General features: G+C 38.8%; 1 pseudogene, besides 3 other annotated features; it reads right to left on the bottom strand.

Annotated features, from left to right (window-relative positions):
• Positions 22578 to 24352: an enhancer, noted in NCBI's record as "VISTA enhancer hs1172". NCBI's record gives its function as "enhancer in: forebrain[9/11] | eye[9/11]" and the evidence as "EXISTENCE:transgenic organism evidence [ECO:0001131][PMID:17130149]".
• Positions 23054 to 23761: an enhancer, noted in NCBI's record as "OCT4-NANOG hESC enhancer chr5:92635293-92636000 (GRCh37/hg19 assembly coordinates)". NCBI's record gives its function as "activates a minimal SCP1, AML or CMV promoter by ChIP-STARR-seq in naive H9 embryonic stem cells {active_cell/tissue: H9 hESC(naive)}" and the evidence as "EXISTENCE:reporter gene assay evidence [ECO:0000049][PMID:30033119]".
• Positions 42210 to 45192: an enhancer, noted in NCBI's record as "VISTA enhancer hs1060". NCBI's record gives its function as "enhancer in: hindbrain (rhombencephalon)[6/14] | forebrain[10/14]" and the evidence as "EXISTENCE:transgenic organism evidence [ECO:0001131][PMID:17130149]".
• POLD2P1 (DNA polymerase delta 2, accessory subunit pseudogene 1) lies at positions 54664 to 56010 on the bottom strand (annotated as a pseudogene).

The raw sequence follows: 72089 nt of genomic DNA, 5'->3' as shown, positions 1-72089 counted from the left end.
TGGAAAATTCTTTTCATGGTGTTATTTTTGTAGGAGTAACAGGAGGTGGTTAATTCTGAACATTTATCTGAAACTTTATACCAGCTTTGCCCTGGGCGAGTTTGCAAATCTTCTTTCCTGCCATTAGGTCTGACTGAGGAACTTCCATTTGCAGAACCGTATGTGCTAAAACTAGTCCTTGGGGTCACCCTGGCAACCACACAGTCCCCTCATTCCAAGCCACACTGTGCTTTGCCAATGAGAGGGACAAAATGGAGGATCCTAATGTGATGCTGAGAAGAAGAAAAGAAAATAGGAGAAAATTTTGAAATCAGATGAGGTGATTTCACTCCGCTCCAGAAAGACTTTTGTTAAAACACAGGTGATCTAGGCAGAAGTGGATCGTTGTTCACTATTCCATAAATAGAATAATAGACTGTATTCTGCGGTGGTTGTGATGAGAGGTATAATTTAGAAATACAAATATAAAAGACTGAAAGTAAACCGTATATCCAGCATAGAAATCCAAACTATCCTTGTTTTAAAGGAATTACTATCCAGGAGTGGCAAGAGCAATTTAACGCAAGAAAGCAATGTGGCCGGGTGTACTGGCTCACGTCTGTAATCCCAGCTACTCGGGAGGCAGAGGTAGGAGAATTGCTTGAGGCCAGGAGTTTGAGAGCAGCTTGGGCAACATAGTGAGACCTCATCTAAAAAAAAAAAAAAGCAATGTGTAAAACTAGCCTTAAGAAATAGTTTTCAATTTTGCATGTCTCTCCCATGACACTCCCCTTCTATCTTGGTGTGTCTCTCTATTCGTCCCCTTGCCCTCCCTCTCTCACACACGTACACATATTTTCTCTCTCTTTCTCTTTTTTACTTGTTAGATGAAACAATAAATACATGAAAGAGAGCACCTAGAAGGTGAAGGAAAAAAAATCTTAAAGCATACAAAAGTAAAAAGAATTTTCTTTTCCTTGATTATGATAGGGATATGAGGGGTAATATATTTGGGTTCTGAGAAAATACAGTTTTACCTCTCACTTTGACATTTTGCCTTGTTAATAGAAAATAGCACCCCTTGGAGAATCTAGTTTCTAATTCAGAGTTCCGTTAATTACTGAGCAGGAGCCATTCTTTCAGTCTAAGGATGAGATCGTTGGTATTCCTGATTTTATACAGAGAAAGACATCTTTGTAGACCCTAAAAGATCTCTTGAATCCAAAGGAAAAAAAAAAACTGTGGGAATCTGTGACTCTAGTCAAACAGCAGCCTAAAAATTTATGTCAGCATTAAAGGAGAGTTTAACGCATACATGCAATCTAATTTGAGCTGTCAGTCAAATGTTTATTTTAAAAGCGAATAACTTAAAATATTTGTACCTATCCAGATGTAGGCTCTGCTCCTTGCATTACTAAAAGGCCGGCAGTATTCTGTCAACAGGATATTTGAAGACACATGGGATTGGTTATAATGTTTAATCATGTTTAAAGCAGGACTGATATTGCTGGTAATGTTAACGATAACAAATTGAGTTTGAAAAAGGTTGTATATTTCAGTGACTTTTATTCTGGCTGAAATACTAGAAAGAGATAATTTTACTTTTTTCTGCAGGAAATTATGATTTAAGCTTTACATGTAAAGGTGTATGTGTCTATGTGTGGAGGAACTGAAATCGTTTCCCCAAGTCTAATCACATCTTTTCACTCTGGCCTTGTTCCCTGCTCTCCAGTATTTGGGGATGGGTGAAAGATGGTTAAAAACAAAACAAAACAAAAAAAACCAAACGAACAAAAAACTAGGACAAAAGGATTTGGAAAGGTGAGGGGAAAAGGAGGGAAGGAAAAGAAACAAAATTTAGGGAGAGGGGAGAAGTAAAGGAGTGAAATCAAGACTGCCTACACCTTTCCAATCTCCTTCTTACCATCCATCACCAGCCACATCAAACACTACCAGTCAGGTTGGAAAAGGCAGAAAAAAAAATTTAGATACCAAATAAACAAAACCCAGAAAGGTCACAGAATGCTGTGTAGCTTATCTGTATTAGGAATGACCTGAATTTTGGTTCCTGTCCAAGTCAGAAAATCTCCTATAACCCACAATTCTTTACATAAAATTCCTTGGCAGTTGCCACTGCTAATCTTCTGGTCTTTTCCTCTCTCTGAGAAATAATGCTATAAACGCAACTGCTGTCAATCACGGAAGGCTGCCTCAAGGTTATGCCAGGTCAGATCTGGAAACCCAAGGATCTGTGAGTGAGGTGTTGATGGCAGGGTGGGTGGCAAATGTGAATGGAGAAAGCTTGAAATTTACAAGCTGCTGTCACAGGGAGATTAGGGATGAAAGAAGGCACAGGTTTGAAAGGGAAAGTCAAGAGTGAAGGAAGATCAGGAAGTAGAGCACAAAAATATGTTTCGGCTTTGTTACAGAAAGGTTCATGAATTTAAGGATATAACAGTCAACTAAAAATCTAAATTTATAGCAAACGTAATTGTTCCTTATAACATGACCAAATAATATTCCATCTTCCTTAGAATTTCTCCTTTATTTCATGTGAACTGTCTGTCTCACAAGACATCCCTATGTTTCTTTGAGTTGCATAGTTTCTGTATATCTTGTTTCCCACTTTTCTGTTTGGAATTAAGTTTCTTGTTTGTCTCAACAGATTGTACATGATTAAAAAGGATGGCAGTTAAGTCAGCCAACACACATGCCTTTGACAGGAAAAATGAACTCAGGAGTAAATAAAAGTAGAAAAAGAAGAAGATAAGTTAGTCATATTTCCCAGCTTTTCCTCAGTTTCCCCTCATCCGTTTCTGGCTCCTGCAGGACTGTTCTAAATACTTAATGAACTGTCACAAACTATTGAAAATGCTTTTCTAACAGCTCATTCACAAGTTTTCAACATATTTTGACAAATTGATAAGTTTATACTGAAATCTGTCTGTATACTTTACCTGAATAAAGTGATTTTTATGCTAAGTACATTTAAAATGTAAGTTTTAATAAGTTTTTCAAATTATGAAAAAGTTTCTAGTAATTAAAAAGTATTTGTCATCTCTCTTTCCTTCACTATGAAACAGTCATCAGGGTTATTCAATGGCAGTTGAGAATGGGTGTGTGTAATTGATGCAGTTTGATATTTCTATTTTTAGTGTAGAACACACCTCAACAGAATGTCTTAATGTTCAGTAACTTAATGGCAGAATTGTCAACCAGATCCTTCCACATTCAGCTACTACAGTACCTCCATTTCAAAAAAGATTTGAAAGAATCAAAGATTTGATTTACATAACCAAACCTAATCAGCCATTCTTTGGGACTGAAACAGATAACATTGATAATATAATGAAAAAATCTAAAATCCATGTAAAATATTATTAATATTTTTATTCAGTCTCACATATATCATTATAATCAGTCTATTCAAAATATGCAACAGTTCTTTTCTCTCACGTATTTGAAATTAAGTGGGACCATGAAAATAGAAAGTCTAGAAGTGCTTTATGATTGTTTTAAAATGTCAGAGGCAATGGAGGTGAGTTTAAGCTATTATTAACAAAGGCTGTAGGTATCACACACAAAGGAAACAGCAGCATCTTCCTAGAGGCAAATACTCTCTTGAATTACTCCACAAATATAATTCATATAAAATCTGTCAAAAGAATAACTGGGAAGAATGGATTTGCTTTAATAAAATATTTTAAGCCTGTGGATCCTGAGTTCTGAGCATGAGGAAGTTTCCTTACTGGAATGGAAGGAAATTACTAGCTCACCATGATGGTTCCCACAAAAAAGGTCTCACGGACCTTTTCCCTGGGCTCTTTCTTGGGCTTCTGTGACCACATGTTCTGTGACTTTTCCTGTTGCCTTTCAGTTGGTGGTTTCTCAGCTTCATTTATGAGCTCCCCTGTCTCTCTATGGCCCTTACATGGTGATACTATTGGAGTGTTGGCTTAGGTCCTCTTCTCTCCTCACAACACTCACTCTCCTTGGGTCCATTCACCCAGGACTTTGGCTATCTTATGCAGAACAAGAGCTCTCCAATGAACATCTCTAGTCTACCTGTCACTCGTGACCTTCAGATCTGAAGATCTATTGAACCATTCTGCTTGACTCTCCTATGTCCGCTCAGATTCAGCATGCCACCAGAAAACTCATGGGCCTCAGTCCCTTCATTCTGCCCTATCTTCTGCGTTTACTCTTCATGTGTAGTGGCATTATCCATCTTGGGGCCAAGAAATGGAGCAGAGTCATCACAACTCTGCCTTCTCTCTTAGTGCCTACAGCCAATTAACCACCAACAGTTCTCCCTCTTACACGTCTCTCCATTCTGGGCTCCCTTTGCAATCACCTATTGTTTAGGCTACTGTCATCTGTCTCGTGGATTAGTGCAAAAAAGTCCTAATGGATCTTCCTGCTTCCAATTTTGCTTCCCTTCAACCCATTTTTCAAACCACCCCCAGAGTGATTTTCTAGAACGTGAACCTGGCCTTATCATTTCTCTGTTGTAGCTCTTTAATGTCCCAGTGCCCTCGGGTTAAGTCTAGTCTCCTTAATGAGTTTTCCATGGTCCTTCGTGATTTAACCCCTGACTGATTTCCCAGTCTTCTCTCTCCTTCTCCCTATTACATTTGTGCTCTTTCCTGAGCCTAGTGGAATTTCTAATTTCAAATCCTCAGATGGAACATGCTTTCTTTCCTTTCTTTGGGCCTTTGCTCATGTGATTCCCTTTTCTCCCCTAGAGAGGCTATTTTGTGTTATAGTGAAGAGCAGAGGCTCTTAAATGGGACTGCTTGAATGGAATCCTGGTTCCCCATTTCCCACTCCTTTCCCTTTCTAGGCCTTGATGGGGAAAGTGAGGATGATGTGATGTTGTTGTTGATGATAATGATATTAGCAATAGCATGTACCTTTAGGGGCTATTATAAAGATTGAGTGGGACTTAGAGTGGGATCTAGTAAGCACTCAATCAATATTAGCAGCCATGACTATTATTTCTCAGCTAATTAGAGATCATTTTTCTGCAAATCCTTCTCTGAGGCCCTGCATCTGATTACGTGCTCTTTTAATCTTTTTCCATCACATGCTGCATGCACCCTTATGAGTGCAGGTATCGCACTATATGGTAACTGACTCTACTTATCTTTCTTCCTTGATTGATTATAAATTTCTTGGGGTCAGGATTTTCTTTTGCTCACCATTGCCTCATCACTGTATCTAAGACAGTGTCTGGCTCATAATAAGTTCTCAATAAATATTTCCTTAAAGAATTTAGGTCATTTGTAATTAATCACCATAGGCAGCTCAATTTCCACATAGAAAAATCTTTTGCTTTTCAAGAACTAGGATTTCAGGAAAAAAGATGAGATTCAATGTCTCTGTATTTACATGTTCTATCCTGGCAATGTATTTTAAGGATGTATTTATATTTAACTGGGGTGTTATGTTGAACTGAGGAGATGTACAGCTAGTTGGGCTTCTCTCCTGTAAACAACAAAAACCAATAAGGAGACAATTATAAATAGCTTTCCTAGTATAGTCAAAATCTGCCTGAGGTTACTGCTGTGTGATCAGAACTATCAAGTGTTTCCAACCCTTTATAGAACTTAATAGAGAAGAGGCATAGAAGGAGAAAAGAGAATGCACTTTTTACAGTGAGAGAGAAGTACAAAGACCCTGGGATTAAAAACAGGCAAGGAGTTGGTTATGAGGAACCAGGAAAAGCCTCACCAATAGCAAGTAGATTCCGCCAGCTTCTTTCTTGCTCTTTTCAAGAGCCGTCTCTGAGCTCTGTCATTCTGTCAGTCCTTATTTCTGTCTCCATTTGTCTTCTGTGCTTGCCACTGATACTCCTTCTACTGATGTCCATCCTCTCACTGAATTTTAAACACTGTAGGTTGGAAGGTGGTTGTTGCAAGATCATTTCTACTACGGATCTACTTTAAACATGTAAGATAAAAATGCTCCTGTAAATGACATATTTTAATTCCTCATTCTTTTTTTTTTCTGTTTCAATCCAAATCAGAATGAGGAGAACATGTCTAGAAAAAAATAACACTAGTTTTATATAGAATTGAGCGAAATTTTTTTCCAACTAAAAGACATAAATTTTTACCCATTGGTGGAAGGGCAAAAAGAGGAGGCATTTTGCAGGTATACTTCATACTCCCTTTGTTAGTCATCAAGTGGGGCCTCATAATCAAAAGAAGCATGTGTTTTATACAGGAAGGAAGAATATCAAAATTGGTTAGTAGAAATAATAGAAGTGGCCAGTAAATTGAGGAAAAATGAAGAGGTAGATGAGATATGGTGGGGAAACACACAAAACAAAGACCTCAAAATGTCTGTAATGTTGTGACCTCAGGACAGAAGCAAGTCAAGTGATCAAGTGGAGAGTCGAGGTCTTAGTGAAGCATTAACCATACCTGTAACTCTTCTAGTTACTTTGGAATGAGTCCTCATCTCATATATATGCTTGCTGTCTCTCTCTCTTTTTACTTTTTCATTCTGTAAAGTTTCAAACATAAAGAAAAGCTGACAGGATTGAGTATAACAAACTTCCTGTACCTATCAGTCAGCTTCCCCAATGATAATTATAATGAGATATATACATATATGCCAGTCAGGGTCCTGGCAAGAGATGACATACTTAAACAGGAGAAGTGGAGAAGTGTTTAATAAAACCGCCACTTCACAAATGTGAAGGTGTGGCCAGGCTTTGGGGACTCAACAAGGGGCTTGAAGGACCCTGGAGCCAATAACAACGGAGACTGTTACCATCCCTAGGCCTGAAGACACAAGAGGAAGTGGCTGTTATTGAAACCCAGAGAGGCTGTCTGGCTGGAGTGGTGACTTTCAGTGAGGGACCTTTTCAACACTGGCATCCTGGCAGGGAGAGATTCTGACATGGGCTACAACATGGATGAAACTTGAGGACATTATGCTAAGTGAAATAAGCCAGTTACCAAAAGTCAAACGCTGTATGATTCTAGTTATATGAGGTACATAGAGTAGACAAATTCACAAAGACAAAATGTAGAAGGGTGGTTGCCAGTGGCTGCAGGGAGAGGAGAATAGGGTTTTTAAACACACATAGAGTTTCACATTTTCAAGATAAAAAGAGTTCTGGTGACTGGTTGTGCAACAACATGAATGTACTTAATACTACTGAACTGTGCATTTAAAAACGGTGTTATTGGCAGAACTGTGTCCCTCCAAATTTCATATACTGAAGCCCTAACCCTTAGTACCTTAGAATGTGGCTGCATTTGGAGATAGGGCCTTTAAAGAAGTAGTTAAATTAAAATGAGACTGTAGGGTGGACCCTATTCCAATCGGACTGTCCTATAAGAAAAGGAAATTTGGACACACGGAGAAACACCAGAGATGTACATACACAGAGAAAAGACCATGTGAGGACACAGTGAGAAAGTGGCCATCTGCAAGCCAGAGGGAGAGGCCATGGAGAAACTAGACCTACACATTGATCTTGGGCTTCCAGCATCTAGAAAATGAAAAAATAATTTTCTGTTGTTTAAGCTACCCAATCTGTGGTATTTGTTACAGCAGCCCTAGCAAACTAATACAGATGATGAATTTTACTTATGCATATTTTACCACAATTGTAAAATACATGTAGAAAGCAATGGTCTATCTGGCTTTAATCTTGGGAGAAAGTCTGGGGAGAAGTTTGTGAAGCAATAAATGATGAGACTAAGAAAGACATATTCTGCATAAAATATTTTGACTGGGATTGTGTGTTCACACACATCTTGAGTACTCCAGAGCGAATGAATAGATTTCTGAATTTGACTGAGGTCAAAGTAGATAAAATAAAGGTTTATGGGCCTTATTTGCTTTGTTTATTGTGATCATTGATTGAAAGGAAGCTCTTAAGAGGGCAATGTGGGTTCTTGAGACTTTCCCAATAGTACAGGTATCACACAATCGTGACAGTTCTTACAGTTATGAACAAACTTCTCCATGCTTAATATAGTGTTGGAAAGATAGATATTGATGACATAAACTAAATATTACTATTCTCATGTTACAGATCAAATTAAAGCTCAAGGATGTTAAGTTGCTTAAGTACCTATACCTCATAACACATGTATTATATATGTAACTGGACTTGAAGCAGGGAAAAACACATATAATTTTTAGCTCCAGCGGCTGCAGTAACTGAGACATGTCCAGTAGGAAATAATCATGTGGTAAGGGCCTTTTAGGTAATAGGAAGAAATTATTTTCTATACCACACATATTGAAAGTCTTTCTATTCCTGTTTAAAGTGGGGCCTGGGGAGATCCATAGAACCTTTCCAAACTTACTTGTGCTAGTGTTTGGAATTTGATGAGCTTTGACAAATACACACGTATCCCTATAAACTATTACCAAAACCAACATAAAGTAATTTTTCTTCTTTTTTTTTATTTTAACTTTTATTTTAGAATCAGGGATACATGTGCAGGCTTATTACAAAGGTATATTGTGTGATGCTGAAGTTTGGATTATGAATGAGTCCATCACTGAAGTAGTGAGTATAGTCCCCAGTAAGTAGTTTTTTCCAAACTGTCCCCCACTCCCTCCCTTCCCTAGTCTTGTATTCCCTAGTGTCTATTATTCCCATTTTAACATCCACGTGTACCCAATAGTTAGCACCCATTTGTAAGGGAGAACATGTGGTATTTGGTTTTCAAGATACAGAACTGTTTCACCACCCTTGTCTAAGGCACGGTTCTCCAGAAAATAGAATATATCTATTGGTTCTGTTTTTATATTATTAATAACAACTAATTAATAAATAATATTATTTGTGTTATTAACAATGTATATGTCATACAGAATTGGCTCATTTGGTTATGCAGGCTGAAGAGTCTCAAGACTTGCAGTTGGCAAGCAGGACACCCAGAAGAGCTGGTGCTCTAAGTTCCAATTTGAGAGCAGGAGAAGACCCATGGCCCACCTCAAATACTCAGGCAGGAGGACTTCCCTCTTAATGTACCTTTTTGTTCTTCTCAGGTCTTTGATGGATTGGATGAAGCCCTTCCACATTGAGAGGACAGCCTGCTTTACTCAGCCTACTGATTCAAATGTTAACCTCACCCAGAAACACTCTCACAGACACATCCAGAATAGTGTTTGGCCGGATGTTGGAGTACCTTGTGGCTCAGTCGAGCTAACATGTAAAATTAACCATCATAACCCCCCAAATTTCCATATATCCTTTATCAGTCAGCCTTCCCACTTCCACTTTGTTATCTTCTCAATACTTCCACACCAGGAAAGTACTGATTTTCTTTCTACTACTGCAGATAAGATTTTTCCCCCCTGAAATTTCATATAAATGAAATTATACACTGTGTGGTTTTGTTTTGGTCTGAATTCTTTCAGTGAGCAAATGTTTTTGAAATTTATTCATTTTGTCTATGTATCAGCAGTTTAGTCCTTTTAGTGGTTTTTATTGCTGAGTAGTGTTCCACTGAATGGATATACCACAACTGGTTTATCCATTCTCCTGTTGAAAGACATTGGCTATTATAAAAAAAGCAGCTACACACATTCAAGTACACTTGCTGTATGAGCACATGCTTTCATTTCTTTTGGGAAAGTACCTATGAGTTGGAATGCTGAGTTGTATACACATGTTTAACAAAAAACTGTCAAACTGTTTTCCAAAGAGGTGCCATTTGCACTCCCATCAGCAATATACAGATTGAGCATCCCTACCCTGAAAATCTGAAATTCACAGTGTTCTAAGGTCCAAAACCTTTTGAGTGCTGACATGATGCTCAAAGAAAATGCTCTTTGGACCATTTTAGATTTTAGATTTTTGGATTAGGAGTGCTCAACCAGTACATATAATCAAAATATTCCAAATGCCCCCAAAATTCAAAATCTGAAACACTTCTGTCCCCAGGTATTTTAGATAAGGGATACTCAACCTGTGTAAGAGTTCCAGTTGCTCCACATTCTTACTAGCACTTTGTACTGTTGACTTCTTTAATTTAGCCATTCTAGTGAGGATGTAGTAGTTTTTCACTGTGGTTTGAATTTGAATTTCTCTGATGACTAATGATGTTGAACACTTTTTCACATGCTTATTGCCATTTGTACATCTTCTTTTGTGAAGTGTCTGTCCAAATTTTTGGTTCATTTATCATTATGTTTTTTGTCTTATTATTGAATTATTTAGACACTAATACAAGTACTTTGTCAGACATGTGTTTTGTGAATATGTTTTCCCAGTTAGTGGCTTGCCTTTCTGTATCTTAATGGTGACTTTTGGAAAGTTTTAATTTTAGTGAAGTTTAACTAATTTTTTCTTTTTATGGTTATTAATTTTTTGGTGTTCATTAGAGAAATCATTGCCCATCCCAAAGACACAAAAGGATTTTTTTTAGCTTAGGAATTTTGAAGGAGGTATTTTATAACAGGCATTTATGCTGGAGCAGGGTCATGTAAACTTGAAAATTAGTAAATAGAAAAGGCAATAGCCAGAGCTAGAATTATAGCTTAACGATTATATGTTTAAGACAGTGATTTAAACAAGTTCCGTATTGGAAACAGAAATTTCCAAAATTAGCATATCACCTCTACAGAATGAAATTCCTAACTCGTCTTGGAGCAGTGTGTGCCATCGAGAGCTGACCTCATGAGGGTTGCACATGTGCATGGCCAAAACCAAAATGAGAACAGAGGCAAACCAAAACTGTAATCAAGGCAAATGTGGCACAAATCTGACCAAGGGTGCTGCTGATATGGGAGTGACAAGGGAGAGCTAAAAGCAAGTGTGTATTATTTATAAGTTGCATATATATTTATGCTTGAGTTAACTTTAGTAAGTTGTATATATTCCATTTTAAAACAGTCATTTTTGTTTTCCTGATTAAAATTCTTCTGTGATTTATTTACTTAAGGCTTCAAGTAGAGATATCTGAATTGAGTGATACCAACCAACATTCTAGCACTTCTGAGCAATATCCTGGTGTAGCCTGTTACAGAGGCACAAAAAGGGCTTTATTGGCTTCTAACATGGAACCTAGAGTAGATAATTTTTTAAGTGGAAGATAAATCATGGTATTTCTTTGTTATCTAGGGTTTTGATGAGGTGAATAAAAGAAGAACCCCTTGTCCATTTGAGAGCTAAACTTGAACTGAACATTTCTTTACCTTGTGAAATGTTCAGTTAAGTGCTTTTGCACTTTAATTTTCCAGCCTGGACCAAGACCAGAAATGCCAAAATGATATGAGAAAGGCTGTTCTTACTGTTTTTCTGGCTGGGATTGGAAGAGAAAGTGCCAGCAATCTTGTGAGAAAGCCTGTTCTCTAAAGATCTGCAACCCAGTTTGCAGAATCATGGGGTTTGGATAGTTCAGATGAGTTTGGCTGAGTATCTTGGTGTGCTCATCCGAATCACACCCTGCAGAAAGCATTTTGTCTTATCGAAGTCAACCACAGAATACTTTGTGTACTTCTTCAGACATCTTAACCATTATGTGTGCCCATCCAGATAAACCGCTAAAGGCTAGCTGAACACTGCCAAATTGAAATCCCTACAACTAGATTTCAGATTTCAACCTGAAATAATGAAACTAGTAATCACAGTGGTGATTTTATAAAATGTTTACACTACAGAAGTCTTTAGGGGTGATTTAGCTTAACCCCTCATTTTATACTTTGGAAATTTAAGGTTCAGAGAGGTGAGGTTATTTGTTCAGTATCATGTAGCAAGTTACAAGCAGAGTCCAGCCTGGAAAATAGGATCCCCTCTTCCCTACAATGCATTGTAACATAGGCTGAGTGATCTGCTCTTTACAACATATGTGTGCCTAAAAGGGAAAAAAAAGTAGCTATAAAGTAGCTATATGGTCATGGTATGGCAAGTAAAAAAGAAATTCTTTGATGCACTGAAATGGAAGACTATCATTTCAATATTCAGGTCTGGAGGGCCAAACAATATATTCGAGATTATTAAAATCCCTCGTTGATATGGTTTTAATATATGTTACATTTTTTGTCATATTATATGTTAGAAGTTTTTCTTTCAGTAGGATTTTGAGACATTTTTAAGGAAAGAAGTGACATGGTTTGGCTCTGTGTCCCCACCCAAATCTCATGCTTAATTGTAATTCCCAGTGTTGGAGGTGGGGCCTGGTGGGAGGTGATTGGATCATGGGGGTGGTTTCTAATGGTTTAGCACCATCTCCCCTGGTGCTGTCTCCTGACAGAGTTCTATGAAATCTGGTTGTTTGAAAGTGTGTAACACCTCCCCCTTTGCACACCTCTTTCTCTTGCCAGTCATGTAAAGATGTGCTTGCTTCCCCTTTGCTTTCCGTCATGATGTAAGTTTCTTGAGGCCTCCCCAGAAGCAGAAGCCTGGACAACCCACAGAACCACAAGCCAATTAAACCTCTTTTCTTTATAAATTACCCAGTGTCAGGTATGTCTTTATAGCAGTGTAAGAACAGGCTAGTACCAGAAGTTATTGCTCTCAGGATCTAAATTGGGAATACTCATTCACACACATCTATTCAGAATCAGCAGTGGAAGCAACCATTCATCATGACCATCCTATCTAGGATATGGTAAGGACAAGGCATCTTGGCTGAACACTGATAAGCGTGGAACAAACCTCACTGGTGGGCCTACAGAAAGGATCAGTGTCAATGTCCCTGAATGAAAATCCTTGCTCATGGGGGACCAAGTGACCTCAGTGGCAGGCAGCGTTGCCAGTTCATGGCCTTCTTTTATGAAGCAACACAATGGCTGCGCCATAGTGGTTTCTGTACCTGGAAACAGTTGAAGCCTACTCACTTCCAAATATACAAAATGGTGGATACTTCTCTGTTGCCAAATCCTTTTTTTCCCCCTCCCCTTGAGGGATACCCATTTCTCATTTTTTGTTCTTTTTCCTTCATATAGATGCCATATATATATGGCAGTAGAATGGGGGAAAAAGAACTATATATATAGTGAAAATAGTAATCACAGTGATATACGTATATGTATATATTTCTTTTTCCCCATTTCTACAGCCATATATATATATATATATATATATATATGGCACATATATATTTATATATGGCATGCCATATGTATATATACCCACACACACACCATATATATATGGCTGTAGAAATATATATATTTATATATATGGCATGTCATATATATATACACACATACATATATACATATGACACCTCCTGTTTCTCAGCCAGGAAGCCAATCAGCCAGCCTCTGAATGGGGTACCATATATATTTCTTTAACAACAATACTATGGGAACCTGGAAGGAATGAATGTAAATAGATTTCCAACATGACCACATCATGTCATCTTAACATGCAGGAAAAGTATTTCTATATGCATAGCATATGCACTGTAAAGTTTCTATAGTATTAAACACTTAAAAGTTATGAAAAAATCTGTACTGAAGCAGACATGAAGAATTTTGGTGACCATCACAAGTGAAACCTCAACTCTGCAGCATATATGTATTTTACTACCTGGGCTAAATACCCACTTGCTGGAGTAATATAAAGGAACATGTGCTATTCTTCACAGCTGACAGTTTATTCTTAAAGCACTTAAATACAGTCACATGTCACTTAACAGGGATACATTTTGAGAAATGCATTTTTAGGTGATTTCATAATTGCGCGAACATCAGAGTGTTATTTAGACAAACATAGATGGTATAGCCTACTATACATCTAGACTATATATAATGCAGCCTATTGATCCTAGACTACACACCTGTATATGGCATCTGACTTTTCTGAATACTGTAAGCAATCGTAATACACTGGTAAGTATTTGTGTCTCTAAACACACCCACATGTAGAAAAAGTACAGTAGATATACAGTATTTTTATCTTATGGGACTGTCATCATATATGCAGTCTGTCGACCAAAACATGGCTATACAGCCCATGACTATAATGGTTTAATTCCTAATGACTATTGGTTGGGATAATGTAGGCACAATGGCTTTTTCAGAATACTATGGACAGGCATAATATTCATATGATGATAGTAGTACCATTGATTTTCCTTATTTTATTTACTCTCATTGGTTTTATTTAGCAGATGCCACAACGTAGGCAATTAATATTAATGGGAGTTTTGAAAATTTGAAACCGGGCTTTCAAGTCAACCAGCTGGTTCAGAAATGGTATTTATGTACACATGCATTCTATGTGATAACAAACCTAATGCAAAATACATTTTTTAACAATGTAAAATCTCACCTAAACCTCTACTCTTTAAATAGCTATCTATTGTACTGTGGAGATTTAAAAAAACATAAAACAATTCTTAAGCACTAGGTCTTACTATGAAATACAGTATGTGTTCATTAGAAACTCATGAGGCTTAATAAGAGTTACTCCCTGTTGGATCAACAAAACAAAGATTCTTTAGTAATCTTGGACATTTGCAAACCAGGATAGGTGTATTCACGACAGCAGGAGCAAAGAGTGTGGAACCAAGGTGGTTGCCACCAGCAAGGTTCTAGGCAAAACATGCAGCAGGCCTTTGATTAGTCATCCTCTCACCTTCCTTTCTTTACTCCTTCCTCTCTCCAAGTCCACCCTCCTCACACCACCCCTGCTCTGGCTGTTGGTCTACCTGCTTACTGCTACTTTCTTGTTTTTCCCCTCCTACAAGCTGGGATACTTTCCCTCTCTCTTCTCTATCCTCCAGTAGAAAATACCCATTCCTCAGCAAATATACATTATTTTGAGGAGACTGTTAAATTAGATAGTGAATGCTGAGTTCCCAGATATTCATTGTATGAAACGTACCCTGTAATTGCATTTTGAAAAAGCAGGTTATTAAATGAAATAAATATAAATTAATATGGGAATGTTTCTAAGTAGGAAGAGATTTTTGGTATTTTCCCCCTAGTTTGGCCTACTGTCAATGTGTTTTCAATAAATTTAAAAAATAGTGCTCGATAAGCAATAATCACTTTACTTGGAAACTTCGCAGACTCTCTCCCTGGCCAAAAAAATCCCAGTGAGGGTAAAAAGCTGTGCCTTCAGAGGAATTAAGCAATTCAAATAAATAAGACTTAAATACCCACCTTTTTCTTAATAGTAGTTGTATTTCCATGTTATTAGTTTCTTGTGCAGATTTCCAGAGATTTAAAAAATGTTTATGTAAGCAAATGCTACACACATTCCTTTCCCCACTTTTTAAACAAATGTAGCATACAATACATCTTTCCCCCGCCATTTAACAATGTATATTACACATGTTTACTTATCAGTAGCATAGAACTTCCTCATTCTTTGAGTTTCTTTTTTTATTGTGGTTGAATAGTATCCCATTATTTGGGTGTGCCATAATTTATTTAAAGTTTTTTATTGATGAACTTTTAGATTGTTCCCATCTTTTGCTATTGTAAGAACTGCAGCAGTAAATAACCTTGCACATTCATGATTTTGCCCATGTGTGAATATATCTGTAGAAGAAACTCCTAGAATTGGAACTGCTGAGTCAAAGAGTATATGCATTTGTAATTTCAATAAATATTGCCAAATTGCCTTCCAGGATGATTATACCTATTTACACTCCCACCAGCAATGAATCACTGTTCCCATTTCTCTCTATCTTGCCAACCCTAAGGGCTGTCAAATTTTTGGATTTTTACCAATCTGATAGTGAAATATGGTATCTGGATGTAATTTTAATTTGCATTTTTTTCTATGTAGGAGTGATTTGAACATCTTTTCATATATTTATGAGTCATTTGTATTTCTTTTTCTGTGAACTATTACTCACTTTCTAATAGGGTTTTTTTCCCTCTTTGAATTCTATTTTCTCCTTATATATTAGACTGTATTGTAAATTGCAAATAGTTTTTCCTAGTTTGTTGCTGTCTCTTAACTTAAAAGAGTTGTTTTAGAGACCAATATGGGTAATTGCATTAGTGTTCCATGTTATTTTTGCCTGCATACACAGCTATGGATGAGGATAGAAAGATAGATAGGTACACACAGTTAGATAGTGTATGCATGTGTATGTATATGTGTGTGTGTGTGTGTGTGTGTATATATATATATATATATATATATATATATATATATATATATATACACACACAGGCCCTCTTTTTTTCTTGAAGCATAAATAACACCATGCGGACAATGCATGCATCCACATACAGGGCCAACCTTCCCCATAGAAAAAGGAGGAAGGCAAACATATTATCCAAAAGTGGTTCAAAGTGTTTACTGAGTTGCCTTCTAAGCACTATACATTGACACTGGCACTAGGGATGGGAAAATGACTGAGACATAGTAGGTTTACTCTAAAAGTTTATAGTTTGGTGACAAGGATGGAGAAGTTAGATGTGTAAAGAAATACAATAGGGTAGAAAACATAAAAATTAACATGTGAGTAAATAATTAAAATAAAGCAGATGAAACGTGTATATAGTCAGCTCTCCATATCTTTGCATTCTGAATCTGTAGATTCAAATGACTGAGGATCAAAAACATTTGGAAAACAAAAAAGGATGGTTGCACCTGTACTGAACATGTACAGGTGTTTTTTTTTGTCTTATGGTCATTGCCTAAACAGTACAGTGTAACAACTATTTATATAACATTGACATTGTATTAGGTATTATAAGTAACTAGAAATTATTAAAGTATATGGGAGGATGGGCACAGGTTGTATGCAAATACTATGCCATTTTATGTAAGGGACTTGAGCATCTGCAGATCTTGGTATCCGCAGGGTCCTGGACTCAGTCCTTGGAGGATAACACAAGAGAATTGTATAATTATGAAGGCAGTGATAAGGAAGAAGGGATGGGATGAGTGACTGTAACCTATAGTGATCACTAAGTCACTCTATCAATCAAAGTTCAGTGCAGAAAAGAGAAATTGCTCTGGGAGCTTCAAGCAGAAAGAGTTTAATACAGGGGATTATGAATTTACAAAACCATGGGGAGAGATCGGAGGAATGGAAGTCAGGTTGCTGACATCTGATTTCCGGTTTCTTGTTGTTCCTTTGCTGCAGCAATTGAGTGGTTAGAAAAGTGCTGGCCACTACCCCCACGGCTTCTACTTCCTGGCGGCCTCTCCCTGAGGACACTGGTGAGCAGTGAGGAGGATGTGGAGTCCAGAGCTGCCAGCACAGGTGACTGTCAGAGCTTGTTTGGCAAGTGCGGCTGCCACTTGAAGATAGCTTCCCTTGTGTTTCAGATTTGTCACAAGTGCATCTCTTTGGCTGCATCCAGAATACTCACAGAACAGCTGCAAGGGAGCCTGGGAAATGTAGTTTTATTCTTTCCAGTGCCTGTAATTCAGAGGGTGGGAATGAATGCCAAGAATTAATACTCAATTTCAGTCACCTTGGAATGAATTTATCAGATTATCAAGCATAAAGCAGGTGACTGAAGAATGGGTACATTAAATTGATACATTTTCACTAGGTCAGGAAGAAGGGATTCTAGAAAATAGGACTTCAAAGAGCCCACTTGGCAGGAGACCTGGAGGTTGAGAGTGGAAAGACTGAGGACATGCAGTTATAAAGCACGGGCAATTTATCTTGAGGAAATGTAAATTGTTTTTCATTATTATATAGGACATATAAAATAATGCTAGAAATACAAATAAAAACAACAAATGATATGATGATGAAGACAGTGTATGTGTAAATGTCTGATCAACTCTAAAGCCCTGACATAAATAATACTGCTGGTAGGTGTTATATTCTCAAGGAAACAGGTTTAGGAAAGTTAGCAACTTGCCCAAGTTCACTCTGCTGCGTATTAGTACTTGAACCGAATCTTTCTCTATTCCTCCTTTCCATTCTTCCTTCCTCCCTCTTTTTCTCCTTCCTTCCTTCTTTCCTGTAAATTACTGAGCATCTACTATCTGCTACGGTCTTTGCTTAGATGGTCAAGACAAAACCCTTTCCCTCAAAGAGGCAATAGCCTTCTAGCTTGTCTGATGTTCATTCAGGATTTTTTTTTTCCATTTCATAATACGTACCTCCCAGAATTATATTAGGAGCACTGGACTCTGTTAGGAAACTAGCCCCTTTTATCTTTATTAAGAAGACAGAAACCAAGGAATAAGCCAGTTTTAACCATGAGGCAGTAGAATCTATATTCAGATCTTCAGGACTCAGTTGAGGCAGTCAGTATGGCCTCCTTGTTGGTAAATAGATCATGTGGATTTTATACAGGATCATGTGTAAGGGCTATAGGATTTGACTCATGGGAAAAAAACAAAATGAAAGACTAAAAATGGCTTCAAAATATCACCAGGGTATTAAAGTGAAGCTAACCACATAAAAGACACATGACATTTGCCTGTGAATAGATAGACTGAGCATTTCAGTTCTTATGCTAGTTTTTAGCTGCCAGTGATTCTTGTGGCACCGATCCAAGTTTTCAGGACACTATCACATTTTAAAGTTTTCCTAATGAATTATAATAACATTTCTGTAGTTTACATCAAATTGTGTTGAATGGCATTTTTAGCAAATTGTGTCACTTTGTGAATTTCCAAATTTTACAAAATTTCTTGTGCCAAAAAATAATCAGTGAAAATGATTTTGTGTGAAACTTTTTGAAAGCCAAGTTTAGCTGATTTTGCTAAACAGCACAAGCAAACAATTTATTCAATCTTTCTCCAAGTCCTGTTTCTGTGCCTTGTTCTCTGCTTCTAGGCCCCCCTTCTTTCCCCCTTACTAAGCTTCTTTCACTCTGTTTACTGGCCTTTGTTTCTGCTCGGAGTTTGTCTTTCTCTAACATTATCAGCCCTTCCCATACCCCTCAACCCCTAACTATACCAAGCCTTGGGCGATGGTTTTGGGTTGAGGGTCACAGAGGTCATGGATTTTCCACTCAAAGAAAGAAAGAAAAAAGGGCAAAAGAAATGATCACTTTTGCTCTCTCTTTTGCCCTTGGTGCTGAGAAATTCATTTGTGAGTACCCTAGCAAGCATGGTTACTGTGGGTTTGAAACAAGCATAGTACTCACCACAAGAGATGCCATAATAATGCTGCTTAGGATAAAAGAGTGTATTTATATTTGTCTGGACTCATGTTTTAAGAACATTTCATGTGCATGGTTAGAGTACCTAAGTAGAATTTTGAGCTTGTCCTTCTGATCTATTTCCCAAACATGGAGAAAATAACGGGGAGTGCAAACAACATAGATTTTGGAGGCAGTTTTTGGATTTGAATCCTGGCTTTCCAACCACTTAATCTTCCTGAGTGTCCGTATTCTCTGTTACCAAATAGGGAAAACAGCAACTGATATAACAATAATTAGAACAATAGTTACCATTAGTCAAACAATTATTATATGCTGGGCAATCTGCTAAGTACTTGTATGTATTATTCTAAACCCTGTACAACACTAGGTAGTAGCATTATTATCCCCATTTTATGGATGAGGAGACTGAGGTAAGGAAATGTTAAATTACTTCTAGGCCACTTAGGTAAGAAGTGAAGATGGGTTTTGTCTAATTCCAAAGCCCAGTTTTTGAAACGTTATACCAGATGGACATGAGTTTTAAATGATACAACAGAGTATCAGAAATATAGGAAGGGGACATTCTTTTATTTTGTTTTGAGTTGTTTTAAGGTTAGAAATTTCAGGAAGCATAAGACAGCTCCATTTCCTGCTTTGGCGTCTTTGGAATTTTCTCTACTTATCTCCTGTATGTGGGCACAGACTGGATCACAAGACGGTGGCTGAAGGCTGTGACCTAGACCATGGGAGATAGCCAGTCAATTACCAGCTCTATTTCTTTGACCACATAAAAAAATGTGGTAAACTGTCTGGAAAATACCACAACAAACTGCAACTGGGGCACTGCCTTGTCTCAGATCAAAGATTGTAAGAGGATGTTGTGCCCCGAAGGAAGGAATACTCAGAGGGTGGAGGGTGGAGAAGGGGATGGGATTGAGACCAGAAACATCCCCGCCGTCAATTACTCTTCATTATGTCCCTAATGGAAGCCACAGAAGCTTACAGTGACTATTGCAGAAAAGCCACATAATTATAGAGCAGCAGTCTTGTGGCTTCCATGTGTGTTTTTGTGATCCTAGGCTGTATCTAGCCCACGTGCTAATTTCTACCTGCTGAATACAATTTGGTTTGCAATAAGCGATGCTTTCGAGAACTTTCTCAGCAACTCATCTTAAGGCAGGATTTTTGTCTAAACCACGTGAAGCCAGAGAATTCTCACAAACATCTGATGGGTATGTTTTGCTTAAGGAGAATAATGAGACTTCTGCAGAAAAAGTCGTCTGAAATGAACTGTGGCAAGTGCTTTAGGTATGTCTGTAAATTTGGGCTTCTGCGAATTTAGTTATGCCTTTTAGATCACAGTTTGTGAAATCACAGTGGGTTTTTTTTCCCTGAGGTTTCAGGATGTTTTTGATGATTTCATGACCTTTTCCCTAAATAGCACCTATTACTTTGATACAGAATTTTTGAAGTGCTTCACAATCTTTTGCTATTCCCTGGGGTCTAGGCCAACATTCTTATCGTCTCTATTTTAAGATGAAACACAGAGAGTTTAAGTGACTTGCCCATGGGCTCCCAGCAAGTGGGTGTCTGTGCTGGACACAAATTTCTTAAGCTTTTGGCTTTAGATGAGTTCACTGAGCTACGTATTTCCCCCAGCAATTATTTATACACATTATGTGTCTGACCTGGATATGCTGGTGCTTATTTTCCATTTGCATAATGAGGAATACATCAGGCATCCAAGAAGGAAGGTGGCCTCAACATAAGGGGCTGAGTCCTAATGTGGACCTGGCTTTCTAGGTTCAGGGAGGGTCAGGGAGCACGGGCACCTTGTACTTGGCGCAGGACTGGAATTGAGCATTCTGGGTAGAATCTAGTCAGAGCGAAGTGAAGCCCATGAGCTGGCTATGCCTCCAGACAGAAAAGCAGAGGGGTCGTTTTCTTGCTGGGTCTTTCCAAATGTAAAATACAGTTCAACTGTGGAATCCTTTTCTACCTTTTAGGCAACCAGAGAGGGATCTTTGAGAAATACTGTGGGTAATGAAGCTTATATTCAGGTACAACAACAAATATAGGATCTAGGTGAGGAGAGAAACCTGTTTTTTGTTGTTTGTTTTTGTTTTGCCTCTTGAACTCAGGAGGATACATCATAAAGGGTATTTTTAAAAATATGCAGGGATAATTAAATATCATAGTTTGATAAGTTATTTCTTTTTAATTGACTTTTATTAATCATTTTTTAGATTATAAAATGATCTTGTCCTATTATAAGCTAATTCAATAAACTTTAGGAAATATAAGTAGAGACAATAAAATACAATCACCCTGAATTTCACAACTCAGGGGTAACCTTTATTAACATTTTGGCATATTTTTCTCTTTTTTAAAAAATATGCCTCACTTTGCATCAGGCTCTGTTAACAAAAAGGTGGGGGAGCTGACTTTTTTCTTTTTGACAATAATTATATATTTAAATAAATTATATAATTTATTACCTATTTTATATACACATAGGATTATACTATGCATATTGCCTTATAACCTGCTTTATAAACTTACATTTAATATATTTTGAATATCTTCTCTCGTTATTAGTCTTCCCCAGTATCATTCCTGATGACTGCATAGCACTTCATTGCATAATCGTGTCATCATTTGTTTAACCAGTTCCTCATTGCTAGATATTTATGTTGTTTCCAAGTTTTCCAGGTTATAGACAAGCTATGATGAAGATGTAAATCTTACTTATAACAGCATCAGATCATATATTTTATCTGTATCTTCTGGAAGACCTGAAACATAAGGTTGTCAGCAATATTAATGCTGTATTAATCTTTTAACAGGAAAACTTGAGATGAAGAAATGGCTTTGAGTCTAGCCAGGGCTAAGGTGATAATATGTCAAACAGTAAAGTGCTCATTCTCATTGACTAGAAATGCAGACAAACTCAATAAGCTAAGAGCCATATGTGGCTAAGGAAATATATTTCTCATATAGCAGACTAGATAATGGTAGACTAGTATTTAATTAAGATACTGAATACAACCCTTAACAAGTGTTAAAAAGTAGGTAACTTATTTGTATACATTTGAAGTGTGCTGAAGTAGTTGTCAGGACATAAATGTTTCAGTTCAGTCATCTTTGAAGTGGCCTTCTCAAGGCACATTTCCAAACTAAAAACCAAACTAAACAAACAGAAAACCCCCAACTCCCAAACAATAACTACCAGCACAAAACCTCCCAAAACTCCACATTTTGTTTCCTTCATTTGATTTTCCATTAGTAAGATCTGATTCTACCTTTAAAAATTCTGTAGATCTCACTAAATGTTTTTAGAAAGATCAAGTTACCTCATGCAATTTTTTCTTGTATAGGTCTGTATTGCTAAAGAAACACACTTTTTTTTGTATCATTTATTTTAAGCTGAAACACTTTTGTGAACATTAAAAGAAGCCTATTTAAATTTTACCCATTCTTACCTCAGCTTTTTTTTTCTCTCCAGATTATTATTATTATTATTATTTTTTGCACATATATTTTCTCTGACTTTCAAGCCAGGACTGATGATGACTTGACTGGCAGACATGAATGTCTGGGCTGAAGAGACGTGATCTTAGCAAATTGCAGCAATTCTATAGACTGAAGCAATCAAAAGCATGCATTTTTGACAACTCGGACATTTATAGTTTGTATCTTCTATACCAGGACCCAGAAGTGACATAATGATGTCAGCTTTCCCCCCAGATAGTTTGGATGGCTCTGTGAACATGGTTAGAGAATACCATGTTTTGTTTTCCTTCTCCTTGGGGTGACCATTGTCTCCCGTTAGTCCTGTGCTCAGTGAGTCATTAATTAAACCCAGAATCTTTATAAGTGACCTGTTGCGGCATTGAGGTTTATTCCCAACTTATTCTGCTTCACCGCATAATATTCGGTCAATGTGCCTTGTTTTTATTTTTTAAAAATTTCGCTTGTTCTTCCTTACACCACGAGGATTCATTTTTGAGATGGAGAGCAAAAGGCTAGGTTAAGAAAAACATAGCCACCTCCAGAGTGCAAAAACTGCAATAAACCCATCACCTCTAACAACAGCAGAGCATGAAAAGATAAAAAACAGCCTGCCAAGAATGTAGTAACCACCCATTCACTTTTAAATGCTCTCCACACTTCAATGCACAGACCTAATTACTTTTCTGCATTCCCAAATCCACTTTGCCCATACTGCAATCAGAAACCTGGCGTTAAAATATTTTAGACTTGGAGGATCAAGACTAATTACGGGCCTTAGCTGCACCTTTTGGTTTTTCTCCCCCGTTCCCCCTCCTCTTCTTTGGGTTACTTTAAAGCACGCTCCACTGGAAGAAAGGCTGCCCAGTCCCAGTGGGGGGTGAAGCAGAGAGAGAATAAAACAAAGAACAACTCAACTCAATTCAGTAAGCTTCAATGAAGCTGGTATATTTAATGTGAGCCCAGGGTTAGCCCACAGAATTGTGGCAGAATGCAATATTCTCAACAAAAAAAGATGTGTTTAAGGTCGGGTAAGGCCCCATAAGGCTGTTGTTGGTGTTTAAGCAGTCCACTGAGGTATTTAGCACCAAGGGTTTCTAAACATTCCAGCTGAGAATTAAACCGCAGCTTTACAGTAGCTGCTTAAAGGTTTGGGGGGCTGGGAGCGTCCCCTCCCCCTTGTATTGAAAGGTCAACAAACAGTAGGAAAGATCATGTCATAACAAAGATGAAGTCACCTATTATTGAGTATAGTGACAGCTAATAGCACTATCAGAGGAACTAATCCAAGGTATTAAATAGTGTAATTGTTAAAATAATATCATGGTTATTAGAACACCCAAGCATGAGACGTTCTTCATGTTACGTAACATGAAAGTTTTACAGGTGAGCTTAACTTTCCTGTGACAGGCACTTGCTATAAATATGTAAATATTAGAAAATTGCCTCCGTACTACAATTTTCCTGTAGCATACAGAATGCATTTTTGATATGCAGATGTAATGTTTCATGGCATTTACTAAACTACTTTTGGGTAATTATGCCAAGACTTACACTCTTAAAAAGCTTTCATTCACACAAAATAATTTACTGTGAAAGTTGGTGTTAATGTTTTACTTTGTTCAAGCATTTTTAGTTTCACGGATTTAATAAGACAAATACACACAAAAAAGCACAGTTTCTCGAAGATGAATTCCTGAAACAGCTAAGGGAGGCTGAATGCTGATAGAATTAACTTCATGGAAATTTCAGCTCTAAGTTTGAATTCCAGTGTTATGAAACTAGATCTGGGCATAGATATCAGGTTTATAGAACTATTATTCAGAATATTAGGAAGAAATGTGGTCACCTTGAAGGAGTACAAATGTCACAAAAACAGAGGAAACCTCAACATCAACTACCAAAATTCTTCTCTATTTCTTTTAGTTTCCACTAGTAAAGAATCCAGATCACAAGTTGTGTTGTAGGAGATGGTTAAAACCAATAGGATGCTTCAGGTAGTCAGAGCTTGCAGGACACTTAAAAAAAACAATGCAGGTCGGACGCGGTGGCTCACGCCTGTAATCCCAGCACTTTGGGAGGCCGAGGCAGGCTGATCACGAGGTCAGGAGATCGAGACCATCCTGGCTAACAGGGTGAAATCCCGTCTCTACTAAAAATACAAAAAATTACCCGGACGTGGTGGCGGGCGCCTGTAGTCCCAGCTACTCGTGAGGCTGAGGCAGGAGAATGGCGTGAACCCAGGAGGCACAGCTTGCAGTGAGCCGAGATTGTGCCACTGTACTCCAGCCTGGACGACAGAGTGAGACTCCATCTCAAAACAAAAACAAAAACAAAAAACAAAGAAAAGATGCAAGGGGCACATCCATTGGCTCACAACTACCAATTAACCCTTCTTGTTATATAGGTAATTTATTCCTCTCAAAGGCATTAAATATCAGAGAAATCACAGGCCAAAACAGTAATTATCTGCAGGGAATCCAAAGGCTTGAAAGCCAATAATTCTGAAAAAATAAAAACAGAGTTCTTTTCACTGTATAGACTTCATCTTAAAACCTATAATAAGAGCCAGACACTGGCTGTGAACCTTTAAACTTCAAGGTTAAAAAAGAGGTTGCAGAAGGCAAAGACAATAATCATGGGCTTTCTACATAAAACTCTCTGGAAGTGGAGGTCAAAGACCAAACATTCTGAGCACCCGCTCTATTGCACAGTGTCCTGATCCAACGTGGAAATGAAGGCTGGATTGACCAAAAGTGGGAATGGGGGAAAATATTAAATTATGGAGCTAAAGAATATGACAATAAACTCCATTTAAAAAGCCTAGCAGTTTAATTTGAATTTTTAAAGCTTGAGTGAAATAAAATAATCTTTTCTTGGATAAAAAAGTAATCACAGAATTTCTTAAATGTCATGGCAAACTCTTCTTAAGAAAAGCATTTATTCTTAACATCTCATCTCCTTTATGCTACATTCATATTTTATAAGGTCTAGTCTTGGAAATCTATAGCTAGTGGATTTGGGTATTGAATATTTGACAATGATGCTCTCTTTTAATTGTACTTTCTCTTAATTGTACCCTCATTTTTTTTTTTACCTTTTTCTATGTTTTTGCTGTATTAAAAAGAAAAAAAAATGAAGGCCCTAACTCAACCCTGTAATAAATCATTTAAGTTTTATCTAGATATTCCTAGTAGAAATGTACTAGCATTTTGTGTTTCCACCCTTTCAACTCATGGCTTCTTCATATTCTGTAGGGGGTCTTGACTTTTACACATTTACTACCAGTTTCATAGAAATTCATAGTGGTAACACCTACTTTTCACTTAACAAGGTCAAGGCACAAATCCACATGCCTAATTTAAATGATTCCCTTCTTTTTTTTTGCATCATTATAAATCCATACCAGATGTTAGGGAAGAAAGAACGTAATTCCCTGTAGTTCAGTTGCTCTAACTACCTCTGATGATTCTCTTGTGGACTTGGGAGACCAGATTTGTGTTTTCTATAGTAAGCTTTCCCAATGCAATAGAACTTTCCAAGATTTCTGTTTTTGTCCTAAGTTAGGTTAATGTTAGAATTGGACGCAGCTGCTGTCCATGACAATCTAAGATACCAAATCAGGTCACTTTGCAGACTGAATAAGAATAAGGTTCTTGGGTGATGTTTGAGGACAGTTGACAAATTTATGTACAAGTAATTGTGCAGCCCAGCTGCCATCCAGCAGTGACTTAGTGGACACCTCCTGGTATGTCCAAGGGGTTCCAACTCCAAGAGATTGGGCTAGATCACTTTGATGCTCCCTTCCAATGCTGAATGTAGTGCTATAATCTGTCCAACTTAGATCAAGGCATTTTATTATACTTAAGAGAGCACTTTATTTTCTGACTTTAGGTGTGTAACAAAATTCTTAAATTACATTTATTTTAGTAATTAAATATAAAATTGCCTGTATCTCAGCTGGCAGGAATATTAAAATTCTCATACAGCCAATGCTGAAGTGCCATTTTTAGCATTTCAAATCACTTAACACATTTTAATTCTCTCATGTGTTCCTTTTTCAGGGGTTTCAGCAGAGAAATAGTGGCTACTCCTATTCAAAAATGGAAAGCAAGAGCATAGATAATGAGAATGCTCCTCATAGCCTGCCTGCTCCTCAGAAGTCAGATACTGAACATTTTGTTATGTTAACTAAAACAGAACAAGAGATGAACAAAATGAAACTCCTCTTGTCGACTTGTGGACAGGTAGAACATCTCAGTGGCCATTTAAGCTACTTAGTCAAATGACTCACTTTCTACCCTTTTCTCTAAGTTGGTGACTCTCATCTTTCTATTTTCATTCCTGCCCAAAGGTTGAATCATTTTGTACAACTCTCTGCAGCACATTGTTACTTGTATGTCCTAGTGTCACATGGAGCTCAATAAACTTAGAATTAAACTCATTCTGTTTCTCCGTTTGGCACCTCCACTGGGGTGTTTATTTCCTTCCAACTCAAAGGTTTTGCTGGTTTCTGTCCCAGATCTGGATGCCCATCTTCCTTCCTGGCTCAGCACTTACAATTATCAGCAGTATTGCCATTGTCTAAGTTTCCCACATTCAAAGCCCTGAAGGCATTTTTAACTCATTGCTTCCCTTCATGCTTCAAATTATTATGTTCTGAAAATTTTTCCTTTAGAGTTAGTGCTGTGATGTTGTTCCTTTCTGTTCCACAGTAATCAGACAGCCCCAGACACTTGTCATCCCTTACCTGAATTAATGCAGCAGTCTTCCAGAAGTTCTCTGTCTGCCTCTCCCCTCTCTAATTCTGCTGCTAAACAAATGTTTGTAACACCCACTCCTCTGCTCAAAAGCCTGCAATGGCTGTAAATTTCCCAATATCGTGCCTAAACTCTGCTGCTTGAGTTTCTTCCTCCATCTTAATTCTGGAATCATCTTTACCAGGATACCCAAGTCTTATTGCTGTGTAGCCTGGCCTGTCTTGGCATTCTTGATTTTACTAATTCTCAGCTTTCTACTGTGGTCCTTTCTCTTCCTGTTTACTTCCTCAAATCCTAACCACTGTCCAGCCTCTTCCCTGTGAGATTTTTCTGCTTGTTTCCATTCACTTTGATTCCCTTTCATTTGTACTACTACGTCGCGTCTTGTCTTTAGATTTGATGATCATCATGGCAGCTTAGGTAGAATGGAAAGAACCCTGGATTGAAGGCAGATAAACTCAGTTCCAAAACAGATTTCAACAACATATTAACTCTGGAGCTGGAACAAGTCATTTCACCTCTCTGTGTCTTTCTTGCCTTTTCTATAAAATGGGGATGTTAACAAATGAGGTAGAAAATGATAAGAAATGTGAAAGCACTGGCATGTAACAATATCATAAGTGTTATTTAAATTTGATTCTTCAAAATTGTTTTCAACTACTTTATATCTGTTTGTATGTCTTCTGAATTTGGCTTCTGGAGAGTGAGTATTGTGTTTTATGTTCCTCTTGCCTTCTAAAAGCCCTGGATATTGTTATGTAAAAATTTGCAGCCAATAAATAAATCTGGAATAAAACTTGTATTTTGGTAACTTGGCCGAGAGTTGTCCAACAAGACATGTGAAAGCTAGTTCAATCTCAGACTTTGAAAATACCAACAGTAGAAACAAATGAACAAACCACAGCCATCTAAGACTTAAGTCTTGTATAGAGACATCTCACCCACACAAATTCTTTGGACAAAATGTTACAGCTTTATATAAACTATTAGACCTGATAAAAATATAAGATATCATTTACTGAATAGTTCATCCAGTTTTCTTATAAACTAAATATATCAGTTGTAAAGAAATAAAATAAAGATCTGAAGACATCCTAACCACCTCTACCCAGTGTTGTTTCTAATAAATATTTACTATTCCTTCATAGATTATTCTTTTATTTATTTAGCATATATATATATATATTATTTTTAACTAAGGGCAGGTGTTGTTCTAGCACTTTACAATTATTAATTCACTTCATTCTCACTATCTACGAGGCGGACAGTGTATTATGGTTTTTTACTGATAAGAAAACAAATGCACAGAGGGCTGAGCAACATGTCGAGGGTTGCACAGGTAGGAAGGTTGGACCGAGATTTGAAACCACGCAGGCAATTGGCTCCCAGAGTCCCATCCTTTCAACCAACAACCTGTGGTGCTTCTTTTGAATCTTTTATGTTTTTGTACTTTTCTCCTTGTTTGTACCACTTTCATCGACCCTTGAATGATAGCTAGCAAAGCTCTAGGATACCATAAATATTACTCACAGTAATCACACTCTGCTCTATGCCTTGACCTGTTGGGTTGGAGGTGGGGCTGTCATACTCTCAGAGGAAAAATCTTCACAGGTTTATGGGGTTGGATAATTAATTTCTCTTTTATGGGAGGGTAGAGGTTGTTCCTCTCATACACAGAGGGTGTTTTGCTTTGCCTCAGAAATTAAGAAAGGAAAGGAGAGTTGACTCAATTGATAGTCATTCTTCTGGTTACCACCAAGAATTTCAAAATGCATGTAAATGCAGTGTCAGAACAGAATTGCCTCAGGCAACATATTTCAAAAGGTGGATTTGATGGCAGCAAATTATATCAAGTTGGCCAGTTTATTTAAGTATATTTTGCCAGTACCAAACTAGTTGCCTGAATTGTAACTTTAGATTAGAAGCAGTTTGGCACTTCCTGAGGAGAGGACTTAAAATGGCCAATGTGTTCAAATAGCCTATTTTTCTAGAGCTTTCTCATGTTTAGGTCATGGGTCATCATGCCACTGATGTCACATTGTTTCTCCTTTTTTTTCTGTTGGGATATTTCTACCTGCTTCTATTTCACAGTAATATGGATGCTGCAATTTATCACTCAGGTGCTCAGAGAAGTTACCATTACTTCTGATGTTGTTATAGTTTAGCAGGTTTCTTACCTCAGCCTAATTAGTTTGGGCCTCTCATGTAGAAGGGCCTGCTAATTTCTTATTAGCCTTTGCAGTCACATTGTATACTCATAGGAGAACTGATGCGGTTTGGCTCTGTGTTCCCACCCAAATCTCACCTTGAATTGTAATAATTCCAAAGTGTCAAGGGCAGGACCGGTGGAGATAATTGAATCATGGTGGTGTTTCCCCCCATGCTGTTCTCATGATAGTGCATTAATTCTCATGATATCTGATGGTTTTATAAGGGGCTTGGCTTCTCCTTTCAATCAGCACTCATTCTCTATCCTGCTGCCTTGTGAAGAGGTGCCTTTCGCCATGACTGTAAGTTTCCTAAGGCGTCCCCACCAATGTGGAACTGTGAGCCAATTAAACCTCTTTTCTTTATAAATTACCCAGTCTTGGGTATAGCAGCATGAGAAAGGCCTAATACGAGAACCTAGCTCAATGAGCCATTTTTGTCTGCAAAGAATTTTATAAGCAAATAGAGGCTGGCTACTCGGGAGGCTGAGGCAGAGAACTGCTTGAACCTGGGAAGCGGAGGTTACAGTGAGTCGAGATCATGCCACTGCACTCCAGCCTAGGCGACAGAGCAAGACTCCATCTCAAAAAAAAAAAAAAAAAAGAGAGAAAATAGAGGCTGGGTGCAATGTCTCACATCTGTAATCCCAGCACTTTGGGAGGCTGAGGTGGGCAGATTACTTGAGCCCAGGAGTTTGAGACCAGCCTGGCAAGAGGGTGAAACCCTGTCTCTACAAAAGAAAAAAAAAATTAGCCAGGTGTGGTGGCGCATGCCTGTAGTCCCAGCTACTTGGGAGACTTAAGTGGGAGGATCATCTGAACTTGGGGAGGTCAAGGCTGCAGTGAGCCATAATTGCACCACTGCACTCCAGCCTGTGTGACAGAATGAGAGCCTGTCTCAAAAAACAAAAAGAAAGAAAATAGAAATACTTTTAATTGTAAGAAGTATTTTAAAACCCAGATTCCTGTTTTATAAATGTAGATTCTAATGGGGTTTTAAAAGTCACTATTTTACATTTGCTAAAAATAACCCATATGTGTTATTGGTAGGTTTTCAGTCTAGGCCTACACTTTACTCTTCATAAAGGTAAAAGGGGAGGGTTGATACCTTCTCATTCTTCAGTACATGGAAAGGCTGTTGCTTTCATTAATTAAATATCTGTGTAATTCTCAAGGCAAAATGGCTGTTAATAAAAAGCATAGTAGAGGGTATCATTATCAGTCTGCAAACTCAGATGTGGAAGAAATATCGTATTTCTTTGTTTCTTTGGGATAACTACCATCCATCTCCTAGCCATCTTGTGAGCCTGACAAAAAGGATAGTCCCAGATTTAGGGTTTTCTCTTTTGCTGTCTCCTATGTTGTGCAAAGGCCCCAGATGCACTGTGTACTCTCTGACCATCACTGGCCTCTGAGGTAATTACCTTTAAGACATCCATTCTGTCAGTCTGGATATTCACTGCTGATCAGGAGGGTTTTTTTTTTTTTTGCCTTACTTCTGTACCAGGAATCTTTGCCAAGCCTATGAGACCCTGTGTTTGCAATCTGGTCTTATAAGCCACACAAAGCCCTCCTTTCCTCATCAACCTGGGTCTTGACCTTTTGCAAACACTACCATGGAACAGTGCAGGGATCCTACTCCTCGCAGTAGCCCCTGGGCTTTGACCTCCTTGCATTGCATGGGAACTCTCCCTCTTACTCTTCTCAAAGCCATTTCTGTCTCTTCACAATAAGTTCAAACTTTCACAAAAGACATGAAGAGCAATTGTCTTCTGCAGCTTTTGCTTTTTGCTCTGTCACAAACCAACCTAGAGTTAAGAGAGCCCAAAACCTGGCCCCTGGTAGAAATGGTAGGGGAATGAGGGTGGGAAAGATAAATGAAGAATTAAACCAAAATGATTCCTTGGTTAATAATTCTACCACCCTATGACGTAAATAAACAAATGCTCTTGTGCTAGCCTTCCCTTTACTTATGTTATGTCATAACATCTCACCTCAGTCCCACGAGGACAGATTATTGTCTCCATTTTACAGATGAAGTGTTGTTCAGTTACCCTCCTACAGCGAGCCACGAGGCTGCTGAGGACTAGCCCAGGGTTTCAATTCACTGTCAGCCTCTAATGCTGATACTCTCTTTAAAAACATGCCTCAAATGTGAGACTGACCCAGATTTTTCTTTCTGTTCTTTTCTTTTTGAAGAAAGCATTTCCATCCCTAGGGTATTTCTGCCATATTAATAATGTAAATGGAATCTGACGGTCTCTTTTGCCTGGGCTTCTGTGGGCTGCCTGCCTTCCTGAGGCATCACTTCGAAGTCCTAGAGAGGTTTATTCTGCTAATCCCTTTAGGGCAGAGTTTCCCCAAAGGATGCTTCCTGAAGGGGTGTGTGGTATTTCAACCTGTGCTAGGTGAGTGTTCTTAAATGTCAGCGTGCTTCTTGATCATCTGAAGGTTTGTTAGAACACAAATTTCTTGGCCTCACCCCCAGAGTCCCTGATTCCATGAGCCGGAGGTAGGGCCTAAGAATTTGCATTTCTAACAAGTTCATAGGGGATCAGAAGCTAGTGGTCCAGAGAACATACTTTGGGAACCAGTATTCTAGGTGGTAATGGCATCTTTAATTTAATTTAATGGCACGAACATGTGCAGTTCAGTAGAGTAAGATGAGTGTTCTCAGGCCTCCATTACTCAAGGGATTCATCTCAGCTCCATATTGCTAACTACTGTAGAGGTTAAATATTATCCAGTTTAAAAAGGTTTCTCTCCAACATAGATTATTTAATTTACACCTATAATGAACTGTTCCTTAAGGACAAGAAACACACAAAACATAAGGATACTGAAACGCAACAAGTTTGAGGAGGAGTATAGAAATGATAATTATTCTGCAAATTTTCCTCAAGATACTCTTCGACAGTTGCATATGTTGTATTCATCTGATCAAATTCTTGTACAGGAACCAAAATTAGTTTAGTACTGTATTTAAAAAGCTAATGTTAAAAAGAGAAAATATAGCTTTCCAGTTGACTTTTCATTTACAACAGCATACTCCAGTGTAGTTTAATTTCTATCCACATTTAACTGTACTCATATAAAAACATGTTACTTTAAAATTGTGTTACTCAAGAAAATCATGCTCTTTACTACACAGATTGAAGTTCATTAAATAACATAAATTTCTTGTTAAATGTGAAAAACTAAAAAAAATTGTTTATATAAAATAAATTGTCAAATAATTCATTAAAATGAAATATATAACACTAATAACTCACTAATCTAAAATAAAAATATACCACTCTTTAGGATATAAGATGCAAAAATTATTTATAATATTGCTAAGGATGCTCAAGAGGGTAAATAATCAGACTTCTGTCCTCTTAACACACGCTGAGCTCTGGCTACCACCCTGCTGATTTTTCTTTGCTATCTTCGTGCCTCTCCCCTGACCAGGCATGCCATTCATGAGCATTTTTTATCTTCCAAATCCTCCTTCTGTTATGAGAATGAATATTTTCTGCCTAGTTAAATTGTGCTGAAATTGACACTTGTTTATGTAATGTGTATTTCTGCCACTGAATTGTGAGCTCTCCGCTAATCATCTTTGTGACCTCCTTATTTAAGATAGTCAGTGTTACACTTTTAAAGAAATGGAGTGCCTTCAGGTCTATTATTCCATTGAATCCCCACAGCAATTCTGTAAGGGTGGTATTTGCCTTGTACTGAAAGCAAAGTGACTACAGAAAATGTCAAGATACATTGCATAGCGGCACTAAGGAGAATTGCAGAACTAATAGGAAACCATGGCATCAAGCCAAAGCAAATTGACAAGCAAAATATAGGTAAAGAAACAGGCTTCACAAAATGATTGTTGCTACAGACTAGGGAAAAGTCATTCCTAGTAACTGGGGTAGCAGGGTCTTCTGGCATACATTTTGGGAGGATGTATCTATGTATGGAGATGCCGTGGGTAGTGATGTCTTCTGTCATCTGTGAGGAAACATGCCTGTCTTCTGAAGAAAATTGCCTTATCTGTAAATAGACAGATTAATGCTGCACAATTATGAGGGGTTGGTTATGGACACTTGCAATGGGTTGGTTTCATTAGGATGACTTATGCTAACTAGTGCTAGGTAGAAGAGAACAAAATCATGCAAGTAAAAGTCAAGGCAAGCTAAGTTTATTAAACTTCACCAAAGCAAGACTTTTGATATTTATATTTCTTTCTTTCTAATGCAGGGAGACGGTGTCCTGGCAAGAGCCCCAGGATGCCCTGACTTTGTCATCTCTATGACTTTGAGTAAACTTGTTCATTTCTTAGGACCTCATATTCAAAATGGATTAATGAAATCTGCCCTATATGGGGTCTTGTGAAAATAATTTGAGGCTGGGTACGGTGGCTCATGCCTGTAATTCCAGCACTTTGGGAGGTTGAGGTGGCCAGATCAACTGAGGTCAGGAGTTCAAGACCAGCCTGGCCAACATGGCGAAACCGTGTCTCTACTAAAAATACAAAAATTAGCTGGGCACGGTGGCACACGCCTGTAATCCCAGCTACGCGGGAGACTGAGACAGAAGAATCTCTTGAACCTGGGAGACAGAGGTTGCAGTGAGCCAAGATCAATAGAGCAAGACTCTGTCTGAAAAAAAAAAAAAAAGAAAGAAAAAAATTTGAAGTAACTTGTATTAAAGTAATTGTATATAAATAATATAAATAAAACACTTGAATTATTTATTTTATGCTAAAGATATAACACATTCTAATAACTTAAAATTATATTTTTATTGCTTTGTTTTGTTTTTCTTTAAATACCTACTTCTTGTAGACTGAATTTCTGCTCTGGTCCTCTCAAGTTCTTCCTAGGTTTATATTTGAACATAACTACATGGGTTCTCATGGTTGGGACCTGGCTGCTGGCCTCCTCTGACATCGATAACTTTGTATGCTGCCTGCTATGAACTGAATTGTATTCCCTCAGATTTAGTGTTTAAGTTTAAGTTCTAATCCCTAGTCTTTCAGAATGTGACTGTTTCTGTATTTGGAGGTAAGGTCTTTAAAGTGGCAGTTAAGGTTTCATAAGATCATTGGGGTGGGCCCTAATCCAATCTGACCGGCATCCTTATAAGAAGAGGAGATAAGGACACAGAACCAGAGAGAAAAGACACAGAAAGACAGGCATCTGCAAGCCAACTGCACTGAAACCTTCATCTCAGACTTCGATCCTCCAGGACTGTAAGAAAATAAACTTCTGTTGTTTAAACCATCTAGTCTGTGGTACTTCATTATGGCAGCCCTAGCAAACCAACACACTGCTCCTGTCACAATACGTCAGCAATCTGCCAGGATGTACATTTATAGTCCACAGAAGGAAGTTTTGGAGGTACCGACCTGTCTTGATTTTCTCCTATTCTCTGTTGCTGGGACCACTCTGGACTTTTTTCTTTGCTATATTTGGTTTCCGGGCCATCTTTTCATTGAAACTTGAAATAGGTCCAGAGGATAAAAAGTCTATCAACATTAAAAAAACATTTTCCCCAACATTATATAGTGAGTGTGAAACTAAAGAAACCCAAGATTTGGGGAAATTTCTAAGGTCAAAGCAAAAATGTCCAGGCATAGGAATAAGACAGATGGGACTATCCTGCAGAATGATAACAGCATCTCGTGAAGAGTTTATTGAAAAGTAGTAGCATCATTAACTTTCAAAATCTACATCCAAATAATATTATACTATTGTATAATAGTGTAAGAACTTAAACAATAACTTCTATTTCCTCTCTTCAATTCTTTGCACTATCATTGTCATATGTTTCACTTTTACATATATTGGTAAATCCCATAATACGTTGTTAATATTTTTGCTTTATTCAGTCAGTTATCTTTGAAAGAAATTATAAAATTTAAAAAGTGTGTATATTTACTACTTTTTAGCACTTTTCATTCCTTTGTGTAGGTCCAAATTTGTATCTGGTATCATATTACTTTTATTGGAGAAACTTCTTTTAACCTTTATTATAGTGTAGGTTTGCTGGCAATGAAGTTTCTCATTTTTTTGTTTATAGGAAAGAGGCTTTATTTCTCTTTCATTTTTGGAAGTTATTTCCCTGGATATAGAATTCCGGGTTGGCTTAAAAAATTTTTTAGTACTTAAAAGATAGCATATTGTTTTCTTCTGATGATCACAGTTTCTAAAGAAAAGTGTGTTGATATTGTTTCCCAGCATATAATTTATTTTTTTCCTCTAAATACCCTCAAGACTTTATCTTTGATTTTCAACAATTTGACCTATAATGTATCTATGTATTCACTCCCTCACTCCTTTCTTTCTCTCCTTTTTTCCTCTTCCCTCCCTCCCTCCCTCCTTCTCTTTCTCTCTTTCTTTTTTTTTTCATTCTGCTTGGGGATCTCTAATATTCTTGGATCTACAATTTGTTGTAATTTTTTAGCTTTGGATAATTCTTAGCCATTATCTCTTTAGATATTTCTTCTGTTTTTGTTTTTTTCTGTTTTTCACTCTATTTTTTCTCTTTGTGTTTTAGTTCGGATAATTTCTATTGGTCCGTCTTCAAGTTCACTGATTATTTCCTCTGCTATGTCCAGTTTGCTGATAGAACTGTTGAAGGCAGTCTTCATTTCTGTTGCCATGTTGTTATCTTAGCATTTCTAGTTGGTTTAAAAAATAATTTCCGTCTCTCTGCTGGGATTCCCATCTATTTGTAAATATTGCTTACTTTTCCTACTAGATCCTTTAACATAATAATCACATTATTATAAAGTCCTTATCTAGTAGTTCCAATATTTGGGTCATCTCTAGGTCTGGTTCTGTTAATGACTTTACCTCTTGACAGTGGGATTTCTTTCCTTGCTTTTTTATGTCTTGTATTTTTAAACTGAATGCTGAATATGGTATGCAGGAAAACACACAGTGAGGTCATCAGTATTTATATTTAGAAATGGGCATATCTCTTTTTCAGTCAGAACATTAGTATGGGAGGTTTAATCAATCAGAAATAAAGTTTGATTTTTGTTGCTGCTATAGTTAGCTGTCTGCAGTGCAACACAGTCTCAATTCCTCCAGCATCGAGCTTCTTCTACCTTGTTTATAGGGGACCCAGAATCTGGAGAGTTTTCATTACTGTTCCTGCTCTACTAGCAGCTTTTAACAGGCCTCGCCCCCCTGTGCCATAGAGTGTCTCCTATTGTATTCTTTCCGCTCCTTTAATGGAAGACTGCTATTCTTGTTATTTAATATGAGATTTGTGGTAGAAACAGCAAATTCTTGGTTCTACTGGTCCATCCTCATTCTTAGGCAAGTCTTGTGTTCTTGTACCTCAGTGTGGGGCTTCTCACTCTGCTTTGTATCAGAGGAGGTCTTGGGAAAAAGAATTTGCTGCCCCTCCTCCAGTGGTAGCAGATCTCACCATTGTATGAGCACAAAAATCTGAGCCAGAGCAGATTTTATGCCTCTCTCTTAGGGACATACAGGTTTTACTTCTATTTCTCCTTCAGTGGTAGTGTACTTTTGCCTGGAGCCAGTGGAAAGGATGGTACCCTTCCCTTAGTGGGCTTTACTTAGTTCAATATACCTGATCATGGCATTTGTGGGGGCAGTTTCTTGTCTCTTTGTTAGGGGCAGACAACTTTTGTTTCTATGTTTCTACCTTTTCATTAGTGAGAAGTTTCTTCTTCTTCTTCTTTTTTTTTTTTTTGCCTGGGACATGGGACAAGGGCATTTTGGACACCTCTCCTAGAGACAAACAGTGGATCTTTGCCTGGGCCCTGAGAGGGGGCAGGGTTTCCTGTCCCTCGTCTAGAGACTGAATGCTTTTGCTTTCTATGAAATAAGTTGCTGAGGGTTTGGGGCCTCTACTCCACCAAGGGTGACCTCCTGCAGATTTTCTGCTTTGCTCCAAAGCTTTCTCAGGAGTATCTGGTATGGAAAAGAGCTTCCAAGTAAGTGCAGACTCCTCTTCTATCTAGAGCTCCCAGGATTCCAAGCTTTCATGTTAGCCCACATTAGGCCTTTAAAAATTTGTTAAAATTTTAGCTTTCTTCTCACCCACTTTTATGTTTGCCGCCTCTTTCCCCCATGTTCTGCCAAAGGCAAAACAATTCATGTGTCCTGTTTATCCTCAGAGAGGATTGTCACCTTTTAGAATCAGTTACTTCTAAAGGTGGAAGTTTGTCTTTCCAATTCAGTTTTCTGGTGAGATGTAGATGACTCAGCTTTTTCTCATTGTTGGAGTAGGAGCAATTTTTCTTGCAGCATTTACATCCTAAGCCTTACCCCAAACTTGGATTGGGATTTCAAAGGCTGAGTAGCAGACAAGAAAATAGGGATGGTAGGGCAATGGAAAGCATCCTGAATGAAGGCATAAAATGTGAAAAGGTAAAGAGGCAAAAGCAAAAGTTTCTGTCTGTGCAAAATGATTCATCTTTTCTAATTTATTTTGGGAGTCAATGGCAACATGGAATTTAGTTTATAGATATTATCCTACAACCAACTTGACTAGTCCATATCTATCTATGGGAGAGAAAACTGTATTTTTATTATTTAGGATTGTTTTAGTATGGATATACTTGACTTTGATTAATTTGGGGGGCTGTCTGAAATATTGTGCAGTAATTAGGTTGATTGCTGGGTATGGCTTATGGAATCAGTCTTGTTGGTCTGAGCATATAAATTATGCTTCAAAACCATTTTCAGAATTAAATTGAGGTTTTGGTAAGACACATAAACTCTTTGAGGCCAAAGTTTCAGTGTGACAGCTATACTCTTAAATTTTCATGTGTTAATTTACTTTTTTATGCATCTAAACCATTTCTTCCTAACCCAGCTTAAAACAATAAAACAGCAGCAGCAGCAGCAGCAACAACAACAATCCCTGAATTCAGTCTTACGTTTTATTCTTTGACTTACTCTTAGGTTGGGAATAGTAGGCTTATATTCCATGTGACATGTGACATATAATTTGTTTCTATATTTAGACTTTTCTATGACTTTCCTTGTTAGTTATTCTCTATTTTACAGGGAACACTAAAATTGGTCCTGAAAACTGGTGGTTCCCAATAAAGAAATGGGGCACAGCGTATGCCATTTTTTTTTTTTTTTGAGACAGAGTCTCACTCTGTTGCCCAGGCTGGAGTGCAATGGCGCAATCTCTGCTCACTGCAACCTCCATCTACTGGGTTCAAGCAATTCTCCTGCCTCAGCCTCCCGAGTAGCTGGGATTACAGGCGTGTGCCACTATGCCTGGCTAATTTTTGTATTTTGTTTTTTTTTTTTTGATAGAGATGGGGTTTCACTATGTTGGTCAGGCTGGTCTCGAACTCCTGACCTCGTGATCCCCCTGCCTCAGCCTCCCAAAGTGCTGGGATTACAGGCGTGAGCCACCATGCCAGGCCATGTATGCCCTTTTAAGGAAAATTTATTAACAAGATGATTCCAAAATGAAACATTCTGTTGTAGTGGATCGAAGATGGCCACAAAATCCTTGACATTTTTCCTGTTCAGAGGTAGGTCTGTGTCCCCTAGGCTTGAGTCTGGGTGATCTCTGTGACTGCTTTGACCAATAGAACATATGGAAGTACTGCAGTGACAGTTTCTGGGTCTAGGCCTTGAAAGATTAGAAGGGTATACTTCCTGCCGCTTGGAATTTCCTTTTTTGCAGCCCTGTTCTACTGTGTAAGAAATATAATGATTCCGAGATTGCCCTGCTATGAGGAAGCCCAAGCTAGCCATGTGGAAAGGCAGCAAAAGAATTGCCCAATATGAGACCTGTACTAATTTCTGACCTACAAAATCATAAAAAATAATAAAATGGTAAGTTACAAGGTTTAGGGGATAGTTTGCTCTGTAACAATAGACAACTAGAACTTTAATCTTAAAAGCTTATATAATAATGATGTAAACGTCTTTAAAAAATCCTTATTTATAATCATGTAAAGTTAATTTCTGGCAAAATCTAGAACCTTCTAATTTGAGTGACTTGGACAAATTTAACATTCTGTTTGGGTATTCAAATTTAACTATTCAAAAAGTGAATTTATATGCTTATATCAAACATAAATGTTAAATTTCTTTAAAAATGTATTTTTGCTCTCTTTTTAAAAATAAACTAAATGAGTTTGACATATTATGGTATTATATTGTATTTTTCAGTAAAATGAAATGTAACAGTGCCACAAATATAGATCTTTTCATTCTGTGACTTGTTTGAACAAAAATTTTATAATATATAACATGGGATTTAAAAAGGAGAATGTGGATAATACAGAAAGGCTGCCTCCTTTACTGATAGTGCTTTGGACACAAAAGGAATAAGTTGTCCAGTTTATATGTTCATTTTATAAAGCTAAAATATCCAGATATATAGAGAAAATAATTATTTCTAGATTTCCCTCTTTGAAAGGAAACATAAGATATTAAAGATCAGTTGATGTCACATGTCTCTATCAGTGGATATAAATTAAAATTTAGCTTACAATGTAAGTGAGACCTTACAAAATATAGAATAGCATTTTCATGTGGAATTAAAATGTTCCTAGAATCTTCATTTGAAAAATTATTCTTAAGCATATAGGAGCTAATAAAGAACTGTTTTCATAATGAACATTTTTCTTTTCTTTTTCTGATATCTATGTCAATAGAAGAGAACCCCCCAAATAAGTGGTGCTCCTTCCTTATCATGCAAATGTGATTCCAGAGCGCATTTCTCTGTCTTAATCACTGAAATTATTTGGTTATCAAAGCCATACACAGTTCATGATTTGACTTTCATCCCTTTCAGATTTATCCATGATATTGGTCTGGCCTTGAAAACATTAAAATGGCCTTTGTTTGATATTCAACATGTAAGTTCAGAAAGACGTGTTCATTTTTAAAATTGAGACTGAGTATTTAGTGTGATAGAAGAGTCTTAACAAGGCCTGCAAATAGAACCACATTTTCCAAGGGTCGGGGTAGGGGTGAGGATAGGTTGAGTAAACAATAAAATGACGGAGGGTGTATTTGTGTGTGTGTGTGTGTGTGTGTGTGTGTGTGTGTAGAGACAGCATGTGCAATTGTTGAGTGTGTATGTATATATGTGTGCATACATTCAACTTTCTTCCCCAAAGTGGCTAAAAGACATTCTTTAAAATAGAGGGTATTTAGAAAAGAAAATATTTAAAGTCCTTTTTAATAGAATTATTCTAAATTTGCTAGTTTGGGAAATAATATCTTCCAATATGCTGTTCCTAATAAAGAGGCAAGAGGCCAGATGTTCTGTGACAAATCAGAATTGTTTTGACAATGGGAGTTGCAGAACCTGGTTTGGAAGCATCTGGACACTAAGAGATTAGATGTCATCTGCCCTCTGTTAACCTAGCCCTTCTGTATGAAGGTATTTTTCTACATTAAATTCATATAAGAATAACATTATTTTATGTTTTCAAAATAGAAATTAAGTTACTTTCTGATCAGTGTGTCCAGGCTTTCATGCTGCTTTCTGACATCATCAGTGAGTGAATAGTTTTTGTGCAATTTCTGCACGTGGCTTCTCCTACAGAAGGAGTTGTATTTATTTGATTTCTTTTCTTGCTCTGGGTCTTGCGAGGCATGGTGATAGGGCTGGTCTTTGGGGACTCCTAAATGTCCTGGCAGGGTGTCCTAAACTAACATGGGTCTTAGAAGAGGAGGTGGTTTTCAGAAGGCTCCACCGTGCCAGATGGCCCAAATTCACTCCATGAGACACAGTGTTCCAGGGGTTGTCACACTGTCCTTGACACTGAACAGACCTTACACAATATGAGAGAGCACCAAGATTTCTTCTGGCCTCAATGAATAATCAATTTAATGACATTTCAGAGTATAAAATTGATAGATATTTCTTACGGGAAGACATCACATACAAACTCAATTTATTAACAAAAATATCTTTTACCCTTTAACTTTTTCAGGACTGCTCTATTAATATTTGTGTTCACCACCATGGCACGTGTATACCTATGTAACAAACCTGCATGTTCTGCACATGTATCCCAGAACTTAAAGTATAATAATAATAAAAAAATTTGTGTTTACAGTTCTGATGTTTGTGTGTGAAATAGTTTGCCATTATGCATTCTTAAGAAGGCCTTCCCCAAATGTTCTTTTCTAACGAATATGTTTGTGCCTCTGCCTAAGAAACCCTTTGAAACAACCTGGCTTGATACATCTCTAGCTGAAAAGCTGGTGAACCTCCCTGACTCCTAATCATGTTACCCCTGCCCATGCTCCTGCTTCTATTTTTGCCATTTTTCTTGGTGCACCCTCATGACTGGTGCCCCCTCATGCTAAACTCTGGCAGCTGTGGTCATGCAATCAGACCACCGCCACCTCTTTAGCCTTATACTGTCAGGAGTGTGCTCCAGGGACCAGTGATGCTGAAGAATTCCACAGGTCATCCTCACTGACCTAGAAAACTGGAGAGGTTCTAGCTTTTGCCCACGGCTTGCGGCAGTGACACAGCTCTGTTTAGCACGGCTAAAGCATTCAGCAGCCCAGGACATGGTTAGAACGGCCACCTCAATGTCATGATGGTGTAGGAATAGCAATCTGTGTTCTTAAATGTAACATAAAAAACCCAAGTCACTCCAACTGCCATTTTCCCCTTTTGCACTTTGATGACAAAGCTGTAATGCTGTGATTCTGTTGTGGGAAATCCACAATTCATTCCAAATTATTTTCCAAAAGGTAGGAGTAAGCAAATAGCACAGACATCCTAAAGGACCTCAGCCAGTCAAATGTGGGTTCTCTTACTTCTTGTTTGCAGTTCCTCACTTTGATAAGAAAATCAACTAAGACAGACAGACAGAGGTTAATTCCCTCACCTCGAAGCTGAGCTGTAATCCAGGCTATTGTTCTTCAGTGAGCTTGCACTTGCTGGAGACGTGTTAATGTCTTGATGAAAGGACAGGGAAATTATCACTCACTGATTTGTGTTTTTAAATTTGGAGTTTCTAAAGTAAGACTACTTAACGATACAGGCATGCCCATTTCCAGGACTGGATCTGCAGCTCCTGCATTTGATGTGTAACCTTGAGGGCTTCCTGTGAGGTAATTATCGTGCTGGGATGAGCTAATCTCCCATAGAAGAGTACACCTGCCTCATTCTGCTAACAAATAGGCCCCTGCCTTCTAAAGACTGCCTGAGCTGACTTATTATATCTCCTCCATCAGCAGAAAGACTCATATCATCACTGGGCCAAAGGTGAATTGCCTAGAGACAAAGTTGGAATGAATTTTTTGCAGTCCCATTTCGCCAGACATTCAAACCACTTCATTCTGAAGAGTGGAGACCTTTAACTCTGTCACATATTTATATATGCTTATAAGGCCAGGGAAGGGTCTTTCTGCAGACCTGCTCCAGATGAATGTATCAAAATAGCATTCCAGAAGAAACTGAGTCTGCCTCACAAACCTTTGTTCCCCAATGTTAATACTCTGAGAGAAGAGAAATACAGTTGCTGGCTTGTTTTTAGTTTACTTGCGTTTTGGAAGATGGATGTGTATACATTTGTCATGTGGTAATGGGCACAGAATTTCAAGTCCAAATATAATATGGAGCTGTGGTAGGAGTGAGGGCCACATGAATGTCCATTTAATACTGAAAAACGGACTTTTTAGCTGATGCCTGTTTTCCGTATAAAATGTGGCTTTGTTTTTTTTAATAGTTTTTCTTATTCCCTACAGCAAAAGAGGCTAATATTCATTTAAAACCCAATAACAATTAAAACCCCCAATAACAATTAAAACCTACAATGAACAACTGCTCTAGCTTTGTTTATTGCATGCATAAATAATCATACTTCAATGAACATGTTAGTATCTATGATCTCTTCCTGCATTAAGGTTGCCTCGAGACTGCTTGCTTTGGCTACTGTAAATGTGACATGAATTACGCTCAGGAAAATGTGTCTAACATGCTGGGTTTGAAGTAAATTATTTTCTTCTAATATACCTACACAACTGTCACAAGGAATTACACTGCAGATTTAGTGATGTTAAGTGTCAATTGTAATTTGGTGACAGCCATTTTATTGGCTATGCATACTGCTCTGCTAGGACTGCTTCTCAGTATGGAGGCCACCGTATCATTAAAAACCAGTGATCCTTCACTGATGACATAATTTGACTGGCAGGGAGAGGAGCAGAGAGGGGCTTGCTTCCACCTGCACAGAATCTGCTGTATGTCAGAGATGAATTTGCCTTCAAATTAGAAACAGCACTGCAGATGAGGGGCTGTGATTTTGCTTGAGTTCTTTTAAGGCGTTTTTCTGGAATGGTTACTGAGCAGCTGATAGAAGTCTCCTTTAATATGTCAAACATATATATTATGCAGCCTGTAAACATTTCAAATATTTTTAGTCATAGCTTACAGTGAGTTATCTATAAAACAGTTTCAGCTGAATTGAGCCACATGTATTTCTGCACACTCATCCATCCATTCTTTTGTCTATAACTCTGTCTTTGGCATAGGTTTCAGGAATAAAATTTATATGATAAAGTGGTAACCAAAGAGAAAAAAAACCCCTAAAACCCAACCCAACACACAAAAACAAACCCTAACAAAAAACAAGCAAGGTTTCATATTAGCCCAGTGTTTCAGCAGGTGGGATAAATCATTGGAGCTATGTAAAAATCTACAGTAAGAACAGAACTATAATCATACATTCTGAAAATTTTATAAACTGACAATTCAAGTTATGTGTTTTATGCTAATATACATTGTGGTAGGTTCTAATAAACTGTGACTCACTCATAAATAGTAGGAAAGCTGACAGCATTCAAACGCGAGCACATACATAGACTCACACACACTCCACACTTATGCAGGAAACAGGAAATAGATTCCAATACTTGCTTAGTGAATTTAAATCAATATAGCTGCATTCCATTTTCAGTATTTAAATTAAAATTTTTTTTTGCTGCAAGGCACTGTAAGGAACAAAGCAAAGTACCTTAAAAGAAAGTGTATCGCTCGTAATTTTAGCTCATTTCACACCTATTTGACAGCTTCTCTTAGCCAATTGGTTTCATTCAAAATGCTGAGAATATTCACCTATTAGAGTCCTGCCCTTCTATGTGGGGACCATTCCTCTTAGATACACTTTATTAGCTTCCAACATGGAAAAATAACTTTTTCCCTCCTCATGTGACTGACATTTACCACTATTTTCCTCTTCTCTTAACACAGCATTATTTATTTATTTATTAAGAAAAGAAACTTTCCAGAACAATAAATAGCATAAATTATTCAGCCAATTTCAGTCCAGCCACATAAATCATACTCAAGCAGACAAGCTACTTGTGACAAATGCTTTGTCTGAGAGAAATATACCACTGAAGGTTTAATCAGAGGCTCTAAACATTTTAGACTTCCCCATTTTTATTCTTGGCCAGAAACTCTATTTCTCCATCTACAGAGGCTCTTGAGAATGTTCTTTTTTTTCCCCATGAGAATATTGTGACCATTTTCATCCACAGTAGGGAAGAGGGTGTTAATAAAAGTGCACTTTTCTGAAGAAAAATTCAAATAGGGGTTGGCAAATCTTCTAAATTCTTGAAAGCATATTTCAGGGCCAACTGTGGCTATGTTAATAGCTTTTCATATGACGGGCCATCAAGTCCTACTTTTCATGACTGGTCAGAGGGTTCCCACATTGACCAAAGAAAAAGTAAAAATTTGGAAGCAGAATGAGTCCAGTCTAGCTGGCAAAATCGGGAGACAGGGGTTCCTCTTTTGTCTTGTCATGGACTCTTAAGGATTCTGAGACTTCAGTTTTTTTTTATCTGAAGCTTCCTCCTTTACTGCCTTATTAATATAAATGGGATCCATAAAAATGCTTGATTATACCATGGTAGGCTAAAATATGCCCATAAAACTTCTTTTTTTGGTAAGCTTCAAATAATGGTGATTTTTTTTTCCAGTAAGAGGAATGAAATCTTAGTTCCCCTAATACTTTAATTGCCAACTTCTTCCTTTCATAATGTTTAACCAATTCCTGGACGGTCAATGATTCAAAGCATTTATGTTTCTGGGGACATGCACTATTCAAAAATACCTTGAAACTTAAAAAAATATATACATTGTAAGTCCACACCTGATTTTAATAAGCATTTACTCTGAGGGAAAGGAGATTGTGTTGTCTACTTTTAAACCATTAGGAAAAATTGGGAGAAGGTGGGGATAAGCTGGCAGTGGCAGTGGCAGTGGCAATGGCAATGGCAGAGCATTCAGGGATTGTGGTGTGGGGGTACAAAGGCAGGGGACTTGTCACAAAAATGTGTCTACACCTATGACACCCCCACAGTTGGTGTGGGAAGGCAGTCTCAGCAGGCCAGCACCTCCAGCGTGTGTGAAGGTACCCTCAGGGACCCCAGAAGGAAAGGCACCACCGGGACATCCCTGGGGGCCTGTTTCTGCAGTGGTTTCAGGATTCAGCCTTGCTTACCTTACAAGCTCTGAGTGAATTGTGGCCCAGGCAGCTGTGGCCATGGCCCACGTGACCAAGTATTCGTTTCTGATGCACATGTGGCATTTTGCCATAAAAAGGTACAGCACATGGATCTCCGGAGGAACATGCATCAAATTTATTTTCTGACTAGTAAATGAATAAATTTTTCTGACTCAATTGGGAATGAAAGGAAAATAACCTGCCTTTGGAGCTATCCCAAGATCTGATTCCTTTGGAGCGGTTCATGTAATTTAACAACAACAACCCAGTCATCAGAGAACTGCAGCGTAGTATACAGCCAACTATAAGCCTCGCAGATGAGGGAACTCTGGATCCACAGGGGCTAAGAAGAAGTAGGTAGCTTTGAGCAGTGCTCGGTGAGATAATTTAGCTCAGGGAAACGTCAGTAAAATTCCAAGCACCCTGTTTTAGATAGACACATTTAAATCCCCAGGTTTTTAGAAGATAATAGTAGAATGGACTCTTAGAAATACTTTGGTTGTGAATATTGTCTGTCCAGAGTTTGTGTCCATTTGGTTATATTTGTCATCTATTTTATCAGGGTGAGTATGAAAGAAATTGGGGAGAATCCATAGTAGCTTAGTGAAGATGCTAAAGAAGTCAGCTGCAAGAATTGGGATCTTATCCCAATAAGATTTCAGAATTTTTTAAATAAAAGGAAAAAAGTCAGTTCAATGCAGAATTTTATGAAGTTTTCAGTGACCAACTGCTCATTCTGAACTTCATTTCTCTTAACTAAGTTATCATTGTCCAGAAGTAGGGTGAACCTATGTCCCAGTTTGCCCAGGACAGTCCCAGTTTATGTCTAATGAGCAGGCTTAATTATTAAGAGTACCGCCTTTTATTCTCAAAAGCGTCCTGGTTTGGGAGATAAATTAGTCACCCTAACCATAAACAAAGCTCTCTTTGAAGTTAATAGATTTATATAAATGATGAAAGCTGGAAAATTTTGATTTGTTTTTCAAATTTGGTTTTCTAAAGTCATAGATTGAGCAGGCAGGGTACATGGAGACCAGAGCAAACCATGCGTGGGTGAGAACATGCCTAGGCGCTGTGTCTTTCTACCAATTGCTCTCATTCTGTTTTGTATTTTTTTCTCAGAACTTCTTTGAGGATATTTTGAAATGTTTTCAGATAAACTATTTAAGACTTCAAACAAATTTCAGATTTTCTTTTTAAGTTGTAATATTTAGAAAAAAAAAACCCTGAAGAACTGGTTTTTATGACTTGTTTAAATTTTTGTAGAGTGTTGGGAATGGAATCAAATTTAATTTTACTTCATTATGAGAATTATCTTGGGTCGTATGTTAGAATAGATTCTAGTCTTCTGAGGGCAATCAACAGTGAATTATAAGTAGGGTATGACCAACAGATTCATTTTTTATATGGCATGGGAGAAGTTCTGGTTCTGCCAAAGTTAAAAAAAACTGTCAATGAGTTAACTTAAGAAACAATACGATTAAAAATATTTGTAAACAGGGACACTATTTTAAAATATTTGAGCAAGATTTTTCATAAAATTGGAAATCTCAGTTAATCATATTATGTTAATTCCTTAGATGTTAAAAATTACACTTCATTGCTTGACAGACTTTTATGATTAAATACATACTGGTTAATGTAAGGTTGCTGTAAATAATGATTTTTGTGTGTTTTTTTTTTGCAAAGCATGCATTAAATTAATTACTTTAAAATGTATACATGAAGTGATTCATTCAAGGTCTTTGGGAAAACAGGAAATGTAGAGTACTGGTATGTTTTGTTAGGAATATTAGCTTCCATTTTGGTTCACTTATTTTCTGTGTAACAAAACTCTAAATTGTTAATTGAGGAAACACCTGTTTTACCTGATTTTCTTAAGTGCAGTGGATGGATATTGAATGCCCTGAAGCAAAAGTCTTATTAAACCAAGTATCCCATGATATGGGCTACAATGGATGGATTATTGCATCCAAGAGAATATTATACTAAAACTTCACTGCATCATGGTCCTCAGGGGCTTTGCTATAGAATTACTTGTAAATGGAAACATTTTATAAAAACATCCTTCTGATGCTTCAGAATGTCACAGAATTGGATCAGAAGAGATATTTTGTTATAGATAAGAAATTGATTTGGAAGAGAAAAGAAAGAAACAAATGGCCATTTCTTGATGTGAAAGAAAAGGAAATGACAGGCCACACAGAGCCCATTATATTTAACCTCTCTATAAACTGCCTGGAGAAACTTAAATGATAGAAATGTCCAAACTGTGTGCTGTCATTTTCTTGGCCCAATCATCATGTTATACTCCTCTGGCATAGCCATAGGTGTGTTGGCAGCATGGGACCTGAGCCAGCCCAACAAGAGGACTTTGAATACTGGACTAGAAACACTTTCTCTGAAAAAGTTTGAACTTCACTTATAGCTGAAGCCATCCGACTTCCCCCAAGGGAAGCCAGCTTTAGGGTAGTCTGTTGGACACTTTCAGGGTAATGTTACTGATAAATTTGCTGTGAGGATTTAATATGGAGATGCTATATTGTGAAATTTTCAAGCTTTATCATGACTTAAAAATATGGGCTTTTGGTCAATAAAAAGTCAAGCTCATGAGAACAGGTTGAAGGAAGATTTTATAACCTAAGCAAGTAGCTCTTACAAGCAACGACTCAATAAATGTTTGTTTTCTTTCTCCATTGCTGATCAGTTTCCATTCTCTAACTTGTCTCCACCCTTTCAGTTTGATACATGGATTGGTTTCCTTCTAGGCTCCATGGCCCAGTGCTTGGGAATTCCCTATCTATCTACCAAGGGGCATGAGAAAACCCCATTATCAACCTTCGCATGTTATTGCAGCCGATGAGTGAACAGTACCCGGCTATCCCATGTTATTAGACACAGCAGTTTTACCTAATCACAGAGTAGCTGGACATTCCAATCATTCCTTAGTTAAGTACAAATTTCCTTTGAGGAAAACCTGATTCAGGGGCACAAGCTGTGGGAGCTTGTATATTCCACAAATGAGCACAACAAGATTTTCCCTTTAGCATGATTTCCAGAACTCTGCCTGTATTAGTTCGCTTTAACACTGCTAATAAAGAGATATCCGAGACTGGGCAATTTACAAAAGAAAGCGGTTTAATGAATTTACAGTTCCACATGGCTGGGGAAGCCTCACAATTATGGCAGAAGGCAAGGAGCAGCAAGTCACATCTTACGTGGATGGTGGTAGGCAAAGAGAGCGAGAGCTTGTGCAGGGGAACTCCTTTTTATAAAACCATCAGATCTCGTGAGACTTACTCACTATCATGAGAACAGCACGGGAAAGACTTGCCCCCATGATTCCATTACTTCCCACCGGGTCCCTCCCACAACACGTGAAAATTAAAGATGGCATTTGGGTGGGGACACAGCTAAACCATGTCACTGCCACTCCCCCAACAAAAGGCAGAGTCTAGGTCTCTTCCCCTTGAAGCTGGGTGGGCTTTTGTAACTGTTTCAAAAGGAGATAGAGTATGACAAAAATGATGCTATGTGATTTCCAAAGCTAAGTAAAAAAGAGGGGAGACAGCTTCTGCCTGGCTTCCTCCCTGTGGACGCTCTCCATGAGAACCCAGACAGTATGCCTCAAGGAGGCCCAGGCTATGTGGGGAAGAACCTGAGCCCCTTCCAGCTAGCAACTGGCACCAACTACGTGCCCTGAGAGTGAGCTGTCTGTCTTGCATGTGGATCATCCTGCCCTCCACTGGGCTGTCCCTCCTGATACTGTGTGGAGCAGAAATGAGTTTTCCCTGATGAGCCCTGTCCAAATTGCAGATTTGAGAGCAAAAATAAATGACTGTTATTGTTTAAATCATTTTTTTTGTGGTTTGTTATGCAATTGATATTAATCCTCACCAGTGTATGAGGTCGTGCTGCCGTCATGCCCACTTTATAGAGAGGAAACAAAAGCATCCAACAGGTGAATAACTTGCCAAAGTCACCCCAGTGATAAATGCTATAGGCAGATTCTAGAGCTGCCCCCACAGTGCAGCTTTTCACAGAGGGTAGAGCACTAGTGTATCAGTTATGACTCACAGTATGGTGGTAAATAGGGTGAGCTCTGGAGACAAACCACTGGAATTTGAGCATATAAATAGTGCAGAGCACTGCTCTTAGATCTTGAGGGAATCAGTGTGGAACAAAACAAACAGAACTCCCTGTCCACATGGAGCTTCCTTTCCAGTGTTTTCGGGATAATAGTAAAGAGTCCTTAGCATATGCTATGGTTTGAATATTTGTCCTTTCCAAAACTCATGTTGAAATATAGTTGGCATTGTAACAATACTAAGAGGTAGGACCTTTAAGAGATGATCAGGCCATGAGGGCTTTACCCTCATAGATGGAATTAATGCCATTATAAAGGGCGAGTTTGGCCCCCGCTTGCTCCCTCCTTGCCCTTCCACCTTCCGTTATGTGATGATATGGTGAGAAGGGCCTTGCAAAATGTTGGTGCCCTGATCCTGGACTTCCAAGTCTCCAGAGCTGTGAGAAGTAAATCTCTGTTCTTTAAAAATTATCAAGTCCCATGTATTCAGTTATAGCAGCACAAAACGGACTAAGACAGCATATAAGGAATTTAGCACAGCGCCTGGCTCATAAATGAGACATGAATATTGGTTGTTGGTATAATTATTGAACATTAAGAGAGTATGGTTATTATTTGTGACCCTCATGTTATGAACAGTGCCGCTTGTCCATTTTAGCAGCCAAATAGCTTGGATGGGTAACAACATTTGATTTGTGTGAGCAGAATGTGAATTGGAAACTGACTGAGATCATTCTAGCAAGTCATATAGTACCTGGTATTTAATATTCAAATGTTATATTATGGCCTCTAGGACTTTGTGGACCTATAAAAAGGGGATTATAAAAATAATTTTATAGATATTGAAAAAGAAAGTTCAATAGAAAAATAAAGTAAAATATGGACTATCTGTTGTGTAATGGTGGGCAGGGACTGTGTTGATGATTGCAGTCAACCGATAGCTGTCAGCTTCTTGGTCTGTCAAATCTTTTCCCAGAGCTGCGAAGCAGCAAAATTGGCTGGTTTAAATTTCACTTCCTTTTATTGCTCCCACGGAGATGCTAATGAATAATAGACAAGGAGAGGCAGAGAACCCAGGTAATTAGTCTGTTGTGGATGTTTAGAGTTGGAAGAGACCTTTGCGACTCCTCTGATCTAGTTGCCTCATTGCAGAGTTTAGGAAACTGAGGCTTAGAAGTGCTAAATGTCCTCATGACACGTGACTGGTGAGTATCAGAGTGGAAACAAAGTCTTGAGGCTTTGGCTTCCGGTCCTGCACTTTGTAGCTTTTCCTGTTTTTCGCTCAAGCTTCCCCTCTTCTCTCTTCTCCTCTCCTCTCCATATTTTCAATTCTTTTTTTTTTGAGACGGAGTCTCGCTCTGTCGCCCAGGCTAGAGTGTGCGGTGGCGCGATCTCGGCTCAGTGCAAGCTCCGCCTCCCGGGTTCACGCCATTCTCCCGCCTCAGCCTCCCGAGTAGCTGGGACTACACATATTTTCAATTCTTAATCATCTGGGGCCTATGCACAAGTAACTAAGTGAAATTAAGATTTCTTTTTTAATATTGTGGTCAGTGAACGAAGGACCAGAAAGGAGCCAGGATTTTCCTTTAGCCAGAGACTAGGAAATCCAGCCTCTGTGCATGTGCTTAGGCAACTGACTCCTCCTGGAGTGCCCAGTGCCCACTTTATTCTCACCCACCTCTTTCCCCACATAAGGAAAGCCTGTTCATTCTCATAGTCTGACTGTGATGCCATGAAGTCTTCTCTGACCACCTGGCTGAGCTATTATGATTTCTTTCTCCTTCTATCTTGTATTACAGCCCTACATAGTTGCCTCTATTCTAAATTGTAAGCTCCTTTAGGGTAGACAGGCATTACAGCAGATGGGATAATGTAGTAGCAGCCATGACTACACCAATCTGTATGTGATATGATATGTATTGCATGTTCTTCCTAGTTTGGTAAGAAGTTTTCAACATGTCCCTCTCAGCACTTTGTAGTTAGCCACCTGTATGTTATGGTCATATTTTCAGAGTGCTAGTAGCAAGAGTAATGAGGTAATAGAGGAAAGTACTTTTTATCACACAATTACTAATATGCAGTTAGCATATTAAATGATTGAATTTGTTCACTTTATAAACACTTATATCACTAAGTAAAAGAAAGCATGTTAGGTGTTGTTTTAAATAAAAAGTGGAATAGTGGAATAAAATTACAGTCTTTTCTACTAGTGAATAATAACACGTCCAAATCTTATTTTCTATAATGCTTTTTCTATCCCTTCCCATAAGGAGATGGAAGTCGAAATAGGAGTTGGAGAGGTAGGTTGTTGTAGTTTTATTTCCCTTTACAGCCGCTCATTGGAAACAAATATAGAGAAGCAGCTGTGCTTGTGTAACTTGTAACATATGTAGCCAGGATTAAGAACCGAGCAGTCAATTCTTTAGGGTTATCTTTTCTTTTTCTTGCCACCTTGGGCATCAGAACCTTGATTTCCATCATAATTTGTGTCCACCTAGCTCAGATAGCTAGCTGAAACAATATTTGAAAGGGCTATAAAATTGCACAATTATAAAGAGAGTTGAAAACCTTAATTGAATAAAATAGACCCTACACAAGACACAAGAATGTGTGTGTGTGTGTGTGCGTGTGTGCGTGTATTCTGAATATTTGAGATTAATTTAATTTTTCTCCACTAGGAACTAGTAAACTAGTAGAAGGTAGTTTAGAGAATTTTTTTTCTTTTCTTAGATGCTCTAAAGTTATCTTCTTTTTTGCCCAGCTGTATTAATTAGGTTACTCGAAGAGTCAAATACACAATCATTTCAATAAAATGTGGTAACTTCTACAACTGAGATGTATATAAAGATCACAGGGAAGGAATCCTGAATTTGGCCTGTGGGAACCAGAGAAATTTCTTCACAGAGTAAACTTTCAGTGGAGCGCTGAGGATGAGAAGGTGTTTTCTACATGTGCAAGTGGGAGTGGGGAATCTTAAACTGAGTGAATGGCATTGATTCAATTACTTACCCACTGAACAGGCATTTATTGACCATCTTCTGCATGCCAGAAACTTCTACATGTGGTGGATGCTGTGGGTACAAAAATGAAGATATAGTCCCAGATATCAAGAACTTGCTTGGGGAGAAAGACACAAGTAGATGATTATAAAATAAGATTGTGGGCCGGGCGCAGGGGCTCACGCCTGTAATCCCAGCACTTTGGGAGGCTGAGGCGGGCGGATCATGACATCAGGAGTTCAAGATCAGCCTGACCAACATGGTGAAACCCCATCTCTACTAAAAATACAAAAAATTAGCCGAGTGTGGCGGTGCCTGCCTGTAATCCCATCTACTCGGGAGGCTGAGGCAGGAGAATTGCTTGAACCTAGGAGGCGGAGCTTGCAGTGAGCTGAGGTCATGTCTCTGCACTCCAGCCTGGGCGACAGGCAAGACTTCGTCTTAAAAAAAGATTGTGCATGGATGCTGGGTCAGTGGCTCATGCCTGTAATTCCAATGCTTTGGGAGGCTGAGAAAGGGGGATTGCTTGAGACCAGTGTTCAAGACCAGCTTAGGTGACATAATGAGACCCCATTTCTACAAAAAAAAAATTAAAAATTAGTTGAGCATGGTGGTGTGTACCTGTAATCCCAGATACTCAGGAGGCTGAGGTATGAGGATTGCTTGAGCCCAGGAGGTCAAGTCTGCAGTGAGCTATGATTGCACCATTGCACTCCTGCCTTGGTGACAGAGCAAGACCTTGTCTCAAAACCAAAACTCAAAAAACAAAAAAATGTATGTTCAGAGAATCAGAAGTATAATGGAAAAATAAAAAATGCGGTGAAGGTAGGTGAAAGCCAGCTTGGTTTGGTATGAATATATAAATTTATGAGGAAATTTGAATGCACTTAAGAGATAGTGGATTTTATAGTGTCTTTGATGGGAAACTCTTGAGAAATTTATGCAGTTAGGTTTGCTTTCATTTAATATAACAATATCACTTCCAACAATGTGAAGGGGACACATAAGATATGAGATGACTGTAGTAATTCAGGCAAGAAATAACGTACACCATGACTGGCAGAAGCAGTGAAGATGGAGAGAATAAAATATTTTATTCACTGATTTGATATAAGGTTAAAGGAGAAAAATACTTATAGAATAAATATAAATAAACACCAGGTTTCAGGTTTTGCAATGGATGGGAGACAGAACATGTAGACCAAATACAGTTTTGAAAGGAAGATGATGATTCAGTATCCTTTGGCATTTTCAGATGAATATAATCTGAGAAATTAGAGTTAAGAGTCTGAAGATCAGAATAGTGCTATGATCAATTTAAGTTGGAGAGGTAGAAGAGAGCTGGTGGTAGATGATAACACTGCTTGATAAGTGTATGTAGGATGAGAAGAAAAGAGAGACAAGGATAGAATTTGGAGAAGCTTCAGAACTTAAAAGGAGGGTAGGAGATGCTGAGCTTAAAAGGATGCTAGAGAGCAATAGCCATAGAGAGAGAGGAAGAGAAAAAAGAGGGTTTCATGTTAGAAACCATGAGAGGACAGTGTTTCAGTGAAGGATTTAGCAACAATATTAGACTCCAGAGAGATCAAGTAAGGTAAAAGCTAAAACTATGGGATATTCTTTTTTTTTTTTCCGCATCAGCAAGTGCTCAGGCTTTATTTACAATGCCGACACTGCAGGGAATGAACAGCCTCCATCTGGGCCTCTCTGGTCAAAACCACCTTTTTGAGTCAGAGGCCCAGGCCCAGGCCTCCCAGATCATCGTCCTCTGCCCCGAAGCCTGAGAAGCTGATGGGCTGGCAGGCCAGGCTGGGCAGGTTCACGAGGCAGGCGGTCTGCATGGCACTTAAGTCAGGGATGGTCACCAACAGCCAAAGCTGGGGATGCTGCCACAAAAGTAGACATGCGGGCACTCCGGGAAGAAGAATGGGTCGGTTTTGCAGAAGGGGTAACAACCTAGGGTGTCAGGGGTTGTGGGACTGATGTGACGGACCCGCAGTGTCCACTCCAGGATCTCCAAGTGATCCTCCATGCTGCTGTATCGGAAAATGTCACTCATGTTCTGTCCTGATGTCTCCAGGAATCTGACTCCATCAATGGTGGCCTGGTAAGGTTTGATGACTAGCTGGAGTGTGGAGTTAGGCAGTGGCCAGCAGGAACATGCAGGGGTGGAGGGGCTGCTGGGGGAGTGTGTAGTTGGTGGGATCAAACTCGCCTGGCATCACGTCCACGGGCACTGAGGAGCTCAGCTGCAGGAGGATCTCATCCAGCATCTTCACGGCCTCCACGCTGGCTGCCTGGGTTTTCTTGGTGAGGTACTTGGCCTTATTGATAGAATCTCTGCTCTGGGTGCTGTGGCTGAGGAGGTTGCCTTCAAGGACAACTCGGGAGACATGGGCCGCGCTGAACTGCTCCCCTTCGTCCCTAAGCTGCCCCGTCACCACGCCCACCAGCAGCTGGGTGCCCAGCAGGCTCTCGCCTCCACCTCCCCCCAGGCCCAGGCCAGACACCAGCAGCAGGAACCTATCTGTGTCAAGCAGGGGTGCGGGCTTGTTGGTGTGAGGTCAGCAAAGCAGTGGTCTTCCACCAGAAACTTCCCGTCGTCCCTCACGGAGCCAAACACGGCCAGGATGATCCCTGTAACCAACTTTGACACGTCAATGGTGCCTTTTAGTTTCATACGCTGCAGTTCATCTTCCAAGACCAGCACGTCATCTGGGTGGATGTATTTGCTCCGAGCAGGCTGCGGGAGCAGGTTGTGCTCCTCACTGATCTCCTGCAGGATGGAGGGCTGCAGCGGCATGGACTTGAACAAAGTGCCCACCACACAGCGCTTCTCCCCGGGCTGCAGCTCGCGCAGCTTCTTCACTACCGCTCCACTGCCCCAGTGCTGCTGGGCCCGGTTCTCCAGGTAGGATCTCATTTGGATGAGGCGGGTGGCATACATATGGGCGTTCTGCGGGCTAAAGCTCTGTTCTCCGCGCGGCGCGCCACATCCCCAGCTATCAGATATTCTAAATGGATCATTGATGGACATGACAGAAGTTCCTTTCTGCAGAATTCTGTGCACTTCTCTTTATTCCTCGACCCATTGTGACTTTCTGTGTGTTATAGTGGGTCAAGGAATAAACAGATATGCAAAGTTGAGATTTTGAAAGTGAATTTCCTTTCAAGTTATAGAAACCTGTAGGCAAACAGAAGAGCATATTTAGGGTAGTGCCTATGGGGTGTTTGCATGATTAAAGAAGACTCTTTTTTTTTTATTATACTTTAAGTTTTAGGGTACATGTGCACATTGTGCAGGTTAGTTACATATGTATACATGTGCCATGCTGGTGTGCTGCACCCACTAACTCGTCATCTAGCATTAGGTATATCTCCCGATGCTATCCCTCCCCCCTCCCCCCACCCCACAACGGTCCCCAGAGTGTGATGTTCCCCTTCCTGTGTCCATGTGTTCTCATTGTTCAATTCCCACCTATGAGTGAGAATATGCGGTGTTTGGGTTTTTGTTCTTGCGATAGTTTACTGAGAATGATGATTTCCAATTTCATCCATGTCCCTACAAAGGACATGAACTCATCATTTTTTATGGCTGCATAGTATTCCATGGTGTATATGTGCCACATTTTCTTAATCCAGTCTATCACTGATGGACATTTGGGTTGGTTCCAAGTCTTTGCTATTGTGAATAATGCCGCAATAAACATACGTGTGCATGTGTCTTTATAGCAGCATGATTTATAGTCCTTTGGGTATATACCCAGTAATGGGATGGCTGGGTCAAATGGCATTTCCAGTTCTAGATCACTGAGGAATCGCCACACTGACTTCCACAATGGTTGAACTAGTTTACAGTCCCACCAACAGTGTAAAAGTGTTCCTATTTCTCCACATCCTCTCCAGCACCTGTTGTTTCCTGACTTTTTAATGATTGCCATTCTAACTGGTGTGAGATGGTATCTCATTGTGGTTTTGATTTGCATTTCTCTGATGGCCAGTGATGATGAGCATTTTTTCATGTGTTTTTTGGCTGCATAAATGTCTTCTTTTGAGAAGTGTCTGTTCATGTCCTTTGCCCACTTTTTGATGGGGTTGTTTGTTTTTTTCTTGTAAATTAGTTTGAGTTCATTGTAGATTCTGGATATTAGCCTTTTGTCAGATGAGTAGGTTGCGAAAATTTTCTCCCATTTTGTAGGTTGCCTGTTCACTCTGATGGTAGTTTCTTTTGCTGTGCAGAAGCTCTTTAGTTTAATTAGATCCCATTTGTCAATTTTGTCTTTTGTTGCCATTGCTTTTGGTGTTTTAGACATGAAGTCCTTGCCCATGCCTATGTCCTGAATGGTAATGCCTAGGTTTTCTTCTAGGGTTTTTATGGTTTGAGGTCTAACGTTTAAGTCTTTAATCCATCTTGAATTGATTTTTGTATAAGGTGTAAGGAAGGGATCCAGTTTCAGCTTTCTACATATGGCTAGCCAGTTTTCCCAGCACCATTTATTAAATAGGGAATCCTTTCCCCATTGCTTGTTTTTCTCAGGTTTGTCAAAGATCAGATAGTTGTAGATATGCGGCGTTATTTCTGAGGGCTCTGTTCTGTTCCATTGATCTATATCTCTGTTTTGGTACCAGTGCCATGCTGTTTTGGTTACTGTAGCCTTGTGGTATAGTTTGAAGTCAGGTAGTGTGATGCCTCCAGCTTTGTTCTTTTGGCTTAGGATTGACTTGGCGACGCGGGCTCCTTTTTGGTTCCATATGAACTTTAAAGTAGTTTTTTCCAATTCTGTGAAGAAAGTCATTGGTAGCTTGATGGGGATGGCATTGAATCTGTAAATTACCTTGGGCAGTATGGCCATTTTCACGATATTGATTCTTCCTACCCATGAACATGGAATGTTCTTCCATTTGTTTGTATCCTCTTTTATTTCCTTGAGCAGTGGTTTGTAGTTCTCCTTGAAGAGGTCCTTCACATCCCTTGTAAGTTGGATTCCTAGGTATTTTATTCTCTTTGAAGCAATTGTGAATGGGAGTTCACTCATGATTTGGCTCTCTGTTCGTCTGTTGGTGGTGTATAAGAATGCTTGTGATTTTTGTACATTGATTTTGTATCCTGAGACTTTGCTGAAGTTGCTTATCAGCTTAAGGAGATTGTGGGCTGAGACAATGGGGTTTTCTAGATATACAATCATGTCATCTGCAAACAGGGACAATTTGACTTCCTCTTTTTCTAATTGAATACCTTTATTTCCTTCTCCTGCCTAATTGCCCTGGCCAGAACTTCCAACACTATGTTGAATAGGAGTGGTGAGAGAGGGCATCCCTGTCTTGTGCCCGTTTCCAAAGGGAATGCTTCCAGTTTTTGCCCATTCAGTATGATATTGGCTGTGGATTTGTCATAGATAGCACTTATTATTTTGAGATACATCCCATCAATACCTAATTTATTGAGAGTTTTTAGCATGAAGTGTTGTTGAATTTTGTCAAAGGCTTTTTCTGCATCTATTGAGATAATCATGTGGTTTTTGTCTTTGGCTCTGTTTATATGCTGGATTACATGTATTGATTTGCGTATATTGAACCAGCCTTGCATCCCAGGGATGAAGCCCACTTGATCATGGTGGATAAGCTTTTTGATGTGCTGCTGGATTCGGTTTGCCAGTATTTTATTGAGGATTTTTGCATCAATGTTCATCAAGGATATTGGTCTAAAATTCTCTTTTTTTGTTGTGTCTCTGCCTGGCTTTGGTATCAGAATGATGCTGGCCTCATAAAATGAGTTAGGGAGGATTCCCTCTTTTTCTAGTGATTGGAATAGTTTCAGAAGGAATGGTACCAGTTCCTCCTTGTACCTCTGGTAGAATTCGGCTGTGAATCCATCTGGTCCTGGACTCTTTTTGGTTGGTAAGCTATTGATTATTGCCACAATTTCAGCTCCTGTTATTGGTCTATTTAGAGATTCAACTTCTTCCTGGTTTAGTCTTGGGAGAGTGTATGTGTCCAGGAATTTATCCATTTCTTCTAGATTTTCTAGTTTATTTGCGTAGAGGTGTTTGTAGTATTCTCTGATGGTAGTTTGTATTTCTGTGGGATCGGTGGTGACATCCCCTTTATCATTTTTTATTGCGTCTATTTGATTCATCTCTCTTTTTTTCTTTATTAGTCTTGCTAGCGGTCTATCAATTTTGTTGATCCTTTCAAAAAACCAGCTCCTGGATTCATGAATTTTTTGAAGGGTTTTTTGTGTCTCTATTTCCTTCAGTTCTGCTCTGATTTTAGTTATTTCTTGCCTTCTGCTAGCTTTTGAATGTGTTTGCTCTTGCTTTTCTAGTTCTTTTAATTGTGATGTTAGGGTGTCAATTTTGGATCTTTCCTGCTTTCTCTTGTGGGCATTTAGTGCTACAAATTTCCCTCTACACACTGCTTTGAGTGCGTCCCAGAGATTCTGGTATGTTGTGTCTTTGTTCTCGTTGGTTTCAAAGAACATCTTTATTTCTGCCTTCATTTCGTTATGTACCCAGTAGTCATTCAGGAGCAGGTTGTTCAGTTTCCATGTAGTTGAGCGGTTTTGAGTGAGTTTCTTAATCCTGAGTTCTAGTTTGATTGCACTGTGGTCTGAGAGATACTTTGTTATAATTTGTGTTCTTTTACATTTGCTGAGGATAGCTTTACTTCCCAGTATGTGGTCAATTTTGGAATAGGTGTGGTGTGGTGCTGAAAAAAATGTATATTCTTTTGATTTTGGGTGGAGAGTTCTGTAGATGTCTATTAGGTCTGCTTGGTGCAGAGCTGAGTTCAATTCCTGGGTATCCTTGTTGACTTTCTGTCTCGTTGGTCTGTCTAATGTTGACAGTGGGGTGTTAAAGTCTCCCATTATTAATGTGTGGGAGTCTAAGTCTCTTTGTAGGTCACTCAGGACTTGCTTTATGAATCTTGGTGCTCCTGTATTGGGTGCATATATATTTAGGATAGTTAGCTCTTCTTGTTGAATTGATCCCTTTACCATTATGTAATGGCCTTCTTTGTCTCTTTTGATCTTTGTTGGTTTAAAGTCTGTTTTATCAGAGACTAGGATTGCAACCCCTGCCTTTTTTTGTTTTCCATTGGCTTGGTAGATCTTCCTCCATCCTTTTATTTTGAGCCTGTGTGTGTCTCTGCACGTGAGATGGGTTTTCTGAATACAGCACACTGATGGGTCTTGACTCTTTATCCAATTTGCCAGTCTGTGTCTTTTAATTGGAGCTTTTAGTCCATTTACATTTAAAGTTAATATTGTTATGTGTGAATTTGATCCTGTCATTATGATGTTAGCTGGTGATGTTGCTCGTTAGTTGATCCAGTTTCTTCCTAGTCTCGATGGTCTTTACATTTTGGCATGATTTTGCAGCGGCTGGTACCGGTTGTTCCTTTCCATGTTTAGTGCTTCCTTCAGGAGCTCTTGTAAGGCAGGCCTGGTGGTGACAAAATCTCTCAGCATTTGCTTGTCTGCAAAGTATTTTATTTCTCCTTCACTTATGAAGCTTAGTTTGGCTGGATATGAAATTCTGGGTTGAAAATTCTTTTCTTTAAGAATGTTGAATATTGGCCCCCACTCTCTTCTGGCTTGTAGGGTTTCTGCCGAGAGATCCGCTGTTAGTCTGATGGGCTTCCCTTTGAGGGTAACCCGACCTTTCTCTCTGGCTGCCCTTAACATTTTTTCCTTCATTTCAACTTTGGTGAATCTGACAATTATGTGTCTTGGAGTTGCTCTTCTCGAGGAGTACCTTTGTGGCGTTCTCTGTATTTCCTGAATCTGAACGTTGGCCTGCCTTGCTAGATTGGGGAAGTTCTCCTGGATAATATCCTGCAGAGTGTTTTCCAACTTGGTTCCATTCTCCCCATCACTTTCAGGTACACCAATCAGACGTAGATTTGGTCTTTTCACATAGTCCCATATTTCTTGGAGGCTTTGCTCATTTGTTTTTATTCTTTTTTCTCTAAACTTCCCTTCTCGCTTCATTTCATTCATTTCATCTTCCATTGCTGATACCCTTTCTTCCAGTTGATCGCATCGGCTCCTGAGGCTTCTGCATTCTTCACGTAGTTCTCGAGCCTTGGTTTTCAGCTCCATCAGCTCCTTTAAGCACTTCTCTGTATTGGTTATTCTAGTTATACATTCTTCTAAATTTTTTTCAAAGTTTTCAACTTCTTTGCCTTTGGTTTGAATGTCCTCCCATAGCTCAGAGTAATTTGATCGTCTGAAGCCTTCTTCTCTCAGCTCGTCAAAGTCATTCTCCATCCAGCTTTGTTCCCTTGCTGGTGAGGAACTGCGTTCCTTTGGAGGAGGAGAGGCACTCTGCTTTTTAGAGTTTCCAGTTTTTCTGTTCTGTTTTTTCCCCATCTTTGTGGTTTTATCTACTTTTGGTCTTTGATGATGGTGATGTACAGATGGGTTTTTGGTGTGGATGTCCTTTCTGTTTGTTAGTTTTCCTTCTAACAGAGAGGACCCTCAGCTGCAGGTCTGTTGGAATACCCTGCCGTGTGAGGTGTCAGTGTGCCCCTGCTGAGGGGGTGCCTCCCAGTGAGGCTGCTCGGGGGTCAGGGGTCAGGGACCCACTTGAAGAGGCAGTCTGCCCGTTCTCAGATCTCCAGCTGCGTGCTGGGAGAACCACTGCTCTCTTCAAAGCTTTCAGACAGGGATATTTAAGTCTGCAGAGGTTACTGCTGTCTTTTTGTTTGTCTGTGCCCTGCCCCCAGAGGTGGAGCCTACAGAGGCAGGCAGGCCTCCTTGAGCTGTGGTGGGCTCCACCCAGTTCGAGCTTCCGGGCTGCTTTGTTTACCTCAGCAAGCCTGGGCAATGGCGGGCGCCCCTCCCCCAGCCTCGCTGCCGCCTTGCAGTTTGATCTCAGACTGCTGTGCTAGCAATCAGCGAGACTCCGTGGGCGTAGGACCCTCCGAGTCAGGTGCGGGTTATAATCTCGTGGTGCGCCGTTTCTTAAGCCTGTCGGAAAAGCGCAGTATTCGGGTGGGAGTGACCCGATTTTCCAGGTGCCGTCTGTCACCCCTTTCTTTGACTCAGAAAGGGAACTCCCTGACCCCTTGCGCTTCCCAAGTGAGGGAATGCCTCGCCCTGCTTCGGCTCGCGCACGGTGCGCGCACCCACTGACCTGCGCTCACTGTCTGGCACTGCCTAGTGAGATGAACCCGGTACCTCAGATGGAAATGCAGAAATCACCGGTCTTCTGCGTCCCTCACGCTGGGAGCTGTAGACCGGAGCTGTTCCTATTCGGCCATCTTGGCTCCTCCTCCTAGTTCATTTTCTTTTTTTTTTTTAAAATTATACATTTTTTATTATATTTTAAGTTCTAGGGTACATGTGCACAACGTTCAGGTTTGTTAAATATGTATACATGTGCCATGTTGGTGTGCTGCACCCATTAACTCATCATTTACATTAGGTATATCTCCTAATGCTATCCCTCCCCCATCCCCCAACCCCATGACAGGCACCAGTGTGTGATGTTTCCCCTTCCTGTGTCCAAGCGTTCTCATTGTTCAATTCTCACCTATGAGTGAGAACATGCGATGTTTGTTTTTTTGTCCTACGGTGATAATGTTCATAGGTTTGCATAGTGAGGGAGAAGGAACCATGGAGAAGGGAGGCTGAAGGGTGAATAAAGAAGTGGGGATAATTGAGTGAACAATAGCTCAGAGAGGCAGAGGGATAGAGAATGAAGTTGCTGATTCGTTTTTGCTTGTCCCATGCTGTTCTTGTCCCATAACACACTGAACTGGGCAGGACGCCTCTTTGTAAAACCTGAATATTAACTTGGTTTCTATATTTATCTCTGCAGTGTTGAATTGAAAGAAACACAGTCTAGCCACCAAAAAAGTAAGTATATTTTTTATTGGTGTCCCTCTAAAAATACCCAGGGCAGGGATAGTACCATCCTAACTTTGAGCATCTCTTTCCCTTAACAATTTTTTTTTCACTTATTACAGCTGCATTTACTACATTTTTCCATAGTGTATTATTGGACAACAAAACAGACTACCCTTCCTTTTTCAACCTTTGTCTCTCTTCCCAAAGTCACATGCTTTTGAATCGGGCGTAAAAATGTCTCCTGCTCCCTCTCTACTTTCCAAAAGAAGTTTGCCCTGTTAGGGTGAGGACTTGATGATGGGATGGAAGAGAGCAGAGAGGCACATGGAAATAAGAGGAATTAAAGCCAAAAAACTGACCCACTAGTTGTCAAACTTGAACATTCATCAAAAACACCTGGACAGCTTGTTAAAGCACCTGTTACTGAACTGTACCCCCAGAGTTTCTGATTCACTAAATCTGGGGCGGGGCCTAAGAATTTGCATTTCTTTAAGTTTCCATGTGTTGCTGATGCTTTGGGGGACCCACTTTGAAAAAATCACTCAACTAGTTCACTTAATAGGCAGCAAACCAGAGCAGACTTGGGAGCAATGGAATAAGATTACTAACATGAAGTATGAGACACAGTCTTTATTACAAACAAAAGGGCAAGTCTGCTTATTAGAAGACCTGAAAAAAGATCTGCTTGATGCTGAGCTCCTGACTGGCCCAGGGTCATTTACGCCTTGCAGGGCTTCACTGGGTCCACGGTTTGAGAAAACTATAGGAGTGGTAGCTGGCTGAGCCAGGTGTTAGGACTGGAGGGATTCAAAGATGGACAGGGAGGCAGACTTTTACAAATTATTTTTACAAAGGACAAGCAACTGAGGCAAGTGAGGTAAAAATTAGTATTTCAATATTTTCCCCAGAGAGTCTCAAGAAGTTCTGTGACACATTCGAATGTAGTTTTGCAGCCAGACATAATTTTCTGACCCTTTAAATGATTTTTTTCACCTACAATGTATCTATTTACAAGGTATCTATTTACAAGCAATTATGTAGTTTATGAGTCTAATGTCTATGTTAGCTTTACCAATATTGAGAAGTAATAAATTCCCAAATGCATGTCTTAATCTATGTAATTATATATAACTTTAGTGAAATTGAAGCCATACATTTCTAGTTCAAGTTAAACAATCAAATTTCCATATTGTTGAATAGCTAAACAGATTTTATGCTTATGATATCCCTTAAGAACTTGTTAATGTACATTTTACAATGTTGTGTTCCACAGAAAACATTGACTTATGTCCAGGTAAACAGATGCCAGAGCAGGGAAGAATATTATGGGAATGAGTCTTTATTTTCATAAATTCTCATATAATTTTAACACAGGTGAAAAAACATGTCTCATTTCTCTTAAGATTTATCTTTTCTAAGTAAGTAGTATTTAGAATTCCACATCATGTTGCTGTATCTATTGCTATGCAGTTGAGCAAGTTAGATTGTAAGGAAATAACTGCATTGGAGAGAAGAGAAAAACAACAGACACATAATCACCTAAACTTTGGACAAATCTCTGAAATGGAAGCCAATCTAGCAATGAAATCACAATGAAATTATAAATTTATGGAGGAAAAGCTGGGAGGTTAATTTTACCCTTTAAAACCTCAATGAAGCACAAAATCAGGGGAAAAACTAATAATTATGACTAAGAGTTGTAAGATTTGGAACATCAACTCAGCAAATGAAGACATTACCACATGGCAGACATTAGCCAATAAAAGGCATCCAATCACTCTAAAATGAGCTCGTAACACAAAATGTGAGCACTGTGGATTTCCAGAGAGGTGGTGCATTTATTAAAAAAAATCCATTTATTACTTTCTACAACTGAACTCATCCAATGCACATTTACTGAGCATAGACAATGCGTGAAGAGCACAGACAATGGGCTTGCACTTTGTGTGAAGTGCTTAGGAGGATTAAAGAATGTGTTAGATACAGGTCCTGACCTTAAGGAGCTTACAGTTTTTTTAGAATGTGTGACTGAACGGAAAAGAGATGAATAAATAACCATAAGATAAGGTGAGACACCAAAGATAAAAAACAACTCTTATAAGAAGGCAGAAAAAGATGAGTGTGAGAAACTGGGGAGGAGGCGAAATTTAGGATGACCTTCAGGGAGGAGAAGAAACTGAACTGAGCTTTATGGCATGCATAATACTCTTTGATTTTTTTATTTTTAAAATTTCTTAAAGCATATGCTATATCACTACACTGAAAGTGCCACAAAATACACTTACAAGTGGCAATTTGATGTAAAACCAACACAGTTTAACATGTGAATCAAAGCATATTATATAGGAGTATAAAAAATTGGTGGATATGGGTGGTATAGCAGACAGAAAGTAAGTTAGTTTATGTACCAGCAACAAACCTCTCCTGTATCTCAGTGGCTTAACATCTTTACAGTTTATTTATTATTTATACAAAGTTGGCTGCAAGTCTGCTCACTCTTTAGCAACGGTTTGCCATGCAGTGTCTCAGGGACCTTCTCTCTGGTATTATCATAGAGCCTCCTCTGTGATTGCTGTATCAGGAAAGACAGTGCTAGTGGATTCATCTTGACCCTTAAATACTCTGGCCTGAAAGTGATATATGTGGCAATGAGTCACAGGACATTGGCCAAAATTAGTCACATAGCCGTGAGTGTCTTCAAGTGTTCAGAGAAGTGTAGTCCTCCTGCATCTTCAGATGGGGTTGGACGCAGGTGGGATGTGGCAGAAGATGAGGTTGGAATGTCAGGATTAAATCAGATTCTGAAAGACCTAATGTGGTTTGATAAGAAGTTTCACCTTGGTTTTATATGTAGTGGAAAAACAAAGGTTTTGAATAGGGAAGATACAATAGGCACTGTGTAGAAAAATGACTTTGGTAAAAAGCACAGAGTTGTTTGGTGGTAGGCAGAATCTTTAGAAGACTCATGAAGAAGCTGGAGCAAGTAATAGTGTTCAAACCAACACAGTATTAAATAGCAGTATGCCTGGAAAGGATGAAATGGATTCAAGAAATTTTCACAGGTAGGTTTAATTGGAACTACTTGATACAATGACTGAAGGAGAAGGAAATGTTAAATGTAATTCACCTTTCTTTCTTGGTTTACTGAGTGGGTGGTGATGTTAACTGATGAGATAGCCATTTACCCAGAAGCAGCAGAAGGCTTGGGGTAAACTTGATTGTGATCCTTGCAAGAAAATCACCTGGAGATACTGACCAAGCAGTCACAAATACATTTTTGAATCAAAGAAGAGAGGCTAGAGCTAGACATGGAGATATGGAAATACAGTAGTACCCCCTTATTCTTGGGGGATATGTTTCAAGACCTCTGGTGGATGCCTGAAACAAAAGACAGTACTGAACTCTATACGTACTATGTTTTTTTCCCTATACATATATGTCTGTGATAAAGTTTAATTTATAAATTGGGCACAATAAGACATTAACAATAATAATGAATAATAGAACAATTATAACAACATACTGTAATAAAAGTTCTGTGAATGTTTGCTCTCTCTCTCTCTCAAAATATCTTAATATTTCCAGGCCATGGTTGGCCATGGGTAACTGAAACCCTAGAAACCAAAACTGCATATAAGGAGGGGCTACTGCACTTGGCCTCAAGATGACAATGGAGGCTGTGGGGTTTCCCGGGGAGAAGAGGCTGAGGATGAAACTCTGGGAAACCTTCACTGTGTGAAAAGGTGGATGCAAAGCCCAGGTCTGTTCATTTCTAGAACAGAAGCTTTGTATTAGACTAGGGCTGCTGTAATGGAGTACCACAAATGGGGTGGCTTAAACCACAGACACTGTCTCACAGTTCTGGAGGATAGAAGTCTGAGATTAAGGTGTTGGCAGAGTTGGTTCCTCCTGAGGGCTGTGAGGGAGAATCTGTTCCATGCCTCTTTCCTGGCTTCTGGTGATTTGCTGGTGATCTTTGGTGTTCTTTGGCTTGTAGCTAAATCACTCTGATCTCTGACTTAATCTCCTTGTGGTGCCCTCCCTGGATGCATGTTTGTGTCTGCATTCACATTTCCCCTATTTATAAGGGCACCAGTCAGATTGGATTAAGGCCCGCTCTAATGACCTCAGTTATCTTGATCATCTGCAGACACTATTATTAAATGAAGTCACATTCACAGGTCCTGGGGTTAGAACTTCAACATATGAATTTTGGGGTAACAAATTCTATCCATAAAAGGCTTCTTCTACCCCTACTTCTAGCATGATTTGGAGTAGGGAGAAAGAAGCCAGACTGCAATAGGCTGATAATTAATAGGAGATTTAAAAAAAGCCAAGGCTGGGAATGTAAACTATTTATTTGGAACTATATCCATTACAAGTCAAATGATGAGGGCAGGGGCTCCATGGTTGATACAATTTCCAGAACAAACTACTTTACAGTTTGCCAAAGAATCATTCAAAGTCTATGGTATATTAAGAGTGCTTGCTTGCTGCAAGATTCTTTCTTCAAACTAAAACACATGGGCTTGCTTGTTTGGCAAAGAATGCATATATCCCTAGAATATGAGCTAGTAATCATTTGCTTTGCATTTAGTGTAATGTGCTCTTTTCTGATGAAACTTGGAAGTTTGAGTTTGAAAAATGATGTGTCTAAGAGAGTATGGACTAAGCAATTTTAGATATGGCAGAGCAATAAAAAACATTCTTGCCATAGATTCATTGGAGGTGCAAGGACAGAGATTAACCTTGGGAGGTATATTATAGCATTTATTTTTTCAAAAGAATGGAAAGACTTGGTATTTAAATTCTTGCTTTCATTTGAGGAAGGAAAAATATAAATCTTGGGATGTCTGAAAAATATTAAAATGTTCACAGAATTAACCATCAGTGATAATATCAAGTGTCACATTTCTACTCCATCACGTATTGGGAAAAACTAATGTAACCAAATGGTGGCATATCAGGATTTTTCCCTAAGCATTATGGTGTGTTAATTTTCTACCAAAAATTTTGGGTATTAATACGGGTATACAATTTTGTTTTGGGTCTTAGATGAGGTGGTTTTGTGATTTGCAGTTGGATTTAACATAAAAAACAAAGGAACTGAAGTATTTTTGTAACAGAATTTTAGTAGTATCTATCTTTCAATGACATTTGTTTACCCTCTTTTTTTTGTTTTAAAAATGAAACATGTTGAGAGAGAAACAATTGAATACATTTTTCCTAAACATTATACATTAAAATCAGTGATGCTTCTACAGCAATCATATTCTGAAAGAGCACTTTCATATCTTATGGGTTCTTTTATACAGTTCATATGAGTGGAATATACTGTTCTTGGGAAAAAATAATGATAATGTAGACAGATATTGAACTTATCTCTACTCTGATGAAAGTTCAGTGCTTGTAGCTGATTATGTATGATACGTTTTCCATAAACAGGCACAGAGTGACCCCATTGGAAATTGAGCTTGCAGGGTAATTGTGCTCAGTATTGTTTCCCTATCATGCATGCCTGATTATTCTTCCTCCAGTTGGTCTTGGAGACTTCACTGTTGCTTCTGAACCTGGTACTAGGTACCGAGACCTTTCTTTTTGGTTTGCCTTGTTTCGACAAGTGTAACAGCATCTCTCCTTATTTCACCCACACTTCTACATTATTCTGAAGGCAAAAGGATTAAAACTTGTTTTATGAGAAAACACTAAAAATGTTAACTCAGAAGAAGGTCTGTGAAAATAACACTGGACTTGGGATCAGAAAACTTAGAATCATTTAGGTGTTATTTAGCCTTGTTAGTCTACTTATGCGCTGCATTCTTGGACAAGATATTTGACTCCTTAGTAATTCATTAATTCAGTAAGCCATTAACTCATTCATCTACTCCTTTTCACCAAGCATTTATTGAATGTTCCCTGTGTATTAAGCACTGCGTTAAACACAGGATGGTAAGATACAAATCAGGCATTCCTTTAAAGGCGTTCACAGATAAATTAGGAGGATTTAAAAAATTATGATAGGAATGATATGTTATAATAGAGATAATCATTAGTAGAATGGAATGATTTCTATTGCTCTTTTTACTTTTATAAGTTTATGGGTCTAATTCTATAAAAGTTCTAAAAGTTATTCACATACCTTTTGACTTTGGGAAAAAAACAAACCTAGAGATACAAAGATAAAAAAGTAAACCTGTTCCTGTACTTAATGGGCTACTGGTTTAGAAGGAAAATGGATGGGTAACTGAATGCCTGTGTGTGCGCATGTGTGTGTGTATACCTCATTTGTGTCTTTGGAGTCCTTGGCCTACAGCATTCCTCCATTACTGCAGGCATCCTAGCTTGCTGGACTTTAATTCATTCAAAGTAAGGAATTTGAAGTAAGTGAGTGGCAGCATGTGTGGTGCTAGGTGGAGTAGGGAAAGAGAGACAAAACTTTGTAATTCTCATTTCCACATGTGGGTCAAAATGGCAAGGGAAGTCAGAAGGGCCAGAAAGCAATGAGACTCCAGAAAATTACTTGGTATTCCTTCCTTAACACAAAGAAAATTTATAAAAAGTGTAGGCAGTCCACGCCTTACAGAAATTTATGGCCAAAAAATGAGTCATAATAATGAATGTTTCTTGTTTTCTAAATGGCTATAGATGCCATTTAGGCCCTAGTAGAGTAATTACCTTATAAGACTGAAAATTCTCTTTAGACAGTCTTGATGGTTAATACATACTACTCTAGAAGTCTTCTTCAAATACTTTTCAACCATGGTTTTAACAAAAAGGAACTAATAATATTTCTACAGGTAGACTTTTAAAAAATGTAATAGAGATCATATGATTGACATATTTCCTGTGTTTAATCACACAAACATAATCCAACTGAGGAATTTCAGAGTTAATACAGTGAATTAGTTTCAAAGTATTGGAAGGGCTGGGGCACTGATTGAGTAAGTTTATCTAGAAAGTAGTACCTATATTAAGGCACTACTACCCATAGGCCTAGAAATCCAAAGGAGAAAGTAGTGTTACCTAGACTCCATATGCAGGTGAGATTGCCGAAGTTGAAATTGGGTTACCTGAGTAGAACTTGGAGCCACATATACCTATCATTGTTACGGCTGCTGAAACTGCCATTAGAAGCTGGGAATAAAATGGCCTCTTTCTTTCTTCAGTTTTCTTCCAGTGCCTGCCTTCCACTGGCAAAATCTAACAGAAAGTCAAGGGAACTTGGGAAATACAGCTTTGCTGGCTCCCTTTCCCTGAGGTACAAAAAAGGCAGAGAAGAACAAAGGAGGAGCCGGGAGATAACACCCCCTCCAGATCACATCTCATTGTCTCTTCTGTCTTTAATAATCTGTTAATTTTCCTGAAACTCTCCATCACTATGATGCAGTGAAGGGAAGAGTGAGTTACACTAAGGGAAGGAGCAAGATGTAACATAGCGACAGCTCCTGAAAGAAGAGAAAGGAAATTAGTCAGAAGGGTCTGAGAAGAGGGAAAACAGAAAAGGCATATGAATGGCAAGGGGTCAGATAAGAGTTTCGTCAAATGTATGCTTAATAGGGCTCAAACCCTTTGGGTTGGAGTAAAATGAAGGCTAACAGAAAAATCTAGTTAAAATTGTGGGGTTCATAGATGAGCGGAGGGGTTAGGTTAAGCTTGATACTTGCTTCAGTTTCTATCTTGAGAACTTTTCAAATTCCTTGAAGAAGTCCCATGTTTATCATGGTACAACACCAATATGGCAGCACATGATTGGTCAATTAGAAATGCTGAAGGAAGCATTAGTCAAGTGGATTAAATAATGCCCCTGGCTGCCCATGGCCCATGAGGTTATCTAGGGATTTCATAATTTCTGGAGTCTCCTATTATTAAGGGAATCAGTGCAATGCAAGAAGCCTGGGGTTGGGACATGGATGCCACAGAGTACAGGGAATGTGATATAGGAGGTTACCGCAGGATCTAAGGACTTTGGGAATAGTTGCTACCATGACCCCCACTTCCCCCTTTCCACATCCCCAACGCACCAGGCAGTACAAAGCACAAAATACTGGACACTAGAACAGGGTGCTCGATAACCTGATACAGAGGGGAACAGACCAGCAGAGGCCAGCAAAGACCCAGATGCTAGTATGTAAGTCAGAGGCCCTTTCACCATCACCATGAGAACACAGGATTATCCTTTTATACCCAGAGAGGATCTTGGGAAAGAGAGAAGGAGGTAAGATCACCTGAGAGGGAGAGAATCAGCTTTCGTACAGAGTTTTAATCAACCTTTTTATTTAAAAAAAGAAGAAATTGAAGTTCAAACTGGAAGATTAAAACATGGGTACACAAAGCAAGATAAGGTGAGTTACATGGCAGTGGGGGGATTTCATACTGTAGAAGCTTATTCTTTGTTATGTCATGTTTCTGATATTATGAAAGATGTACTACTTATAAGTACATAATTGGTTATAATGAAAGTCAACAACATTTTTCCAATTGAACCCTTTTTAGAATAGAAAGTTTAAGATTTCAGGCTGGGTGCAGTGGTGCCAGCCTGTAGTCTCAGCTACTCAGGAGGCTGAAGTGGGAGGATCATTTGAAGCCAGGAGTTCAAGGCTGTAGTGTGTGATGATTGTGCCTGTGAATAGCCACTGCACTCTAGCCTGGGCAACATAGCAAGACCCAGTCTCTAAAAATAAACAAATAAAAGATTTCAAACGGTCTGTGATATATAAAGTAGAATAGTCTCAGAAAATTAATTACTTTCAAATTATTGTTATTTATTATTTCCTGTGATATAACATAGTTAAAGCTAATTTTCAGGAGGAAAGTTTCATTTTGTAATTATTCATTATTTACACTCTGATGGGGATGGGATTTGGTATTCTTAAGACTCTACAGAAAACATGACCTTTTGTTCCGAGAAGCTCATAATTGAAAGTGATTCATTTATTTGCAAACATAGGATTATTGTAGGAACAAAAGGATAGTCTTTATTAAAGTTTATAAGCCAAAGGATATGAGATTATTTCCATCCATCCCCATCTTTCCATAATGCTTTTGTAATGGGAACGAATATTAAAATGATCCATTCTTGTCTAAAAAGGTTATATTCAGATTTGGACAACTTAATAAATAATACAGAACTCCTAGATAACCCACCAGCCATGGGGTCTTGACCCCAGAGGTGTCAAGCCACTTTGAAGTAATCCAAAAGCGCA

Source organism: Homo sapiens, chromosome 5 (assembly GCF_000001405.40).
Source record: "Homo sapiens chromosome 5, GRCh38.p14 Primary Assembly".
In the NCBI taxonomy this organism is placed as follows: domain Eukaryota; kingdom Metazoa; phylum Chordata; class Mammalia; order Primates; family Hominidae; genus Homo; species Homo sapiens.
Note: the sequence above shows the minus strand (reverse complement) of the source record. Positions and strands in the feature narration are given on the sequence as shown.